The following is a 60,948-nucleotide window of genomic DNA, read 5'->3' as shown; positions in this document are numbered from 1 at the left end:
GTCTTTTACAGCATTTTTTTCAGCTCCCAAGATCCAGTGCAGGATTATGCCTGGCATTAATCGTCATCTCTTTAGTCTCCTCGAGTCAGGAGTTACTCCTCCCCTGCTTCTTTCTTTCTTTCTCTCTTTCTCTCTCTCTCTCTCTCTCTCTCTCTCTCTCTCTCTCTCTCTCTCTCTCTCATCTTCCTTTACACTGGCATTTTGAAGGGCACACACCAGTTATTTTGTAAAATGTCTTTCTATTTGATTTTGTTTCTCCACTGTAGGGGTTATAGATGTTAGGAATGGGGGGCAAGAATATTCTATGAGCGGGTTGTGTCCTTCTCAATGCACCATATAGGAAGCACACAATGGTGATGTTGACTTTGATCTCTTGGTGAAGATGGTAACTGCCACGTCTCCCTGCTGTGATGTTATTGTTTTTCTTCTTGTAATTATAATAATCAGTTCGTGGGGCAATACAATGGCTTTCTGAGCATGTATTTACTTGATAAAAATGTTTATGCATTTTTTGAATGTTTATTCAAAGGCTTAAATATTTAAGAAATGTAAAAAAGACTGACAATTTGTGTAATAACTCTAAAAACCTTTGGAAGAAAATGATAATGAGACAAAAGAAGAAAAAATAAACAGACCAGAATATGGAAAGAAAAATCCATAATGATGAAGAAGAGAACATTGAGGAGTGAGAAGAGTGGTGGTAAGCAAACTGAGAGCAAGATGGAAGGACAAACGGGGGACATCAGTGATACCTGTTAAGAACTTTGATCCTGTCCTCAGATCTCTCATTGTCTTGGTCCAACTATACCTTTCATGGTTATAAAAAATGCTCAACTCAATTGTGGAATAAATGAACAACTCAACACAGCAGACTTCAGAGACAATCTGCTTGTATCTTCCAAAATACCTAATTAATCAAAGCATCTATGTTGTTGCCATACCTATAGTCTAAGAGCTACATCTGACAAAAGAGACTGTCCATTGTTTTTCTGAAGAAATGTATGAGAAATAAATTACATGCTCCATATGCCATTCACATTTGGTGCATTCTATGCACAGGTAGCAGCTGTTCTATCAAGAAGCCTCCTCCTCCAAAAAGCTTTCCTGGATGATTTGAAAACAAGGCAGCAATTTTCTGCTTCTCCTTTATGTTCAGAGGCGACGGCAACACACAGGTCTATCCATACAGGCAAGCTTCACAAATGTTTGTCACCAGAGCAGCATACATTTCTGAATTTGTGATAACAAGAAATTGGTTTGATGAACATCTTGCAGTTGTAAAAAATATATTTTTTTGAAATTTGTGGTTGAGAGCACTGACTTCTCATATAGTTGTTTATTGTATCACAGTTATTTTTGCCTGGTTACCATGATCTTCCACTGCTAGCCCCAAATCCAAACATTGTATTTAAGATCTAAATGTTTATTTGCTTATCTGATTTTTGGCCATAGACCCAATTTCTGCATCCTCTTGGTTAGGATTCTATAAGGATCCTAGGTTTGCTTTCTATAAGTTATCCCCAACTTTCAAACAGTCTGTATAAACAAAGAACATACAATCCTTACAAAGAACATACTCCTATTATTCATGGCTGGAACACCCCGTGTCATTCATTCATTCAAAAACACTTAGCTGTTGCACAGCAGGAACTGAAGTAGGTCTGATTTTGGTCTTGGCCCTTAAGGATCTCAGATTTTCATTGGAGAAACCAACAGATAACCAACTACCAAGATGCAGTTTTCTGTGGTGTCATATTTCATAATGTGAATACAGATGACAGATATCAAGCCCAGGTGGGGTGGGTGACTAATCCGTGAGCCAGGACCTCTAAATATATAATTAGATTCTTGATATTTGCCTCTTAGTACGTGATTACATTGCAGATTAATCACTTCTAATTGAAGACTATCTGGAAGATGTTCAATTGCAAAGTTAAATGGATTTTGAAATATGGAACCGTCCTTCCTACTGGCACTGATGTCTGATAAACTCTGCTGGAACTGTAATTAGAGCTCAGAAAATATATATGCTGCAAAACGTATGGGGGAATGGATATCTTCTTGTTTTCTCTTCGGACAGCACAGGAAGTGTATTAAGCAGCTTGATATTACTTGTAACTCAAACAGTTCTTGAAATGCTGTCATCACAGTATCACATATAAATGCCATTTAGCCTTGTGATTTTTGATTGAATTCATTAGGAAACAGTGTCAAGTCTGCAACAAAAGTTAATTTTCAAAGTCATTCAGTGTTTGATAATAGCAGTTGAGGGCTAGTCTCATTTAGAAAACATTTAATCTCAGCCCCAAGCTCAAAAAAAAAATTGCAGTAAGATTTTACTACTGCCAAGCCACCAAACTGATGTGTGTTGGGGCAAGTCAGGATGTTCAGTTTCTATTTCTGACCAAAATTCACCAAACTGATGATTTTGAAGTTGATGAGAGTGAACAAAGTTCACTATTGACACTAATGGTTCACTAATACGTGATGGATTCAAATATTTTCCGCTAAGTATCTGTTGATGACTAATACAATGAATAACCATAGGCTTTAATAACCTTCCAGGCTTCGTAAATTTGTCCATCTAAACCTTTTTTTGCTTCACATGTATTTTTTACCACCATCAGCTACAGTAGGTTGGCAGATACATTGCAGGTTCCATTTCAGGTTGTACTGAATTAGTGTTTTCTCACCTCTTTTGAAATATTCTTGCCTGTGGTGGTTTTATGCAGATTCTTCATAAAGTCTAATTCTTCAGTAACTGCAAAGCCTGCTTTGGCTTCTGGAATAAACAGCAACCACTGGGCACTATCAGTAACATCGGTCAAGTCAAGAGCCAAGGAAAACCACTCAAAGTCATTTGCCTTTTAAAAAGTTGATTATTGATGTTTTCCCAGCTGTTCTCTCCAAAAGACGAATAGTCTCAAGCAAATTTTAGGTTTTGCGGGCCAAGAGGCAGAATCCAGCAAATCATTTAGGTAGTCACTTTCTGTGTCCTTTGTAACATACTTTCTAATGATAAAAATAAATTTTGGGAAAAAACTACCATGTTTCCTAACTTGACAAGGGTAGGTCCCACCACAGTGGAGTCCAGTTGTTAAAACAAGTGACACTGCTACAGTTTATTCATGTCATTTGTGTACTGTCATCAATTAATGTGAGTGACAAGATGTTCTAATGACTTGATTTCTTATTAATCTCATTGACTAAGCCAACAATCACTTCACATCATACTGAAAAAGAAGAACCACTAAAAAACAGGCTAACAAATGTCCACTGTGAGGGCTTTTTGTCATTGAGATGTGATCTTTAAATGGATTAATAGTTCTGTAGCTTGGGTCTCTAATTCTGTGTAATAACTCACTTCATTTCGGTGCAGACCATGAATTAATAAATGTCTTCTAACATGACAATCGCTATTAAAACAAACCCTTACTTGACTATGAATACACATCTTTAAACACATGGCTTTACACACCACTGATTCACACACTCTGAAATGTGTTCTTTTCATCCTGACATTGTCATGTTGTAAATTGAAAAATAATAATGTCATCATCATTGTTTGAATGCACTGGTGCTTGGTAGCCGCCTGTGGTCTAGTCTTTGTCATGCAAAGTTATAAAGGGGAGCTGTGGAACTTCAGTCACTGTCCACAACACAGTGGACAGAACAGTCTTTCTCACTCCATGATTAAGGCAATATTTTTGGAAGTAAGGTCCAAGTTGTTTGGGGCCCCCTCAGCATTGCCACCTGATAAGGAGGCCCAAAACGTCTTTCAGCAGAAGGACTTTAGTAAGCATCAGTCCAGAGATCAACACTTCCTTTACTCCTTGGCTGGCGGACACAGGACAGAAGGCTGGGCATTCTTCCTGATACTCCAAAGATCCTTTCCAGGAATCCCACTCCGTTGGTGTTTCTTAATGTATTTTAAGGCTTGTCCCGCCTCCACACTTTATAAAGTTCTCTCTTATAGACCTCCCCTCTTCAGCAGAGCTCCCTACATTTAGGATTCTTATTTCCACATGGCTAGTGAGTGGTGAACAGGCCTCAAGCCAGGTCTTTGGGTGATGTGTGATACTTTCCTGAGAGCCACTTTGATAGGAGCAGGGGTTGGGGAGAACCGCATGAGTCTGGGGGTGGGCTGGGATTGACTCGCATCAAGGATGCTGACAAAACATCCCATCTCCTGTATGATGTTGCTCTGGGCCAATCCGAAATGGGGATGACGTTTCCCCAGTCAATTCCTAGTAGTTATGCCACCATCACCCTCACACCTAAACGCCCAGTGGGTATATTCTCTATGGAACGGAGCTCAGTGATACTGACCAGGGCACCGTAGTGGCCCCTGGCGCCACCCCACGGAGGTCCGAGGAGCTGCGGCGTGAGAGCACCTCAGCCGCGAGTCGGGCCGCAGACCCTGCGCCCTGCACACACTCGCCTGGGAGCGGGGGCCGGGACTGAGCGCGCGTGTGCGCCCCGAGGGTCACAGCAGCCCCGGGGCGGGCTCAGCTCCGCGCCCCGGGTGCGGCTGGGCGGGGCTGGGCGGGGCCTGGACGGCGCTGGGCGGGGCCTGGACGGCGCTGGGCGGGGCTTAGACGGCGGGAGTCGCTGTTCTCCGCTGGCGCCCTCGGAACCGCGCGCGGCACGGTGCGGTCTCAGCCGCAGGCCGCGCACAGACGACCGGACCCTCGGACAGACATGGTGTGCTCCCCGGGAGAGGGGACCGGGGCCACTCCCGCGTGCGGACCCGGCGAGGAACCCGGAGCCCCCACGCCGCCGGGAAGCAGGCGGGGGCGGTCAGGCCGCGCTGTCTCTTTAAGACCGTGTTCCTGCTGACACAGACGGTGAGGAACCCCGTCCCAGGTACAGGGAAAACCCCGGGGAGGATGCACGGATGAGAGTTCAGGTCTCTGGGCGTGGAATTTGGGGAAGTTATGAGTGGGGGGGCACCCTGCTTTGAGCCAAAGCCCCCAGCAACTTACACATTTTAACAGGGCTCCAGTGAGCCTGAGCAAGGCCAAGTTCCAAAGCGAGGAGAGGCCCCCGCCTGGCGTCAGCGCCCACACGACTTGGTCCTTCATGATCTCGGTAAGCCCAGCAGCTTGGGAACGAGTGGGGTGAATGCAGGAAGCTTCAGGGCCCCGTGGTGGGTGGGGAGGCAGAGGAACGGACTACTGCCGGCTATCAGGTGGCCTTGGGCTTCACAAGTTTCCTGGGTAAGAGAGGCAGCTGTGCCTGCCCAGGGACCCCGCCCACGGATGGGGCATCTGGCAGCCCCCTTAAGACCTCAGAGAGCACAGCAGCAAGCGGTGGAAAGGTGGCTGGGGCACTGCGCCTCCTTGGCGTTTGCTGGGGGTTGGCCCACTCGGCAAGAGGGAGGAGGAAGCTGAGTAATGTAATGCGCAGTAATCTAATTCTGAGACACTAGGTGCGCAGAATGAGAATTGTGAAGTCACAGAGTGAGTGGGATGCCAGAGGTGGGGCCTGGGGCTGACTACCTGGCAAGAAGGAAGGTGTTGCCCAGGCAGACCAGTGCTTCCGGCCCCTGGAACAGAGCCTCTGGGATCAGCTGGGCACGCCTCTTGCCTAACGTGGACTAATGAGTTGGGTGAGGCCACCCTACCACAAAGGTCCCCCTCCCCATTCTACGTAGGAATCAAAACAGTCCCATGGCCATCCAGCCATGTGGAAGGAAAGCAGTGGAAAGACTGAGTGGCATATCCTGCTGTCCCCTTTTCTCCCAGACCTCCTCCCGGGCAGGCCACCCTGGCCCTGTCCAACCCCAGCTCTGTAAGCTTTTGTTCGTCCTGAGTAGTTGACTTTCAGGATTTGGGCTTCCAGGGCTCTGGGGAATATGCAGTGGAGAGCACAGGAGTCCCGAAGATCACCACTGACTCCCACCCCGTGCTTCTCCAGATGCAGAGGCCTCCATGGCTGTGATAAGCCTTCTGTTCTTGGCAGTGATGTATGTTGTTCACCACCCCTTGCTGGTCAGTGACCGGATGGATCTGGACACGCTAGCCAGAAGTCGGCAGCTGGAGAAGCGGATGAGCGAGGAGATGCGCCAGTTAGAGATGGAGTTTGAAGAGCGAAAGCGAGCATCTGAGCAGAAGCAGAAGGCAGAGAGCCTCTGGAGAGGAGACACGTCTAGCGAGCAGTTAGTGCTGGGGAAGAAGGACATGGGGTGGCCGTTCCAGGTGGAGGGCCAGGAGGGACCGCTGAGCTGGCTGCTGGGAAACCTGTGGAACGCCGGCCTCTTTTGCCTTTTTCTCATCTTCGAGCTCCTGCGACAGAACATGCAGCACGAGCCCGCCTTTGATTCCAGCAGCGAGGAGGAGGAGGAGGAAGTCAGGGTGGTGCCTGTGACCTCCTACAACTGGCTTACCGACTTCCCTTCGCAGGAGGCCCTGGACTCCTTCTACAAACGCCACATCCAGAATGCCATCCGTGACCTGCCCTGCACCTGTGAGTTCGTGGAGAGCTTTGTGGATGACCTCCTTGAGGCCTGTCGGGTGCTCAGCCGCCGGGAGGCTCACCCACAGCTGGAGGACTGCCTGGGCATCGGCGCCGCCTTTGAGAAATGGGGAACCCTCCATGAGACCCAGAAATTTGATATCCTGGTGCCCATTGTCCCGCCCCGGGGTGTGATGTTTGTGCTGGAGATGAGAAACCCGGTCCTAGGCCGCCGCTGTGGCAGTGTGCTGGTGGAGTCGGAATGCGTGTGCAAGCGCGAGAAGCTTCTCGGGGACGTGCTGTGTCTGGTGCACCACCACAGGGACCACTCGTCCCTCTTGGGCAAGTGCAACAGCTCCATCAAGGCAGCCCTCTGCACCGGCTCGCACCTGGACGTGTGCAAGACCGTACAGTGGTTCCGGAAGCTGGTGGGCAATGCCTGGGCCCTCGTGGCCCACAAGTATGACTTTCAGCTCAGTCTCCCACCGTCTACCACCTCCTGTGAGCTCCGGCTGGACTACCGTTCAGGCCGCTTCCTCTCAATCCATTTGGTCCTGGGGGTGCAACGGGAAGACACCTTGGTTTACCTGGTGAGTCAGGCCCCTGACCAGGGGCAGCTCACTAGTGTGGACTGGCCCGAGTCTTTTGCAGCCTGTGAGCACTTGTTTCTGAAGCTGGTAGGGCGTTTTGCTCCAGAGAACAGCTGTCACCTCAAGTGCCTCCAGATCATTTTAACTGTCTGGGACCTCCGGAGCTTACCCCAGGGAGCATCCCATCCCATTCTCACCTCTTACCACTTCAAAACAGCCCTCATGCACCTGCTACTGCGGACGCCCCTCACCGACTGGCAGCATGACATGCTCTCCCAGCGGCTCCAGGACATCTTCTGCTTCTTGGGCCGTGGCCTCCAGCAAAGGTCCCTCCATCATTTCCTCATTGGTAACAGCTTCCTGCCCTCGACCATCCCGATCCCTAAGATGTTTCGGAATGCTGAGCCTATCAATCTTTTCCAACACCTGGTGCTGAACCCCATGGCACATTCACAGGCTGTGGGAGAGTTCCACAACCTTCTGACCCAGGTGAAAGCTCTGCCCTGTGGCCCTGTGGCCGGGGCATATTAATGTGAAGGCCATTAAAAAGGGGGAATAGTATTTCTGTTACCTCGGGCTGCAAAGGAGTTTATTTTTCAGACACATGGGTGGTGTGTGTGACCTTCACCTTGTGAGTCGGGGCTGTGATAGATTATGACACTTTAAGGCATGTGTGAAGTGGTCACAAAGATGAGGCCCAGCCTGTGGGGCCTGGTTTAGGGTGGGTTTCCTCCTGACTTACCTTTCATCATGACCCACAGAGAGCCCAGGGAAACAGATGTGATGGGAGGATCTTGCTGCTAAACAGTTGAGAACCTGAGGGGCTTGTGAAGTTGTTTTGTGTGTGTCAACACTGGAAGTAAAAGAGAACCAGACGATACCTCCATCCTCGCTCATTCCTTCTCATGTTTTAGGATCTAATTTTTTAGACCTTCACTATTTGAAGATAGAACCAAGATGTTTATTTTCCATTTTCTTAGTTCAATCCAATGTTCATGTTTTTATGCATCTGAAAGACATTCCAATAACACCCAAATAATTTATTAGCATTGCTTTACAAACAAATTTTAAGTCAATAGTGACCCGTTCCACAATCGAGATAATGTGTTTGCTAAAATCAACTAGCCAACATCTGATGCCGTTCTCTGAGCCTGGAAGCAACATTATAAAACCCTTAGCAAGGATGATTTGCTGGGGGGGGCTCGGAGATGGACAATTATGTTTCTGGGGGAAGCCACTTGTTTGTTACATGGAAAGGTTTAGCTACCACAGGCAGCGGAGCTTTTTCTCAATCTGGGAATGCCTTTGTGTTCTTTTCAAAGATGACAGAGGGATTTTTTGAACTATGTTTGCAGTTTTGCAAGGCGAGGTGGTCACAATCGAGGACCACTGGCAGGGCCGGAAAGGAAGGGACTGCGAAGCAGTCCAGCGCGAGCAGTCATGCTTCTGGAGGCGCGGCTCGTGAGGTTTTCCATTGTTTAAAACCCTGGGCATCCTGAGGAGTGTTAAGAAATGTGACTACAGTTGTGGGTGTGGTTGTTTGGGAAATCCAGTGCTGTTCCTACCTCGCATGCCAGGAAGATCTGGCCCTACATTTAACTTGACCTCAGGGAGGGTTAGATGCTGGCCTTATGGGCTTTGGTTGTAGAATCCACCCCCGCCCCCCAGCAAAAATAAATTACAAGTGTCCGAGAAGCTGATGCCAGTCATATTTGGGGCTCCCACTGCACAGTAGTCCCGTGTTGTCTGCTGGTTTCTGCTGATGCTGCTTTCAAGTTCAGATGCAATGATGGTTGTTTCTATGCTGGTAGGATTTCGGTGTTTTATAAACATTCATATGCTTTTTGTTTAGAAAATAATTTGCTGGTGTTTTCATTCTAAATCAATAAAGGAGGTTCATTTCTGTATCAGTTGGAATCTGTGCATGAACACCCGGAAGATTAGTATTCTCACATGCCTGTTCCCCAGAAGTTCACATCACCCTGAGTGGCTCCATCCAGTACAGTCTGCTGTTTCTTAGTGTACCTTGAACCAGTTTGCCCTGTGGTTTCCCAGTGGCCTGGCTAGTAGCCAGGAAAGACTAATTCAGAATGTTGAGGAACGTCTAAGTTATTCATTTTCATGGTGCCCAAGCCAAAAAGTCAGCCAGATTAAAAGATCTTATTGGCTGTATACAACATGCATAAGTTCTAGAGGCATAAGTCTGTCGGTAGAGAGAAGGTGATATGTTCTAGGGCTGTGGGGTTTCTAGTCTAGTAAGGGGCAAGAAAGAAAACAAGGTGACAAGAGGGCAGAAGACTATAAAGGAAACAGCACAGCTTGGGTGGGGCAGTGGGTGTAAGAAAGAGTATAGAAAAAACAAGTAGTAATGTGAAGAACAGAGCTGTAGTGCTCTGGGAATACTCTTACAATGAAAGGGGAAACCTGCAGGTATTAGGACACTGAGCTTTATTCTAAGACAATACCTGGCTGGCACCCAGGACAGAACAGTAGTTACGGGAATGGAAATAATAGTGTTCATTGACCATTGCCAAGGGTCCTGATTGGCACTGATCTAAATGCTTCACATTTGGTAACTCATTTAATCCTCACACTCGAACCCCATGAAGTGGGTGCTCTATCTTATCCATTTTACCTAAGAGGAATTAGGCACAGAAAGGGTACACAACTTCCCCAAGGTCACACAGTAAACAGCAGATGAAAGCACCTGGCCAGCACCGTCTTGGAAATCAAACAAGATGTAGAGCTTAAAGTGCTTTGAAAAGCAAAGGCACTGTATTAATTTTAACATAAAAGGTGGTATGTTATTTGGAAATTCCAGAAGATAGAAATTGTTGGTTCTTAGCTCAGTGTAGGAGGTCATGAATTTCGTATCACATACAAAATTAAAGGCATTTGCTCAGAGGCCAAAATGAATGTAAAGCCATTCCAACTATGTGCACCTTGAGCCCCAGTGACTAAATGGTTTATATCACGAACTACATTATGACATAAGCCAGCTGTAGGCTGGAAGTTCAGGGCAAATTTGAAGCCAAAAATTGCTTGTTGGGGTAGCCAACTTAAAATACCATTGTCCCTCACCTAAGCTAAGGCTGATTGCCTTCATTTGGGGAAGTAGAATCTTAGTGAGGAGTGAAATGAGGAAGGGGATAGCCCCAGCACCGCTGTTCTGCAGACTGGTGGGGGAGGGACCCCACTACTTTATTTTTGTACAGAGGAATTGAGTTCTGCACACCACTGACAAATCAGTTTCTTTGGTACCTTCCTAGTCCTAACCTCCCAACACAAAAGAGGGCATTCAGAGCAGGAGGTGAATGACCTGGTGGACCTGGCCCCTGGAAATGGAGATGAGACTCGGTGGAGCTGGCCCTTCCTGCACGCAGAGCCCCAAGCAGTCAGCTCAGGAGGCTCCATCACAACCACATGCCTCACCGAGGCATAGCCTCATGCCTCACTGAGTGGTCACCTAGTAGCCTTCCTTTGCCAGGAGTTCCAAGCCAGTTCTTCAGAGGCTCCTGATTCTATGCTACCTAATGTCCTCCCAACCCCCACCGCTCTGGGTTGGTGCAGACATGGAATCCAGAAGCTAGCCCTCCTCTCTCAAATGCATGAAGCACAGAGGGCACAAGTAAGTGAGATGACAGTGACCCTAGCATACTCTGAGCCCATGTGCTCATGGGAGTTTACTACCTAAATCCTCATAAAGCCCAGCAAAAGGGGGTATTCTCATCACTGTTTTATAAATGGGGGAGAAAACGAGGCCCAGGAAAGTTAAGCTTCTGTCATGCAGGGAGTCAGGCAGGGTCTCTGGTCCTGCTCCCCACATAAGAACGCAGGATGTGGCTAGGCCAAAAAGGAACACCCACGGAGCCATACGTAGGGGAGTCACACCACTATACTCTCACTGGTGGCTGGGTTGGAGACACAGGAAGCAGGAGCCACACTGTTCACAACCCTCACTTCTCCGCTTGCAGGCTCAGCCACCATCTTCTTGCTAGCCCCCATTTTCTGCTAGTGTAGCCACAGCAGTTATATTAGTGGCCAATGGCTCACTGATTACAGCTGACGGCCAACTAGCCACAGCTGATGGCCAGCCAATCACAGTTGATGGCCATCTACTACCTGAGCCAGCACCTTTCCATGTGAGGCCGAGAGCCTGGAAACTGTTCTTTGGGGCTCTGTCCCCACACTCCACCCCTACAGGGTCTCGCCTCACAATCTACGCAACTAGCGTCTTCTGTGAGGGGCCTGTGCGAGGAGCCTGGAGGTGAATGCATGCAATATCCTAGACACAGCCAGGCTCTCTAGACATAGCCAGGATTTCTCAGAGCACCACCAGTACTTCTGGGCATAGCCAGACTTTCGGGGCTTCTTAGGGTACCACCAGTCTTCCCAGACACAGCCAGGGTTTCGCAGGGCACTGCCATTCTCTCTGGGTACAGCCAGACTTCCTGGGCTCAGCCAGGGCTTTCAGGGCACTGTGCTGGAACAACAGCGGCTCACTGTCAAGGTGCTCACATATTCTCGATGGCGGCTGGTCAAGACACAAAAGCAAACATCCGCCATTTCCACTACATGGTGGTATGTTCCCAGTCAAGTGGTCCATTAAATTAAGGATGGAAGGCAATTCCCCACAGTCCATAGTCATTCGCCAGGACTCTCCTGGGGGTGAGGGACGACCTTGACCTCACCCTCATCTCTCACGGAGGATTCAGCAACTGTTTCCTCCTGGGACTACAAGTCCTGCATCCGGGCTGCCTCAGCAAGCACTTCCCAGCCCACAGGGCCGCAACGACCTTTGTTTTCTCCGTCCTCTGCTGGTTGGGGAACCATCCACGTCTTCCCACCCCTCCACGGGGGTCCAGCTCTCGGGCAGTTGCTCCTCCTGGTCTTCCTGAGACTGAGTGTTCCTATGCACAAACTGCTCCACCGCCCTTCGGAGAGCTTTGGCTGGCACCGTACCCTGCTCGCTGTGCCATGTGTCATGCAGGGAGTCATGCAGGGTCTCTGGTGCCGCTCCCCACATAAGAACGCAGGACATGGTGAGGCCAAAACGGAACACCCACAGAGCCATAAGTAGGGGAGTCATATCACTATATTCTCGCTGGCGGCATCCGCCTCTCTGCAATCCACTCTTGCTAGCTCAGCCACCATCCTCTTGCTAGCCCCCATTTTCTGTTAGTGTAGCCACAGCAGTTATATTAGTGGCCAATGGCTCACTGGTTACAGCTGACGGCCAACTAGCCACAGCTGATGGCCATCCAATCACAGTTGATGGCCATTTGCTACCTGAGCCAGCACCTTTCCACGTGAGGGCGAGAGCCTGGAAACTGCTCTTTGGGTCTCTGTCCCCACAGCTTCCCAATACAGGACTTAAGTGTGTCTTCCAACGTCACTCATTCAATACACATTTAAGTGCTAGCTGTGTCCAGGGCTAACACCAGGCCCTGGGAAAACAGTGATGAGCTTCATCCTTATGGCGCTGTGGAGGGGATAGACATGAAACAGTCAACCCAGCGGATGTAAAATTACACAGGTGACCAGTTCTAAAGCCTCCAGTACGGACACTTGAGTGTATCAGGGAAGGCTCCCTGAGGAGGTGACGTGAGTCAACTGGGTGAAGAGGGGAGTGAAGAGGATCCTGCTCACATGTTGAGGACACAGGATGTGTACAGGTCCTGTGTGGGATGTGGGCGTGGTGAGGGCCAGTGTCAACGGAGGCCCAAGTGACTGGAGGGCAGAGAGCAAGGGAGAGCAGGGTACAAGACGAGGCTGGAGAGGATGCAGGGATGGGACTCCACAGGGCCTTGTAGACCACCTTGGAAGTTCCCAGAGCAGTGGGACTTTTGAATGTTTCAGACCTTGGGGAGGAAGTGTCAGGTCAGATTGGTACTTAGCAACCATCACCCTGGGCCCAACAGGCATGGGGTCGGAGTGGGTGTGGGACAGCTGCCAACCAGCAAGAAGGTGCTGTGGATGAAAAGGAGAGATGCAAGATTGAAGAGATTTTTAGGAGGTGAAGGGAACCAAAATTTTGCCACCCTGAAGCTGCTCTTTGGGATACTGATTTTAAGCTTTTTATTAAGAAATGACTCCGAAACTTTGCCCCTCCTGCCCCCTTTCCTGCCCAGGAGATTCAGACAGAAACACCTGCTTCAGGAAGGGAGCCTGGGCTCAGTCACGTGGAGAATCTTCACCTTAACATCAGTTAGGAAGCCCCCACGCCTGTGGGCTTGTTGCCCCCTCCCGTGTCTCATTGTTTCTGAGTTGCCCAGCAAGAATTTTCCTGCCGCGTATGTTCCACTCTTTCTCTGCTCCCTGTAAGTTGCACTTTGTCACTTCTGAAATCTAATACCCCTTCCCCTGCCTTCTTCTTCGTCCAAAACGTCTTACATACGCAATGTTGCGTCTTCGGAATTGTCCTGTGTATGTGAATTCCCCGTGTGCGTGTATTAAAGTTTTGATTTTTCTTGTTAATTTTCCTGTTACTTTGATTGTTAGCCCAGCTAGGAGAGCTTAGAAGGTGGCGGAAAGGATTCCTTTTTTTTAGAGGTAAAAAGGCTCACGAGTGGCGTGCGTGTGGAGAGTGAGGCCGACGGAGGCACGCAGGATGGCTGCAGGGTGCTGATGTGGCGTCCTGGGCGGCCGGTGGCCGACGTGACCACTGTACCTGCTTTCTTTCCTCTATCCCACACCGCCTTACACGAAACATTGGACGGCGGTCCCTGGGAGAACCAGTTCGTGCAAACCCAAACAGGCTCACAAGAGGGGTTTTCAGTAAGGGTAGTAACGCTTTTTGGTTGCCCAAATGACAGGGGCAGTGGTGACCTTCAGTGGGCCGGCGGTGCCCTGACGCTGGGGCAGCTCTCCATGGCGGGCAAGAGCCCACCTGTCGGGAGCGCTGCACGCTGAATGCCGAGAGCACCCGTGACAAGAAACGCTGTAAAATGCCCGACGTGTTGTAATAAACTACACACGTAGGCATGTGGTAGGGATACTGGGAGCAATGGCCCTGGCCTTCCCCCTGGAGTACAACTCTTGGGATGAGATGAAGCCGGACGGGGCACAGGCGGCACACTGCGCCGCCTCACGTCCGACCTTAACCGCGGCTTTCTGGAAGGCGGGCGGGTGTCCGTCTAGGTCCAGGACGCTTCACGCAAGAAGCTGCATAAACGATGGACTTCATTTAAAGGAACGTACACGGAACATTTTGCACCTGTCCTCCCCTGCCTGGAGCGCTCACTGCGCGGCGGGCTCCCCGTCTGCTCGTCCCTCACCTCCTCAGCGTCGTGCTGCCGTCACGACACGGGGAAGCTACCCTCGTTTCCCGGTCATGTGCCTCCGCCACAGCACGTACACACGTTCCGTGAAAGCAGAGCCCTCGCCCGCCCGGCTCCACGCTGGGCCCCAGCTCCCAGTTCCACGTTTAACGCTCCAAAGGATGGAGTTTCATACTATCCTCGGGGGTCCACAGACCCCTCAGTGCACCACAGCGCCCGAGCCCCCAGCTCCCATTTCCGGACGTCCCGCTCCGCGGCTTCCCGCAGAGCCACTCTCCGCCCGGAAGGCTGGGCGGTCTGCGCAGGCGCGCCTCCGGCCCCGCCCACGCGTGACGTCACGCGGCCGTTACGGCGCTCCGGCGTCTCGGCGCGCGTTTTAAAAACAGTTTCCGAGAGCCGGCGGGCAAGATGGGGCCTCCCTGCCCAGGTGAGTCGGGGCTGGCCGAGGCGCGGCGGGAAGGGCCGGTGCGGGGCGGGGGCCCACTGGCGGGGCCCGCGGGGGCCTGCGCCGAGTGAGGTGCTCTCGGCCTTGTCGTCGGCCTGGCGCTCCGCGGGCCGAGGGCGGCTGGCGGGGGACGGCGGGGACGGCGTGCTCCGCCAAGCAGGACGCGGCCTCCGCGGGCGCCTCCACTGTTCGCCCGCGTCGGTGGGAAACTGGGTCCCCGGGTTCCTCCACCGTGCCCGGTGTCTTGTGCAGTAAAACGGTGGTTTTCCTGGAAGGCATGTTAGTCCAGGGCCATGGAAGCGTCGTGGTCACCTCTGTATGCTCGAAACGCGTGCGTTTGTGTTTACATTCATACAAGTATTGAGTGTTTCCTTTGGGCCAAAGCCTCTGTCAGATGTAGAGATACACCAGTAAAGAACTAAACAGGCAAGATCCTAGCCTGTTGGAGTTTGTACTCTAGTTGGGGAGACAGGCGATAAATAAACGAATAATTTACAGATGAGTCTGAGTGCTGCGATTTGATTGAGATGTCCTCATGGCCCTCTTCCCAACCATGGCAGAGTGAGGCCCCTTCAGGTTAAGGGGTTCACTTAAGATTTTAGCAGAGACTGGAGAATGTGTTCCAGACAGAGGAGCAGGTGCAAAAAAAGGGCAAGCGGGAAAGAGCCTGGCGCAGGCTAGGACAGAACACTGGGACTAAACAGTGAGCGAGGCCACTGAGGTGGGCAGGGCCTTTGTAGGCCTTCATAAGATGTTTCGGAATGTAGGGTTACATTTTGGACATGGTAAATGGCCTACTAGAGAGACAGTCAGGTGACAGGGTCAAAAATCACTTGGGTAAGACTTTGCCACTCGGGGAGTGGCCCCTGGACTGAGAAATACATTTGGACATCATCATCATAGGGCGTAAAACTATGGCACGGGTGAGAACACTAGGAAAAGCCTGTAGAGAAAGCACTCCGGACCAACGTTTAGAAGCCAGATAGAAGGAGGAGCTGGAGAAGCTCAGAAGAGAGTGGTACAAGGGCCAAGAGAGTTCCAAGAAGCAGGGAGTCGTCAACTGTTCCAGAGGCTGCTGAATCTCGACAGATAAGGCCTGAGAACTGGCCACCGGCTGACGTAACGTGGCACTTGTGGGTGGTCAGACAGTTCTCATGAGGTGGTGGGGACGGGACCAGCCCAGAGGGAGCTGAAAATGAGTAGGACGGGAGGAAGCAGATACAGAAAGTGTTTTTGAGCTCAGTAACCGCCTGTTGAATGAACACATGCGTGATGTCAACAGCAGTGAGAGAAATCCTCCTGCCGCGCTTCCTGTTTCTTCTGCCAAGGTCTCTTCTCCTAAGGTCCAGCCCCCTTCCTTACCTCGCGGCGCCCACATCCACATATATGGTCACAAGTCCCCTTGATTCAGTCTCGAAAAGTGTCTCTTCCTTCCTTTCCATATTTACTTTTTTTCTTTTGCTTGTTTTGACCTCAGCTGAGAGTTATATTAATGATATTCTTCAGCCGGTAGGAAGCTATCAAGGGAACGTGAAGTTCTTGTATTGTTTTCATTCTTTTAGCCCTGTTCACCACTCCTTTTTCCTTCCTGTCACATGGGCAACCACTTAGTGTTACAGTGTATCACTATTTTTAATGTGTTTCTATAAAATATGTTATATTGTGTATATGTATTTTTTTTCATATCTGCCAGTTCTGAACCAGCTGAGATACACATTCTTATTCTCATATGGCGGATGAAGAAGCAAATGTTTAGGCCATGTACTTGCTTAAAATTTCTCCAGTTAATAAGTGATGGATCTGGGGTTTGAAAACAAGCCTTCCAATTATTAAATCTGGAAACGATCCCACAAGATCTTTCAATGTCAAGGTCTTTCTCATCTCTCTCATCCCAGTCATAGTAGGTCACTGCACTCAACTACCATAGTCACACCCAGATCTCGTCATTGTCACTAGCTGCACCACTCTGTCATCTCAGTGTCATCTCTGTTTTATGACCCCACTTCTCAGTACCACTCCTGTCTTTCCAACTCACTCCATCTTGTTCCCCGACTCCAGCAATCTTTGACCTAACAGATCTATACTCTTATTTTCACTGCCCCTGACCCCATGACCTTGTTCCCCTTGTTGCTTAGCTTACATGCCGTGGTCCGTCAGTGTAATCCCTCCCTCTCATACACCCGCACCCCTGTGCCCTCTTCTTGCTCCCTTACACTTGGCAAACTCTCAACCTTGGTTAATTCCAACTCCGTCTACTTTGCCCAGCGCACCCGATGGTGAAGAGGACCCAAAGGCTGCCCAGCAGTCATGCCGTACCCCCTGGTTCACCCACTCTCCCTCTGGGTGACTATTTCATACCCTCCTTTCTCTCCTGAAATCTCCCCAGCCCTCACACTTAAGATGTGGAGTTGGGGGGGGGGGTCGGTTACTTCCTATTTTACTGAGAAAAGAAAAGCAATCAGAAGAACATCCACAATCCACCATTGCGGTTGCTCCCTGCCTGCATCTGGGCCTGTGTTCTCCACCTCCTTTTGCTGTAGATGGGCTCTGCTCTCAGCAAAGAAACCTCTTTACCTGCTTGAGTACATTGTTCAGCAACTTTCACCCTTCTTCAGGATCTCTGTGAGTTATGTGCCCCCCTCCCCCAAAGAACCTGTGAATGTTATCTCACATGGTAATAGGGGCTTTAGAGGTGCCATTAAGGATCTTGAGACGCGAGATTATCCTGGATGGTCTGGACGAGTCCAGTGTCATCACAGTGGTCCTTACCCAAGGAGTCAGGAGGGTCGATCAGAGATGCGGTGACAGAAACAAGGTGGAGAGATGGGAGGGAGGGACCTCAAGCCAAGGAATGTGGGCAACCTCTGGAAGCTGGAAAAGGCAAAGAAACAGATTCTTCCCTAAAGCCTCCAGGTGAATGCAACCCTGCTGCCACCTTGATTTTAGACTTGACTCCAGGACTGCAAGAGAATACACTGGTATCGTTTGAAACCACTAAGTTTGTGGTAATTTGTTATAGCAGCAATTAGAAACTAATAGTCTCTTTGCTTCATTCTTTCCACCAAGCTGGGTTTTTTGTCCATCTTAAAATTACTTTTGACCTCACTTCCCTGTCAACTGCCTCCCTCCAATTCTCTCCTCCCTTTTACAGTGTGAGGACTTTGCCTCTGCTTGCTGTGTCCAATTTCTCTTCTCCTACCTTGTCTGGAATCTGCTCACCTGACTTCTCCTCCTCCCCCTGCTACTCTAGAAAGCTCCCCTTTCGTGGTCACCTGTGGGCTGCTAACCTGGTGATCAGTTCTGAGTCCTCATCGAACTGGACCTATCCGCTGCATTCAACTTGGTGGTCACTCCTTCCTCCCTGCAATGGTTCTCACCTGACCTGTAGAATGCCACGTCCTCCTGCTTTCCTCCCTACCTGCTTGCACATTCCCCATCTCTTGCTGATTGCTCGTTCTGTCCTTCTCTAAACTTCTGAAGTAGCCTAGGACTCCGCCTTCTGCTCTTCTCTATCTGTACTCATTCATTTGTAGTTCTCTTCTAGTCTTACAGCTTTGAATACCCTCTGTGTGCTTGGGACATCCAATTTATCCAGCCCAGGGCTTTCCCCTGAACTCTGGGCTTAAATGGCCGCTGTGTACCCCAGTGGGATGACAGTAAGCAGCCCAAGCCCAGCTTGCGTCCTCTCCCTCAGATGAGCTTCTCCTGCACTGTTCCCCGGGGCATGGCAGCCCCTTTGCGTCACTTGTGTAGGGTAACTCTGGAGTCATTTTGACTCCTGTTTCCTCTCATGCCTCACGTTTAATCCACTGGGAGGTCATGTTGGCTCTGTGTTGAGACTGTCCAGTGTCTGACCACTTCTTACACCCCACTGCCACCTCTTTGGTCTGAGCCACTGTCATCTCTTTCATGTGGAGTAAGCAGGTTGGTGACTGGACGTGGTGAGAAGGGGAATGAAGAGGTGGTTTGAAACGACACTAGTGTATTCTCTTGCAGTCCTGGAGTCAAGTCTAAAATCAAGGTGGCAGCAGGGTTGCATTCACCTGGAGGCTTTAGGGAAGAATCTGTTTCTTTGCCTTTTCCAGCTTCCAGAGGTTGCCCACATTCCTTGGCTTGAGGTCCCTCCCTCCCATCTCTCCACCTTGTTTCTGTCACCGCATCTCTGATCGACCCTCCTGCCTCCTTGGGTAAGGACCACTGTGATGAGACTGGGAGAGGAGAATTACATCATTTCCCATAATTGGTAGTTACCCCTTAATCCGTCTTACCGCTTGTCAGTGCTCCCTTCTCAGTCAGTTTTCATTACAATAGCTAGTGGGACCGCGAAGCGTGAGTCAGGTCACTTTATTCCTCTTCTCACCATATCCAGTCACTTCCCGCCTCACTCCACCTGAAAGCCTGTACAGAGGCCTGTAAGTGAGGCTCTGCCCCTGCCAGTTGTCCTTCCCCTGTCCCGACTTGTGGGTATCCCTGCTCTGGAGAGCCTGGCCCTGTCCTCTCCACCTTAGCCACATGACCCCTCAGACGTGCCGGGTGTGTTCTCGCCTTTGCTTTGGAGACACTCCCCAAAAGTCTGTGGTCTTGCTTCCGAGGCTGCCTTCTTGGTGAAGCCCCTCCAGACTGCTGTGTTTATACCGGCCTCCACCTTTATTCCTTCTTCCCCTCCAGGCTTTACTACTCGCCAGCGCCTTTCTCTCCATGTAACGTGCCATCTTGTTTCTGATTTCCTACGAGGCAAATCTTCAAACCCACAGGGACATTGAAAGGCCAAGGCGTTTAATAAACAGCTTATACTCACTACCTAGCTCCAACAGTTGTTAATGTCCGGCCATATTTACTTTCTCTCCCCTCACACAGTCTTGAGTGATTGAGTTGAAAGTTGCACACATCCTGTTGTGTTTCTCATGCATCTCCTAACAGGCTAGTCTACCTACGGCGATGCCATTATCATACCTAGGAAGGTAAAAGCAGTCCCTAATGTCTGAAAGCCAAACTGTATTCCAGATTCCTCCGTTTAGCTTCAAAATATCCACAGCTGATCTTTCTTGCTTGCTTGCTTGCTTGCTTGCTTGCTTGCTTGCTTTCTTGCTTTCTTTCTTTCTTTCTTTCTTTCTTTCTTTCTTTCTTTCTTTCTTTCTTTCTTTCTTTCTTTCTTTCTTTCTTTCTTCCTTTCTTCCTCTCTTTCTCTCTTTCTCTCTTTCTCTCTCTCTCTCTCTCTCTCTCTCTCTCTCTCTCTCTTTCTCTCTCTCTCTCTCTCTCTCTCTCTCTCTCTCTCTCTCTCCTTCCTTCCTTCCTTCCTTCCTTCCTTCCTTTCTTCCAAGGATTGGCTGAAAGTTCAGAGGTTGTTTTTGGCTTGTATGACTTTGGTTTCTTTTAATTATGAAGAAACCCCGTACTTTTCTTTTTTTTAATTGACTTTTTGAAGAGACTAAGCCAGTTGTCACATAAACTGTCCCACATTCTGGATTTGTCTGTTTCCTTCTGGTATCATTTAACTTGTCCCTGTAGCCCCTGTTCTGTTAGTGTGTGAGCTTATCAGAGGCAGCAACTTTGTCTTGCCCACCTTTATATCCCGATAGTGCTTTAGGTTCACAATAGTGGGTACTTGTCCAGATGGACAAGGAAGCAGCAGAAACTCATCACTCCAAGAAACGCAAAATATAGAGGTTCGAGCCATAGTCCATTAGACTTGGAAATGATATTGGTGGGAAATGTGGGGTGGACTTCTGCCCCGAGCCCCCTCTAGATCCAGGAAATGTTCCGTCAAAGGTTCTTGAGGAAATGTTTTGTTGCATCACTGAGCCACAGTGTATGACTCTTCTTCAGAGACCCGTGGACACCCCCACAGTACTTCCTCACCGTCCAAGCGGGTTTTCTCAATGCCCCCGCCCAAGAAGGCCCCTCTCAACACTCCCGGCACCCCGGTTCTTGAGGACTTCCCTCAGAATGATGATGAAAAGGAGCGTCTGCAGCGGAGGCGCTCCCGGGCCTTGGACCTGCAGTTCAGCACCGACTCGCCCCACCTGCTGGCCTCCCCGTCCAGCCGGTGAGTGCCCTGGGCCAGCCCTGTGCCCTGACCTGGGCTACCTGGGTCTGGCACCCCTGCACTACCTCAGGGATTCTGGGTCTTGAATTTGAAGTTACAGTGTCAGGGATCCCTGCCAGAGTGTCTTGTTCTTGTTTTTCATTTAGGAATGTTGATCTTTCAGCTACGATTCCTAAATTTACAAACACACAGATTACAGAGCATTACTCCACCTGTATCAAACTATCCACTGAAAATGTGAGTATCTACTGGCTTATCCGTGAGGGTTCTGCAATTTAAGCACAGGAAAATCGAGCCTTCTTGCTTCTGTAGAGAATGTGTGATTGATGAGAACTGTGTGCTTTTGTTCTCCCCACTCTTCCTAATGTTGGTGTTTTCAGTATGGTTCCACTGTTTCCAATAGACCTTTGGTGCACCTTCTGACAGGTTGCCTGCAAGCGACAGTGTGTCTGCGTGGCATTCATAGAGCAGAGTTCCAGAGCAGGTAGTCGAGAAATAGTAGAGTTGTGCAGTTGAGTGTTTTAGAGGTAGCTTGAGTTAGAATCCCATCTCTGTCACTTACAAGCCGTGTGGCCTTGGCAAGTCACCCAACTCCTCTATGCAGAGTCCTCGGTCAAATGAGAATGAAAATTGTGCCTGCCTAATAGTTATTCTGAGGGTGACGGGGTCCCTCTGTGTGCATTGTTTATGGTGGGTCCTGCACACAGTCAACACGCAGGTATGTGAGCTGCTTGTCACTTTCTAGGCCTTGAGAATGAGGGACACGCATGGATTTAGCTATGTCCCCATGTGTTTGTGGGAATTGTTATCTGTGGTGAGATGTAGGCTATCCTGTTTAAAAACATAGCTTCTTCTATAAGGCTACCATCATTTACATGAGCCTGGGCTATAAATAACCTTTCTGCAATTCTGTTTCCAGAAAATCACCACCAAGAATGCGTTTGGCTTGCACTTGATTGATTTCATGTCAGAGATTCTTAAACAGAAAGACACTGAACTGACCAACTTCAAAGTAAGAAGGATGTCCACGTTCTCCTGCATCTTAATTAATAATATTGTTTCTGATACTTAGCAGACACTGAAATCTATAAGTCTGTGAGCGCCTTCCTTGGTTAGGACATAGTACTAGCTCTTTTACCTTCTTCCCTAAACTGATGAAATGTAGAGAAGCTATCTTTTTGTTATGTTCTGTCTACTCCCTGTCAGTCTTAGGGGATTCTGTCATTTTCTTCTTAAGGGCAGGTAAGTATTTAGGAAGCAGGCTGCGTTTTGCCTGTTGGGCAGTTCCTTTTTGAGCACCGCTGTGCCTGTGTGTCTGACCAGGTAGCCGCGGGTACTCTGGACGCCAGCACCAAGATCTATGCTGTGCGCGTTGATGCCGTCCACGCTGACGTGTACAGAGTCCTTGGGGGGCTGGGCAAGGACGCACCAGCTCCGGAAGTGGAAGAGAGCCATAGTGCAGGTATGTGGGTGGGGGTCTGGACTTAGGTAAAGGCTTTCTAAAGGGTGCAGCAGGTCGTTATTTGAGTAATATACTGGAATGAAATCACAAGAAATAACAACTTCATTCTGGTGAAGACATGGACATTTTCAGATTTGGCTGCGAGAAGATACCATGTTACCCCGAAAATATGATCTAGCCGGACAGTCAGGTCTAATGCGTCTTTTGGAGCAAAAATTAATATAAGACCCGGTCTTATTTTACTATAATAGTAAAATATTATAGTAAAATAAGACCGGGTCTTATAATATAATATAGTATTATATATAAACTATAATATATAATGTAATGTATAATATAATATACATATTATAATACATTATGATATTATAATATAAGACTGGCTCTTATATTAATGTTTGCTCCAAAAGACGCATTAGAGCTGATGGTCCAGCTAGGTCTTATTTTCCGGGAAACATGGTACTCAAACCCTAGGGTTGTTTCTCTCTGAAAAAGAGAAGGGCCTTAGATAAGCCTTTAGATTTTATTTAGGCCAGATTGAGTAAATAACACCACTAGGGAGCTTCTGCCCTGGAGATCTTTGGAGATTGACAGTGTTAGAAGCCAATGCTTAATGGAGTGCTTTGGTTTCTCCAGTAGCTAGGGGGCGGAGGTGCCTGTTGCTGTGAGACTAAGTTAGAGTCACTCTTTAGAGTTCTGAGAAACTTTAATTAGTGAGTTCAGCTGCCTCCAAAGCAATCCTCACTGCACGTGCTCTTACTCCTTTAGACGAAAGTGCAGCTGACCCGGGAACAACCAAAAAGGCTCCAAAGCCGAGGAAGAAGCACTCCCACAGAACCATTGAGCAGAATGTGAGCGCCCTGAACGTCTGCGAGGCCGATCGGAAGTGTGAGGTGAGGAGGGGTGCGCAGTGCACCTCGGACTCGTTGGGACCCGCCTGCCGACCTGCTGCTTCAGCTGCTCGGGTGTCAAGGGAGTCAGATAGAAGGCTGTCTCTACGGTATCATCCTCCAGCCTTCGGTGAGGGCTGCAGGGGCAAGTCCCTGCTTTCCCTCAACGTTCCGGAATGACTGAGTAGAAAGAGGTGGCCCGTTACTGAGAAATCTGGTTGATGACGTTCGTTTTCGTTCCTACATGCAGCACTGGTGGCGATAGCTAACGTTGTGTACTTCCTGGGACGCTGTGCTGCCCTGAGCCCGTGGTCTGCGTTAGCGCGTTTGACCCTCAGCATCCTTGTTACATTTTATGGAGAGGTGATGGAGGTGCAGGGCTGTTAAGTAACGTGCCCAAGGTGACACTTGTCAGTATGCCAGGATGTGACTCACACTGAGTGGTCTGGCTCCAGACTCCTTGCTCCAAGCAGCCGTCCAATCTGGCAAATCCTTAGGACTCTGCTTAAGGGAATGGTGCCAGAGGCCTCGTTTATAACTAGCACAGTTAATTTGAAGTTAACAGGTGTTGCCCCAGATTTTAAAAAAATTCTTGCTGTTAAAAAACAATATCTCTGAACATATTTGTACATATTTTTTTTGTACTCTTCTGGGAGTATATCCATAAGAAAATTCTGAGATGGAATTTCCACTGCCCTCAAAAAGGTACCAATTTACTCTCCCGCAACAGTGGATTAGATTACTTCTTTCTCTCACCTCCACAACATCTGTAAGTGGTAACGACAGTTACGAGAGTGGACTTGAACACCAGGGGAGTATGTGGGGTGCCCCAGTCTTAAGAGTTCAGAAAGCTGAAGAAGAAACATTCAATATGTAAAAGGAAAGCCAGGAGAGAGTAGTGTCCCAGTGAGAGTTTTGGGGAGGAGGACGTGATCAGCCACGTCAAACATGGCAACCTGAGGCCACTGGTGAGCTTGGAGGGGACCCTGTGGAGCAGAAACTCAGACCTCTAAGGAAGGGGTGCCGCTAGGCTGTGCTGGTGTCCCTGAGTTTGGAGGAGGGGCTTGTGGGCCCAGGACCCAGACCTGAGGTGGGCATGCTGGTTCGTGCTGGTGTCTGAGGCACACGGTGAGGCTGCTTCTGTGAGTGTGAGAAAAAGTGCACATTGAGTTCGGCTGCTGCTGTGGGTAGGACCTGTCACATCCCTAGTGAAGAAGCAGTGCTGGGCTTACGCAGCAACAGGAAACCTGCAGAAGCAGGTCCCTTCTCCTCACCCGGCAGTCTCCTCTAGTGGCCCCTATTGGTGGAGCCCGACAGTGAGCTGCTGGCCAAGCTGAAATGTGGCCCTGACCCCGCATTGCAGAGTAGAACGCAGGTTTGGAGCTGAGAGGCAGTAGCTTAATAATGAGCAGAGAGGTGAAGTATCATAGTCTCGACTCTCCAGAAGGTTCTATGGGGGATCAGTGGGGGGGCGGGGATAGAGAAGGCATATATGCAGAATTTACCCTTTGAGGGATCTAGGTAAAAGTTACACGGAGGTTCGTCCTACTAGTTAAACATTCTTGTAGGCTTGAAAATTTTTGTAATTGGGGGGAAATAAAAGGGAAGAGACTGAGTGTAGTCTTGTTTTGAAGAGTCTTGCTATGAATTGGAGCAGTCACGGGATGGCAAATGGAGGGGAAGTAAGGTCTAGAGGTTTTGTTTTGTATTTTTTAAAATGAGAATTAACAGCATGTTTGCTTGTTGAGGGCAACAGCCTAGTGGAGAAGGAGTTATTGATGATGCAGGAAATGGAGAAATGGTCGTGTGGCACATTCGTGAGCATGTGAGGATGGGAGGGAGCGCTGCTCCTAAGCCCGGCTGTCAGGCCATGGTCTGCTCATGGCAAGTGAAATCAGCAGTCTTGAAGAAACACCAAGTAACCCCGTGCTGAGAGCGTAGTGTGCACGGTCACCTGCCGTGAGCTCACAACAGCCAAAGGTACAGATGCTGGGGATTGTCATCTCTGCAGGAGGGATCGTCCCAAACCCAGAATTGGAAGTTGTAGGCATTCTCTGGAGATGGTGTGGAGACTAGAAAGCAGGTGCTCTGTGGGCGTCTGACCGGCAGGAACACTGTGTGTGCTCACCTGTTTGGGACCCCGCTCTCCAGTGTGTGCTAAGTTTATGGAAGGGGTGAAATGTGATCTGGGCCTCAAAGGAAAGGAAGGTAGACAGTGCCAGGCAGGTGTTGTGGCAGGGGCATCAGCACAGCCAAGGAACGTTCCTGTTCTTCCGGGAGCTGGACAGTGTACTGGTTGGGCAGGAGCTGAGGACTTATGAGGCTGAAACGGCCCTGGGCTTCCTGCGGCCTGCCGCCCACCATGGCCTGCCTTTCCTGGTTTTCTCCCTTACTGTGGACCCTTGTTTCAAAAGGTTCATCTACCCAAACTCTACAGCAAGCGTGATTCATTTTCCCATGAAATTACTCAAAGATGTCAATCCAATCTAATTTACCTGAACGGATATAACTTAAACAAAACTGAGGAAAGTTACTTAGTATTTCATTGTACTGCTTCTGTGCTGCCTCTTTGAAATGCTGAGTTGTATCAATTCCCTACCCACACCCTTGGGGCTGAGTGGGGGTGGGTTTGCTGGGACCCATTGCTCTGGTTAGCATCTGAGGAAGCAAATGGAGTAACAGGACTTGGATTTGCAGGATAGGAAATGGGAGAGACCAGAGGCAGGATTAAGTCAGGGTTAAATCAGGCATTGGGGATGGGGAAAAAGGGCAAAACCCAGCAGGCCGGGTGAGGAGGCAGAACATGGAGGGCCATGTGTGCTGCTCTGGGCTGGAGCACGAGATGGGTTGTGGGGGCGAGAAGAGACTGTCGTTCTGGTGAGGTCAGGCCTCACCAGGGTTCGGGGAGCCAGGGACGAGCCAGAGAGCCACGTCTGTCATCATGTCCAAGACCCCTCTCCATAGTAGCCATGTCCTGAGCCATCAGGAAGACCTGTGAACCCAGTACCCCACCTATTCCTGTCCCGGAGCCACCTGTAGAGTCCCAGGTGGCTTCCACCCACTTGCCACACATGCCTGTGCTTTGCCCTGTCCCCATTCTGATGCCCTGTGCCATGTTCTGCCTTTGGGCTGGTGTTACGTGGCTGTGCCACTCCTGCTTCTTGACCAGCCAGCCAGGCCGATTGACTCTTCCTGTCCTTTGCCTGGATCTCTTGGTTGTATTCTTCCAAATCTTTGACAATATTTCTGGTCCGAAGAATAATGGGATCTTGTGGACAGACATTTCACAGGCTTTTTAAGTCAGAAGGATTTGCTGTGATAGCGTTCCACTAGAGATAGCCATTTAAAATGGTGAGCTATGGAAAGAGGCCAGCAGAAGGTTACCGCCCAGTTTCAACAGATGGACGCGTTGTAAGCTGGTTGACCACTGTGTACGTAAACGGTATACGTTTATCCATCTGATCACATGGAGCCTTTCTTTTGAACTGGCACCTGCTGGGCTGGGCTTTTATCTGATCAGTTAGCAAGAGCCCGTTTTGATCATGTGCGGCCATGATGAGCGGGCCCAGTGAGATTCCACGTTTCCTTTGGCTCCAGCCCATAACTCTGGGTCCCTGTGTTTGTGTTCAGATTGACCCCATGTTTCAGAAGACAGCAGCCTCATTTGATGAGTGCAGCACAGCCGGTGTGTTCCTCTCCACCCTCCACTGCCAAGACTACAGAAGCGAGCTGGTTTTCCCTTCTGATGCCCAGGCGCTCCCCACTGCATGGCCTCCTGAGATGCAGGACCTGGGGCAGGTTGAAATGACAGATTTGAAAGGTAGGTCCACACAGTGCCTTTCACCAGAGCGTGTGAGCCATCGGAGACGTTTCTTGTCGCCGTGGGCTTCACAAAGCCCATCGTGCTCTTGTGTTGCTTACGTAAATTACCCAGAAGGTTCCTCTGAAGTCACAGTGGACACCCTTTCTGGAGAAGCTGACATCCCCACTTTGTGCAGCATAAGGCCTGACACATGGTCTCTAGTGCCACCTGCTCCTGGTCTGAATATGCCTGTCCCTCAGGTGTCCCGTTAGCAGCCAGTTCTCACATTCACACATTGGAGCCATCAGCTAACCCTGGAGTGTCAGAGTTTGGACTTGGGAACGGGGCTTTGAGAGGATTGTTGAGCCAGACATTCCTCATATTTGTCACCAATCCGGGGGTCCTGGGAGGAAGCGGGCATTAGGACTGCTCAGACCCTGGGTAAGTATTTAACCACTCCCATCTCCCCCTCCCTGCCCCCAGTTGTGATGGGCACAGATGGGAGAGGCCAGGCTCTGTGATACAAGAGCCATACCTGTGTAACCACTTCTGTGTGTGGCATGAAATCAATCCTCCCACTTCAGGGCTGCAGACGTCACAGTGCTTCGTCCTCTTAGTCTCCTCTCATATTTGCTAAGTAAGACAATTTGGTACTAACAACCTGTTTTCCAAGTGTATGTGCTCAGCTGGGGCTAATCCTGTGAGGCAGGTCATCTGTAGCTCTCATGTTTCTCTGAAAATAAGACCGGGTCTTCTATTAAGTTTTGCTCCAGAAGACTCATTAGGGCTTATATTCAGGGGCTGTCCTCCTGAAAAATCATGCTGGGGCTTATTTTCTAGGTAGGTCTTATTTTTGGGAAAACACGGTACTTTAGGACTGAAGTCACGTTGCATGATGGGCTGTGCACTCAGCTCCCTTTAAGGAAGGAGTTTGATCTCTTGACTATGGCACAGGCCCAAAGAGCCTCTCAGTCACATGTTGTGCTGCAGGTTCCTTCCCTAGTGTTGTACTGGCTGCTGGAAGCACATCTGCCCCTGGAGGACCAGGGGTACAGGGCCTCCCGCGCCGACTTCCGCTCTAACCCTCCGCTCTCCGTCCTCCAGCGCTCCTGCAGCACTGTACGGAAGACCGTCAGATCTGCCCTTCCCTAGCCGGCTTCCAGTTCACTAAATGGGACAGCGAGACCCATAACGAGGTGCGGTCGATGTGTGAACATCTGAGGGCTCTGGGCATTTCTCCAGCACCTCGTGGTTTCACTGAGCCTGTTAGATTAGTTCTGCCCAGTGGGAACCAAAACTGTGGCATCATTTTTATTCAGCCACAAGTACAGAAAATATTTCCTTTGGCACTTCTGTGGGGACCAAATCTGGGGGTGGCGGGTAGGAGTGGGGACCAGTGGACAGCTCAGGGCCTCCCTCGTTGAGAGGCCGTGCTATTCCTGAGGCACACTCTTTACCACATTTACTCAAACGTGGCTATCCCAGTGGCCGCTGGTCCCTTGGGTGCTGTCAAGCTCAAGGAATTTCCTGCTCTCTGAGGTTGAGACCCTTGGCACAGGTTCCTGAGAAATTGTCTATATTTTTAGCACGGCCCCTTTAGCCTACTTACTACAGCTTCCAAAATAATGGTCTCCACGGACAACCGTTTTCTCTAAACATGTAGCTAATGGATGCGGGTTTCTGTTCGTGTTTTACAAAATGTGCCCCAGGCCGCTACAGCCCTGCCCTGTGCCCCAGTGTAACCGTCCTTGGTGCTTTTCTGTCCTGAGAACATCAGCTCCTGGGAGGGGGAGGAGGCACATCCGGCCGTGACCGGGGTAGTCATGGGAATACCAGCAGCCCTGTCCTTGCTCCCGCAGTCTGTGTCGGCCCTGGTAGACAAGTTCAAGAAGAATGAGCAGGTATTTGACATCAGCGCCGAGGCAGAGGACAGTGATGGTGGGGACGTCCCTGACGGGCCTCTGGAGGACGAGTTTGATGCCAACGACGAACCCGACCTCACCGCCTGTGGGGAGCACACAGAGCTCAGGGGCTGGAAGGAGCCCACCCATGGCCAAAGCTGCCGGTAAGGCTCTCAGGCGGCGGAAATGCTCCCGTGGGAGCGTCCCAGACCTCCTGCTGGGACATTCTTATTTCCTCTTTGATTGGCTGGGCTGCTGTGTGGGCTGTTCACACGGGCTGAGCCATCCAACTCATGGCCTGCCTTTGAATGTCGCCATCCAACTCACGCCTGCCTTTGAATGTCGCGCAGCCACTTACTGATTGCGAGAGTGACATTGCAGGAGTTCGCAAGGAAGAACTGAGTAGGTAGAGCGCCGGGAAGGAGCTGCTCCGTTGGAGGCTCTCAGCCCCACTCGCTTGCGGTAGCGTGGAGCGTGCTCCCATTGCACACGCTGCATGTGCTTCGAACAAGTCACTCCATATCATTACAGACAGAAACAGGCTGATGTGCTGCTTACAGAACAAAACAGGGCCCCTGCCGGAAGGGCCAGGCGAAGTGGGGCTGGGCAGTGTTGGGTCACCAGGTAGGCAAAGCAGGGGAGACTCAATAAGCAGAAAGCATTGGGCATGTGGGGTGGGAGGAAAAGTGGTGCAATTGGTCTTTAGGCATTTAAAGTTCTGACTCTAATAACCATCTCAGAACATCATAATTTTGTTCTGCATGTAATAGAGTGGTATTTAAATGTTGGCTATGATTTGGAAGCGGGATTCCGCCCTCCCCCAGTGCTGAGGGCCCCTGACGGTCTTGAGTGGGCCTGGGTGTAGAACGGCTCTGATGATGCCTGTGCCTCAAAGAGCACCCTGCAAGGTTGGGCTTGGGGCCAGCCAAGCCTGTTGAGCGGGTAAAACCTCCGAAGTCGTCCAGTGTAGTTTCCCACTGAGACGAGAATCTGTTCCAGAGTGTTGCTTTATGTCTCCAGGCTGAGACTGCTTTCTTGAGCTCAGTTTGTCCGTGTGGAATGTGATTTGACTGAATATGTGTCCTCAAATCGGAGTGGAGGTGCAGAGGCTCCCGTGGGCACCTCCAGACTCTCCAGCACCCCCTCCTGGTTTGTGCTACGTATTTACAGACCTGTGATTTTGTCCCTGTTGTTATCCTGTCTTCTGAGAAGTGAGAAATAGCAGGCAGCTTGGTGGGACATTTTCAGGTGTCAGAAGAGCTGTCACTCTTCCTAAACAATGCGCTGACATCTGCGTGCCTGATGGCAGCAAAGAGACTTTCGTTTTATTACTTTGTTAGGATCGTAGACAGTTCCTTTGAGCTACATTTCTCTCCCCAGCTCCAGACAGAACAAAATCTTAGACTCCATCCTGCAGAGTGCCTTAGGGGTGAGGGCTTAGGTTCTAGTCTAGGATTCTGTCCATCTTGAAGTCCCCTACCCTTGGCATGGTGCTGGCCTTTCCCTCAGTAGGTGTTGGAGCTGAACTGGACCTGGCCATGGGATGTGGGGCAAGTGGCCTCATCCTCCGGGCTCTTTGTTTCCTCATCCGTAAAACGAAGGTTGGGACTCGATGAGAATAGTAATATCTGATATTTACTCAGCTCCTCATTACCTGTGTTATCTCACCTGATTTTTGTAACACATAAAATGTAATTACTTAAACCTCACAACAATCGTATAATTAGGTCTTGTTTGCCCCATTTTACAGATGTGAAAACAGGCTCAGAAAGGTTAAGAGGTTCTGGCCGCATGTAATGAGAGACGGGTGGCAGGCTCCATGCAGAGCCGTTAGCTGACAGTGTGTGAGGCAGCCACTGTGTTACCGTTTCCCCGGTCTCCCTGGGTGACGATTCTGCGCACCCGGGCTGAAAACCATGCACCGCACTGGAAGGTCTTCAAGTGCTTCTCTAGCTTGGTGGGGTAGGGACGGTGCTAGATTGTAAATACCCGTGTCGGGGGGAGGCCTATGGTACTGTCCCTGGATGGCAGCAGCAGTGTAAAAAGGGGAGCTCTTCGCCCCTGAGGAAGCGCTCGATGTCCGCACAGCTCAGAGCCTGCCCCTCCTGGTCTGGGCTGCAGTGAGGGGTTGTGTGAGGGGTTCTGCTGCGGGGCCAGCTGGAGGAGACCTTTAACCCGCAGGCTGAGCTGGTGCTAAACTGAAGGGGGGCGAGGGGGCAGGAAGAAGAAATGGAGTTCCTCCAGGGGATTGGAGAGGCGGGCCTCGAAAGCGGTAGACTGTGGTTAGGTTAGTTGTTGAGTGGGGACTGTGGTATCTGCCGCTCAGTACCGTACTGAATTATTAAACGGCTGCATCGAAGCCTCCAGGGCCGCCGTCCAGCCGGGGCCCACACACTTGGGACAGGAGCCAAGCTCTTTATAGCTTTGCCTATCAGTTCCTCATTCCCAGCCCGGCTACCGAAACGAATGGAGTGCCCGTGAGAATTGAGTGGGGGTGCTGCCGAAGCCATCTTCTCGCCCTCAGGTTCGCAGGGCAGTGCAGTGCGCTTGATAACAGGCTAGGTCTCCTGCAGACTAGAGATGGGATTTTTTTGTGTGTATTTTGATTTTTTTAAATTAATTTTGAGTTACACAATAAACATGCAGATACAGTTCCTTGGTTTTTAAAAAAGATTCTGTAGATACAGGCAAAGTCCCCTTTAAAGTATTTTTAGCTTATGCCATCAGGCTAAGAAAAGGGGATTTCCATGTGTGGCTCACTGTAGGTAAGAGCCCCTGCCTTCTGAAGGTTCCTTGTTACTCCTTTACAGGGCACTGGAGCAGCTCACACCCCTACTGACTGGCAGAGGCCCGTAGGAGGAAGCTACCTCACGCTCTAGTAGTTCGCAGGAAGGGCGAAAACCCCACCCAGACTGCCATGCTGGACTGGCGAGTGAGACACCTTCCACGGCGAAGGATGAATTCCAGATAGATTATGAGGGGCCCCAACATCTGAGGCACATAAATTAGCGTAACATCTTCGGTTGTAGGGAACTGCAACAGAGTTGCTGGAGCCCTCCTGTGTGGAAGGGTGGAGAGGCGAGGAGAGGAGTACGAGCCTGTGGCCGGAGCCTGTGGAGGGAAGACCGAGGCTGGGCTGCAGGGCCCGTCGGATCCCAGCTCTGGCGGTTCAGTCGCTGGGTCATCCCATGGGAAACAGCCTCTTTCCACCTCTGTTTTCTTGTCTCTCAAGTGGGTAAACTTGCTTTTACGAAGCACTTTGAAACATCCAAAGTACTTGTGTAGATACGATCATATTGTTATCAAGAGAAACAGCGCTTTGATGAAGTCAGAGCTCGGGGGTTGTTGATGCCGAAGCATTTGTATTGGCCTTTCTCAGAGATGTTGCTTGTTGTGGAGAAGCAGGTAGGTGGTCTTCAGCCACGTCACATGCCGTTTACATGTAAATGCACGCTGCTGCTTATTGGCGTGGACATGGCTGTACATGTAAAAACGTGCTTCCATGTGTTGCAGGGAAGAGATGATCCCCCTGGGGGATGCAGACATCAGGACCATGTGCCCCCTTCTCTCCATGAAGCCTGGAGAATATTCCTATTTCAGTCCCCGTACCATGTCGCTGTGGGCTGGGCCGGAGCACTGGCGCTTCAGACCCCGACACAAACGTATGTACTTGTGGGTAGAACTTCTTTACGGGTAAGCAGCCGGCGGGTCAGCTGAGGACGGGAAGTGCCGGTCGCTGTTCTGTTGCAGCCCCTGGTCAGAAGCACACAGACGAGCCAGCCTCCCGCGGACAGTCAGCTGGCCTGGGATGGAAGCTCAGTTAAGACTGAGGCCTCTGAGTAGGAAGAGCCCCCAGAGCTGGGCTCACGGCTTGGTCCTGTCCCCTAGTGTCCACGTGACTTCACACAGTGGCCGTAGGTGGGAATGACCAGTGGACTCGGGCCCATGCGAGGCAGCCCCCAGCGGGGCTCTGAAGGGGGTTGTGGCAGCTTCCTGTGTGTCGCAGTCCGTCTTTGAACAAAAAGCAGGGGCTGATTAGCATATAGTTTTTACTGTGTTTTGTTAGCAAAAACAGAAATTACAAGGGAAGTAATCAGGTGTGTGATTTCCCTTTCCCAGTGCTGTTCGGGGCGGTTGGGAGGCTGTGGGTGCGTCTTGTGAGCTGAGGAAATAACCTGGGCCCTAGAGGTGAGCAGTGTTCCATCTGTGTCCGTTTCTGTAGAAGATGCTACCTTGAAGTCGGAGAACAGAAAGAAGAGCACAAAGAAAGCATTTGAAATCGACTTTGACGACGACACCGGTTTGGACGACTGTTTTAGAAAAGCAAAGGTGTGTGTTGCGTCTATTACCGCGTGTACTTTCTTACGTTACTCTGCACTCCTCCTTCCCTTTTAGATGTGATTTTTAAACGTTTATTATCAATTTAACTCTTAAACTGATGGCTTCAGTGTCCCTTAATTTGTAGAGGAATCGAGAAATTGTACCAAATTCAGTGGCAGAGAGAATCACGTTTAGAATGTGAACTTGGAACTCTGATGGCTGATTAGTGCTGCCCATACCCTGCCCAAGCTCCTTGCAAAAAAAGAATAGGTTTTCTCATTTTCATTAAAGATGCCTAAAAACCGCTTTTTTGTTTATTTGTTTGTTTGTAATTGCTAGGCTCCTACTATCCTGACCAAGTCCACTTTGGAGAACCAGAGCTGGAGGTCCTCCACTCTCCCGACAGACTTCCATTATGAGACTGACGATCTCGTCCGGCTGCACCTCAAACCGGGCACCAGGGTAAGTAAGGCTGGTCATCGCTTCCTCGAGGCCGCTGTGGTCGTCAAGCCTGTTTCCAGCATGAGAGCTGTCAGGTGGCTGGTAGTGTGACTGTCAGGCTGTGCCTCCTCTCCTGGGGGCGGGGTGTGAGCCAAGGGCACCTACCGGGAGGTCGGGTGAGGCCGAGTAAAGGGGAAACGCTCATAGGATCGGTGCACCCTCTCAATCTGGAAATTCCTCACCATTGGGGCTAGAAGGCTGGCCACGGGCTCATGTGCTGATATGCTAAGGGGATAAACAAAATCTTTTGTTGAGGTTTGTACAAGTTGTTATTTGTTTCTTGATTCCCTCATTTTTGCACTGAAGTTGTGGATTCACTAGCCAGGCGCTTTCTCCAGCCCACGTGGCCCACGTGGCCTCCTCGTGATCCAGGTGTAGATGGGAGCCCACTGTGACCTTGGGGCAATGGAGGTGCCGAGTACCTGAGCACACAGCCAGCGGGCTCCCCTGCGACTGGCAGGACGAGCTCTTGAGACTGCCCATGCTGCACCCCAGTCAGTCGCTGTTCACGGCTTTTGCCTGTGGCTCTTCTGGGATGCTGGGAGCACGTCCCTGTCTCCAGGGTGACTGGCAGTGGCTCATGCAGGTTTCGTCTGGTCGGGACCTTTGCTCCCTCACATTCCTGATTCTGTTAGTCTTTGGTATCGAGTGTACAAACAGTCTACATTTCCTCTTATTTGTTCCTCCATGGGTCTTATGAATACAGTTCCCTGATTTCACTGATGTCCCACATTCTGTTTTTAGAAACCCTGACATAATTTTCTTTCTAAGCAATACTGCTCATTTAACAGAAATAATTTTCTTTATAAGCAATACTGCTCATTCATTTGACCCTTGAACAGAGTGGGGATTGGGGCACTGTTCCCCTCATACAGCTGAAAATCCACATGTAACTTTTGACTCCCCAAAAACTTAACTACTGATAGCCTTATTGATAATTTAATAATTGATTAGCATGTATTTTGTACGTTATGTGTATTATATACTATATTCTTATAACAGAGTGAGCTAGAGAAAATTAAGAAAATCATAAGAGAATACAGTTACAGTAGTTATTTAAAAAAATCCACGTATAAGTGGACCCATACAGTTTCAACCCATGTTTTTCAAGGCTCAACTGTACTCTTAAAAATGCAGAAAGAACTAGCACACCATTATACATCAGTTATACTGCAATTAAAAAAAAGAATAAAACTGCAGAAAAAGATACAAAGTTGCTGCGGTAGTAGCAATTATGGCTACCATGTCTATTGGTTGGATGCTGGCAGCAAGTTCTCTGCTTAGGAATCGCAGCCCTGAGGCCGAGTTGTGGAGCCCAGTTGCAGCGAGCTGAGGGCTTGGTAGGCCTCTCCCACCAGGCCAGGCGCAGCCTCGAGCTGCTTCTGATCACCCACAGGAACAGATTTCCCCACATGTGGCAGGCACAGGCACCACGATCTCACCCTTCCAGCAGAGACGCTGGGCACACGTGGTAAACACTGGGCAGTGAACGCTCTGGCTGGATTCTACTGATCAGCCAGCCAGCAGCTTAATATCTTAACGGGGCTTCCGATAGCAGCCAACCAGACAGGAGCAGCTCACGTACCTTTTCTGAACCATTCCTTCACACAATTTAGAGTGTGTCCAGGGCGTTTAGAAACTGGGTTATCTGAGGAGCCGTGAGAGACGATGGGCCTTTCTTAACTCAATAAATGTCTATTGCTTAATATTATCTTTGGATTTGTATTGCAAAAACATGGACTTTTGAAAGGGGCTGCATTTGGAGTACATAGTTGCATTAAAATATTGAATGTGTAAAGTGTACGCCCCTTTAATCCCATTTCTTCACCCCAAAGACACACCCAAGTGAGTGGTGTGAGGGCCTGCAACTATCTAAGGGCTGTGGTCGGCAGGCCCCCGAAGCAGTGGTGACAGGCAGAAGAGCTGGCTGTTTCTTCTGTAGCTCTGTGGGGACCGCGACTGCCCACAGACGGGACAGGCTGCCTGTGAACTACACTGATCAGGGAGTGAGTGTTCTGTCAGAATCGTTCGAGCAGCAGGTTGACTTCTTTTCAGGTACTTGTAGGCAGTTTCGATTTTAGTGTAGGAATGCTTTTTCAAATAAAATCGTGTGCAGACCGAACTGCAAACCAGCTGCTCTGGTTCACTCGGGCGGTGGAGGCTCCAAGCCCTATGACCTGGGCTTGCCCTGGATGGAGCTGGAGAGTTGCTTGCATTGGGTGACTTCTCGGGGCCCTTATAACCCTCAAATTCTAGGAGATTGAGCAGCGGAACTACAGTGATTTCCCCAACCTACCTGTGGCCACTTTTCTAGAAATTGCTGTGTGCAGTTGTTCTTGCCTTCACCCAGTTACTTAGGTCAGCCCGAGGCCAGAGGGAGGACACCGAGCATTATGAGGAAATTGGGGACTATGACTACAACAACCCCAACGACACTTCCAATTTCTGCCCTGGGTTACAGGTAAGGGGACAGCTCTGTGCTCGCCTCTACACCCCTTCCTGGGTGGTGGGAGGCCGTAGGAAATGCTGGTCAGCGGGGGCGTGTGCATGCCTGCCCTGCCTCGGGCACCAGGGGCCTGGCCTGCCTTGTTGACCGTCCTCTAAGCTGGGAGAGCAGACACTATCCAGTAACCCCGGTCACGTGGTGGGGTCGTTAGCCTGTGCAAAGCACTCGGATGCATTTGGGGATTTCAAAGGAAAAGAGCACGTCCTGCCCTAGGAGCTGATATTTCAGTCGGGGAGACAAAACACATCCTTGTAGACATGAGAAGACGGTGAACGTGGTGGGCTCGGGAGGCCAGGCTGTAGCCGTGTGTTGGTTCTCGCAGTGGACTCGCACACGCTGCTCTCGTCCTTAGGGCCTAGCCAGACCCGGCAACGTCGATGTCCCTCCAGCGAGTCCGCTCCTGAGACACAAGTGGGGGTAACGGGAGAACACTAGGTCGCCTCTGGGGCCCTGCACGTGGGGAGCGGGGAGACAATTGGGAGAAGAGCTATTCCCCTTATTTTCTCACCTGGAGTGGGCTTGGGATTTTATATTTTACTGTAAACCCACACTGACTTCCTGACCAATGTTTCTCAGACGTGTAGCAGACACAGCCTCATAGGGAGAGCTCAGTGAAAAACCGTTCCTGGGCCCCACCCCACACAGCTGGTCTGTCCCACTGGGCTCGGCCAAGGATGCCTTTCTCACCGGCTCCCCCCGGGAGCCCTGCTGCCGGGAAAGGCAGCCCTATATTCATTGCAAGTCCAGGGGACCCTGTGGCTGTTGTGATGACTGCGTCCTTTTGAATCCCACTCTAGAGTCTTCATTAACAGACGCCTCCCTTGGGAGGATAGCCAGCAGCTCCTCGAGGCCCACCCTGGGCTGACTCGGCATAAGGAACTCTGTTCTTGCCGTGTCATGCGGAGCCTGTTTCAGGGGTACTGAAGCCTCTCCCACTGCTTCAGCCAGACCTGAACCACTGTTTCCTCGCCCAGGCTGCTGACAGTGATTATGAAGAGTCGGATGACTTGTTTGTGGGGCCAGATGGGACCTCTGAACTCGCAGCTTGTCCTTGCGGTTCACCCCAGGCGACACAAGAGAACAGTGACACACCTCATGTCCGAGGAGCAGACATCACAAGTTACAAGGAGTCAGACCTGGTAGCTGAGCCGCACAAGGTAAGATGGAACGAGAATTTGTCTCGCAGTGTCTCCGGGGACCTGTGTCACTCGCCTCCTGGCTGAGAGTCTCATGGGTCTGAGCTCGAGTTTTTCTCCTCGGTTTTAACCCATTGCTCTCGTAGAGGCTGTTTGTTAAATAGGGCTGCGGGGGAAGAACTGACACTCGTTCGGTTCTTTGGTGTGTGGAACGAGCCGTGTCTCTGACAGTCGTGATAAGCCAGTCACACGAAGCACGTGAGGCAGGCTGCACTGCTGAGTGGGGGGCTCGCCGTGTGGCTCCGGAAGCCTCGACCGGCCTCAGTCCCTATTCCCTGCTCTGTACTGGCACCTGTCTGTTTCAGAGCACGTGACAGGCTGTCAAGTACAGTAGGTTGACTGAGCTTCTCTCCACTGGAATTCCCGGTGAGCCTTGTGGTAGATTGTACTTGACCAAGAGGACCTTAGGTTGAAATGAGGGGCTCTATCTTCATGTGTCTGAAGACAGCACCGTGATGCCGTGGTTCCAACGCGCTTCTTTCTTTGCTTGAACTCCAGGTTCGTTCTATAATGCCTTGATGGTCATGTTTCTATCCCTTGCTTAGTTTTACTCTGTCACATACCTCTTGCAGGTAAGCAAAATGGAAATCCATTATGCCAAGACAGCCAAAAAGATGGACATGAAAAAGCTGAAGCAGAGCATGTGGCGCCTGCTGACGGAGTTCTCCACGCCAGCCAGCGAGGTGAGGAGGTGACAGAGGTGATGGGCTCCACTTCCCCTCTGGCGCCCTGCGTGGGGAGCGGGGGGCCACCGTGTCCATAGCTCCCGGATCCAGAGCGCTAACGCAGAAGGCGTCACTCAGAAATGCGGGGGTGTCACACCTGACAGGTGAACAGGGGGTGTGACCAGCGGCCACACACCAGGTGGCCGAGAGGCTGCATGTGGATTCCTCAAGCTTGCTGCGGATCAGAGCACGGTGACATGTCTGTGCTGCTGGTGCCGCTGCAGTTGGCGTGGCCCTGTGGATAGCACATTCTAACGTCAGGTGCCACGTGGTGTGTAAGCGCGTGGAGCTAATAGTTCTGACTGGGGAAATGCATTCTAAGTAGCAAAGTGAGAAAACAGTTTTTATGCTGTCAAATTGTCTCACCTTCAGGGCCAGGTGAAACCTGGTGACTGCGTTCCAGCTGCGCGGAGCTGCCGTTAGCTAGAGCCTCACCCCCGTCAGGCCCCTCTGCTCAGGCGTGTTCTGGCTCCACTCAGCCCGTTCTCGCGTACCTTCTGCCACATCCATGATTTGACTGAGGCCCCTGAGCTGTGTAGCCTGGGAGAGCAGATAGAGCTTCAGTCGGAGCTTCAGTCCTACTTAGGAGGCCTTAGCAACTCATGGGATTGGACGCAAATGTAGGAGAAACGTGCTTCTGAAAAAGCAGGAAGGGGACGCTGCTGAACCTCAAATTTGAATGACTCAGAATACCCTGTCCTGCAAGGATGCTGGTTAGCTAAAGGATTATGTTTTTAAAAACCTTTAATTATGAACATATTCAACCATATTCAAAAGTAGAGAGAAAATAGAATAGTATAGTGAACATCTGCTTTCAATAATGATCAGTGTTTTACCTGTACTGCCACCCAGTACTGCCACCCAGCTTAGCCACCCAGTCCTGTCCCCTGTGTCATCATGTGTCATCATCATTCAGAGTTGTTTCAGTGCAAATACCAGACATAATACCCCTTCATAGCTGCTTGCCTTCACAAGGAGGCATCCGTGTGTGTGTGTGTGTGCGAGTGTGAGTGTGTGTGCGTGCGAGTGTGTGTGTGAGTGTGTGTATCTTAAGTGAAAAGCTCGAGTGTGCTTTCAGGTATGGATTCCATGCTGCCCTTGGCTGTATGCTCCAGTTGAAGCTACATGGTTGTGGCTTCTTGTCAGTATTTTGTCATTGTTTTCCTGCTTTCTTTGTACATTTTCCTTCACTGGGGTCCCACTGGCTGTTGACACCCCGTTTACCAATACTTGGTACGGTCGGTACATGTTGGTGTCATGGGCCAGGCCTGAGGCAGTGAGTCAGTCCCTTTATGGAGGCTTTTCCTTGAAAACAGCTAAGAAATTGTCTTGGTTTCATTCCGATGTAGTTTTCCTTCTGGAGATAGAACTTTGTACGTTTATATTGCTCCCTCAAAAGTGAACCGGCCCCAAATGTCTAATGTGGAAATGTCCCTCTGTTAGGCCAACCGCAGTGAGACCGGCAACGAAGGGGCCCCGGTGGAGGTGGCTGGCGACAAGGCACTCAGCGGGCTCACCAGGGACCTGCAGATGAGGTGCGTGCGGGCCACCGGGGGCTGGTGTCAGGGCCCCGCGGAGGGCGCGTCAGCTCGAGCTCCTCGGGCCACGGGCCCCCACACCACGTGCTGTTCTGATCTGCAGGTGTTCTGTCTCTTCCCTGCAGTGATAAATGAGTTAACGCACACCAACTTTTCACGGGATTTTTTTGCACCAGTGGTTGGAATGCAACAGGAGGTGTTTTATTTCCAGATAAGAAACTGGAAAAACCTGCTTAGGAAATGCATCTGAAATATGTCTTTGTTTCTCATTAGCTGATTCATGGGATGTGTGTGCTCCTGTTGATAGAGTCACAGTGACCTAGCTAAACACTGCCCTTTGTCTTCCAGCCTGCCCCCCACCATGGCTCAGAACCTCTCTGTACCCCTGGCCTTCGCCTGTCTCCTGCACTTAGCCAATGAGAAGGTGGGTGACTGGTTAGCATGGAGTATTCTGTCTGTGTCCGCCTGTTTCCACTGTGTTTTCATGGGCGACCTCATACGATACCTTATGTACAGGGGCACCATCCCCTCAACCCAGAGGGCTGACCTGGCCCCGGGAAGGAACTTAGGAAAAGGCCATCAGCAGTGATTAGCAGTGAAAATAATTGGGAAGACCCAAATGGGAATGTTTAGACATGTCCATTCCCAACGAGGAAACATACAGTATGTCTACGTTATTGGGTGGCAAAGGCTTTACAGGCCAAATCCTGCCAATGCCAAGGTCAACACACGTGGGAAATGAGATGGAGAAGAGGGGAGAGCTGAGGGCAAAAGAAAGACTGATGGAGGCCCCGGCCAGCCAGGTGGGGCCGCCAGGAGCAATGACGATAGTCAGGAATGGAGCTGTCTGCCACAGGAGGGAGACAGCAGAAATGCCACCTGTGACAGTATGCCAGGCCGCTCGCTGGCCACACCGGCCAGCAGAGCTGTGGGACAGTTATTCTAAGAGCAGGTGGAGACCCATGCTCTTAGGGGCCTGTCGGTGCCACCGGAAACTTGCTTTCCTTTAGTGTCCCCAGGCAGCTGGTCCCTGACACAGACTTTGGCACTTAGAGGAGCAGACCGTGGGCTGGGCTGTAGCTCATGCTGTGACCATCACTAGGAACAGGGGCACCCAGCTGCCACCACTGCAGACGCTCAACCTCTAGGGCAGGGCCCTGCCCCGCAGGTGAGGTGGCTGTCGGAGTGTGACAGCTGTGTGAACCTTGATACACGGTTGGAGAGGGTTGATTAAGTCGGAATGGAATGGTAGCAAAACTGGGGTGCTGCTAGAAGCACTCCGATTTCCTGTGTGCCGGTGCCTGACCTCTGGCTCTGCTTCCCAGGCCTGCCTTTGCTTTGCATTGACTGTCAGTCCCCAAGCAGGGACGGTCCCCAGTAGGATGGCCTGTGTGGCACAGCTGCCAGCCAGTCCCAGAGATCTGCCTCTGGGAATCAGGGGCCACTTCTCTTGCCAACTTTTAAGCCCGTGACCTCACTGAAGAAGAAGAAACTGTCCCTTTGATTTGGGATAGGGACAGATGTAGGAGAGCTGGGACCAAGAGCTGCATGTGCCTGACGGTGGGACTGACCACTGGGCCTGTCACCACCAGGCTGGGTAACGGCTGAGGCCTGAGCAGAATGACCCAGCTCAGCTGCCAGGAGCCGTGGTGGCTGGGTGTGGACTCAGGCACAAGTCACAGGCAGTGTCCTGGGCAGCAGTCGTGTGCTTGTGGGGCACGGAGGTGACAGTGTCTCTGTGTGGTTCCTGACACGTCCGAAGGCGTTTGATGGCAGAAGCCAACTACATGAGGAAAGAATGGTCAAGAGGAAAAAAAGAAGAAAAGGATACATCATTATCCTGACAAGAAATCCACAGGTGGCTCTGAAGAGGACCCCCACCTGAGGAGGGGGCATGCTACCCCCCATCCATCTGCTATTGCCAAGTGTCGCTGCTGAGCTTTTCGGTGGGGGGGCCTGGGATCACCATCCTTATGGACGGAGCTGGCGGGCCCCCTGGTGTGTTCTCCTAGCACACGCAGACTCCTGAAACGTGGGGTGCCCCCGCACACAGTCCAGGAAGCAGAGTGCTTTCTGGGCTGTGTGGCCTCAGAATCCTTCCTCGTTCTGTGGGAGCTCCTTGGGGGCCTCTCTTGACTCCCAAGTAGCCACCGCTCCTGGGGTCGGTGATGGGGCTCCAGCACTGCTCCGCTCCCCCCACTGGCCATGCCAGCTTTGTCCCTTGTGATGCGCCGAGTCTCTGAAAGGGGCCACAGGACTGTCGGCATTAGAAGCATAGGGAGGTGGCCCCAGACCGTGCCCTCTTGAGCAGAGCACTGAGGCCATTTCTGGGGCCTGGCTTTGGACTATTGGAGACCATCTGATGGTCACTGGCACGGAGAGTATCCATGAGAATCTACAGGGATCTGTGACAGCAGAGCTTAGCACCACCAGGAGGACCTCCCCACACTCGACTAGAATGCCTCCTCCTGCGCTTCCACTCCCCTCTGGGTCACGAGCCCCTCATATGCCTGTGATGGGGCTTGGCACCCCCTGATGGCCACTGGCCCTGAGTGCCCGCAATATGTGACTGATCAGCCATACCTTAGCAACTTCCGGACCCCAGGCTGCAGATGTCACACCTGGGAGGTGTGAGCTGAGCTTTCCATCTGGAGAGTCCGGGAGGGGTGATGGGGAGGGTGCTGCTGAAGGCAACATGTGGCAGCTTTCCCACCCAGTGCCCAGTGTGGGGTTGCGTGAGCTAGGCAAGAGGGGCTCTGGCTGGTTAGGTACTGCGGGGACCGTTCCTGGGACTGGTGGAAAAGTCATGGAGTAGGAGCGTGGGAAAAGGCCTGCACAGAGACGGGGGAGAGCGGCTGTGTGGCCGTCACCCAGGGCGGTATGGGTCGTGAGGGGGCAGAGCCAGAGGCCACGCACAGCCAGTCCGTGAACATGCTGTGGCTCCTGGTGGCCTCCCCGTCACAGGCCGTTGAGCACATGGGCCCTGTATGCAGATCGTTGCCGCAGTCAGGCACAGAAGGCTTGCTCGCTGCTTTCCCCCTGCGATTGTCAAGCATTTGGAACCAGCTCTATCAGGAAAATTACATTTGCTGTGACAGGATTTTACTATAGTCACTACCTTGTTGCCTGGATTAGCGTTTGTTTTGTTACCTGCATTCTCGGTGTGCCAGAATCCATGTGTGTTTCATCTTCCTTCAGAACCTAAAGCTGCAAGGAACCGAGGACCTTTCTGATGTTCTCGTGATGCAAGGGGACTGAGTTCGCCGGGAGAAGTCAGCAAAGGGGGCTCGTCACTTCCTCAGTGAGCAGGACACCTCCACTCGGGGTGCTATTATGTGGGGCTGGTGGCAAGGCGATAGCCAACTTCCTAGGTGCCCATTTGTCTCCCGCTTTTCCCCGTCGGCCCCTCACAGTTGGTGAACCGGCACCCGGAAGCTCCCCCCTCCACTAGAGCTTTCTGCCCTGTGGTGACCACGAGGCAGGAGGAGAGGGCAAGGGCGCGTTCCTGTACCATTCACTGTCCGTGTGTGGTTTTAGTCTCCTAAATTGATCTCTTTTCCACACTTGACTCTTGTAGAAAATGAGTTCCCAGTAGGTATTAGTGGTCCTTTAATAGCTACCTAATTCATGTACATAAAGGACATCATGTATACTTATAAATGTGTATATAATGATCAAAATAAAATCATTCTAAATATCATGCTGGCAAAATACTTGAGTACCCACTAGATAAGTCTTAGACCTGTCCTTAGGCTCAAGGAGGTAGAGTCTTGGTAGGTCGACAAGATACCCCAGTGTCCGTGTGAGGCAGGAAACGTGGAGATGATGGGTCCCAACGGAGTGAAGGGGAGAAGTCACTGGCTGGAGGGTGATGGCTGTAAAAGTTGCTGACATTTCTCAAGTGGCCCCTGCGTCCCTTGCAGGGCACGCCATTTAGCCTCACATCGCTGTTCACAGAGAAGCATGTCACTGTTCTCACGTTCACAGTGGGGAGACAGGACGCAGAGGCCGAGGAACCTGTGGACGGCAGACAGCTGACTGCCAAAGCGCTCAGCCTGGGACCAGGAAATCTGCTTCTGCAGTCTGCTCATAGCCACTGTGCCACGTGCTGCTCAGGTCGCAGGCTCAGTGCTGGCAGGTGTTGGTCCGGGTGAGTCTGACCTGGCAGGTCCTGGGTCTCCGCCAGTGTCCTCTCACCATTCGTTTTGGATGTTAGGTCGGAAGCAGTGAAGTCTATAATTGGTGATTAGTCCTGATAATGAAGAACTTGCTCCTAACTCAGAAAACAAAAGGAAGAACAAGTAACCCACACTCCCCAGGAGTGTGCTTCCTGAACTGTCCCACACGTCACCTGCTCTGCTCTGTTGCGAGGGTGAGACTTGTGGACATGCCCCATGACCGCCCACACCCAGCAGCACATCTCTGGCCGGGGCTCCTGGGGATGGGACTGACCAGGGGTCTGCGCTCAGTCCTCTATGGTGGGGGCTGGGCGGAGGCTAAGTGGCCCATAAAACTGGCCAGGGTGGTGCCAGCTTCCTCAGTGGCCTGCGTTGCCCACCACTCTGCCTCTCCCAAGCTTTGCGCCCCCTTCCATTTACATGGTTGCTGTATCAGAATTCATTTGACTGCGTGCAATAGAAAACCCAAATAAGTGGGTTTGCAAGTAAGTGGGCTAGTGTGGCCTTTCCGTGAAATCATAAGACCAAGCAAGGATCAGTCTAGCTCCTCTGCCATCCCTAACATAGAGCTCTTATCCTTGTGTTTCAGTGTGGCTGCTGGACTCCAGCCATCATCCATATTCGGCAGCTGGATGAGGGGTTGGGGGAGAAGGCAACCACCCACCTACTTTCAGTCTATAGATTTGCCTTTTTTGGATGTTTCACATAAATAGAATCATGCAATACGTGGTGATTGGCTCCTGCTGAGTACAGTGTTTTCGGGGCTCATGCAGTGAGGGTCAGCACTTCATTCCTTGTTACAGCTGAGTAATATTCCACTGTATGGATGGGCCACGTTTTGTGTAGCTATTCCTCAGTTGCTGACATGCCGCTTCCACTCTGGCTATTGTGAATAATGCTGCTAGAAACATTCATGCACGAGTTTTTACATGGACATGCTTTTCCTGCTTTTGGAAGTGTACCCAAGAGTGGAATTACTGGGTCATCTGGTACCCCAGCCTGCTGAGGAACCAGCAGGATGTTTTCCAAAGCAGCCGCACCGATTATACTCCCACCAGCAGTGTCCAAATAAGTGATCCATTTTCCCCGCTTGTTTGCCAGTTGTTCTGTCTTGTGATTCTGGCCATCCTAGCGGGTGTGAGGTGGTGAGGTGGGCTCTCATTACGGCTTTGATTTCATTTCCCTGGAGGATAATGATGCGTGCTCACTTTCCAGTCTTGTTTCTCTGTTCTTCAGGTCAGGTCATCGTCACTGATTTGTCTTACGCTTCACTGGTTCTTTCTCCTGCTGTCTCCAATCTGCTCTGGAGCCCATGAAGCAAAACTTTTGTTTCAGTTATTGTTTTCAGCTCTAGGATTTCTGTTTTAAGGTAGTTTTTATTTCTTTTTTGAGATTCTCTTTCTTCATCGTCTACATTTATATTTTCCTTCAATTACAACATATTTTCTTTTTAATTCTTTCAGCAATTCTTTGAAGTCTGTGCTGAATCCAACACCTGGACCCATTTAGCATCAATTTTTATTGATTGCTTTTTCCCGGATATACCTTTATATTTCCTGTTTCTTTACATTTTAGTATTTTGGGTTGAAAATTGGATATTGTGGCTAAAATGTTGCAGTAACTTTGAATTGTGTCATGTTCTGCAGATGCTCAGCTATTTACTCTGGTAAGCAGTTACTCTGCCTGGATTCGAGCTGCAAGCTTTGCACCCCCTCCAGTATGCAGTTACTGCCTCCCATTTCTATAGCGACCCACTGCTGCTTTTCAGGCCTCACTCCAGATGCCTGCTCTCTGCCCGCAGAATTTGGGTGTGGGCTCAGGGTTTGGGCAGAGATGAGGCTCCTCTCTGTGATATCCTCACTCTAAAAGGACCCCCCCATCTTCCAGCTGCTCTGCCTCCTCTGGGCTCTGTCCGAGCCCATCCAGGTTCAGAGCTTGGCCACGAGGTGCCTGTGGTGTGGAATGCGTCTCAGCTCTCGCTCTGTACAGCACTTTCATCAGACGAGTAAACACCTCTTCAGCAGGTCCCTGCCTGCACCTTGCTGGGCTGCCAGCTGGGGAGGGCAGCTCATGCTCAGAATGTGTATCCTGCTGAGGGTCTCACACTGCAGGGTATCCCCCTTTTCATCCCCACAGCTTTCCCAGCTCAGGCCTGGCACCTTTAGCCAGTAAAGATGGCTTCTCCCATCGCCACATCTACAGCCAGCCTTGGGGATCAGGCAGCCCTGGGACCAGGGAGCCCTGAACTGCAGTGTCTCCCTTTCCAGTGCAGTCGGTTTCTATTTGTTTTCTTTTCAACTAAAACTCTTCTGGTTCTGTCTGCTTCCCAGTGTTTAAATATTTTTTTCAATCCACTATTTATCATTGTCATGTTGGGGCTTTACACGAGCTCACCTCACCCCTCTGCCAATACCGGGAGGTTACCCCCTGCTCCCCTTCTTTGTTGTTGTGGGGTGTGTGTGTGTCAGGTGTCGTAGCTTTAAAGGCACCTGGCGTGGCACATGGGGCCAGCCCGCTGCCTCCCCGAGCCTCAGCTCCCTCATTTGTCGGGCAGAATCAGCCTCTGTCCCCACTGCACAGGCCTATTGTGTAGGGAAGTGGCTCGGGGGAAGTTGAAGTTGTACAGCGTAAAATGGTATCTACCACAGCAGCTTCCCCAATTTCTCAGAGGTGACGTCATTTTTCATCTCCTGCTGAGGGAAAAGGGGGGGGCCACAGCCCCTGCACAGCTGGTACACACTTGCTGTCCCGGGGGACGAGGACTCCAGGCGGGAGTCGGTTCCCAGATGACTTCAGTGACACAGCGAGGAGCTGTTTGCTCCCCCGCCCGGCACGTGCGCTGGCCGCACTGTCTGCGTCCAACTGCATCCTTCGGACTCCCCTGACACCAGACATCGACTCCTGAGTCCTGAGCACACCACACTCGATCCTTTCCCACCAAAAGCACTAACAAAATAAAAGGTGATTCGCTCATGTACCTCTGTAAGACGTTCATGAGTAAGGCCTCAGATCAAGGAGGAAAGAGCCTTTCGTTAAACGGGACAGTACAGCATTGTGTGCTGTAGGCCTGCAGTGCCTCGGAGGGGGTGACATCTCAGCACTGTTCCTTCCGGATTCCTGTCTCTTGTCCGCGACGTCCCTGCCCAATCTCCGTGAGGACAAGTCAGGCTTTGTGTGGAGCTGCAGTGGGCGGTAGCGGTTATTTCCAGTGGAGACAAACTTCCTTGTTCTGTGGGGACGGTTGGCTGGCAGGTTTGCTTCTGGAGCTCGGCTGAACAAGCCCATTTTATTTCCCAGGAAGGAAACCTCAATCTCCCAAATGTCCCTGCTTGTCGGGAGGCATTGGGACAAGTGTCCTGGGTGCGCGAGTCCAAGCTCGCAGTATCCTTTCCTGACAGAAGCCCTTTTCCTAGACAGAGATTCCCCTGAATGGGGATGAATGGAATTCATTCACAACTGGGTTTCCCAGAGTGGGATCTGGTGACAGTCCCTTGGGAATGAAGAATGTTGCCAAACCAGAGAACAGGGAGGCCAGGGCAGGAAAGCAGATGGTGATGAAGGAAGAGGTGAGCCCACTGCAGCCTGGTGGCCTCGGCAGAAACAGGACTGCCACCCTCTGTCAACTGGCAGCCCGTTTGGGAAACCACAGCTATTCTTATGAATAAGGAAGCACGAAATCCATGCTGCTGCCTTAAAGCTGAGCCCCTGGGTCTCAGTCACCTCCTGTGCAGGAAAGGCAGGCGTTGTACCCATGAGTGTGATCAGGGGACAGAAAGCTGCCATGTGAACAGAACGTGTGTGTTAAGAACTGTTTACTGGGTGTACGGAATTGTTGACACTGAAAGGGTGAAAAGAATCTCAGGTTCAGGTAAGTAGCAGCTGCTGGGGGAAACCCTCCAGCCCAATGGCTGGGAAGTGAGGGAAACAAGCTGAGCAGCTTGGAGGAGGCCATGGGGCCGAGACTCTGACCCCTGGGGAGGGGCTGCCCAGCGGACACTGCAGCCATCTGAGTGTTGGGAAACCTGCAAACTGCTGCTACAGCAGGAACTGCTACCACAGGGAGAAGAAGCTGAGGGTGACACAGGGTGGGAAGGGAAGTCCCTTTTCTCCAGCCCTACTGCACCCTCCCTGGCATGACCTAACGGGAGCTCCTGGCAAAGCAGGGAGGTGGTTAGAGTGCCAGACTGTCACCCACAGAGAACGGAATGTGGGGGTTGGAGCTGAGAGCGGGTCACCGCATAGCTGGCACAGGGTGGGTGTCATCTGAGGATTTCTAGACTCCTTTCGTCCTTGCTACTTTTGTTTAAAATGGTATTTATCGGTGTTGACCTACCTTCAATGACATGCTAGTAAAATATTCAGAAGGTGAGCAGTGAGGCCTCAAGCAGGAGATGGCGCCATGTGCCTGCCTTCACAAGGTGGAGGCTGCGAGGGGCGAGGGCAAACCCACCTCCATGTCCTACCCCCACCCCTACCCTCGTCCCTCATCTTTGCAACCGTAGACTATTGCTGCTTTTTACCTCCACTCTTGCCCCAGCGCAAAGCTCCATTTGTTCTGCCCCGTTTGCCTCAGTTCCCTTCTAGCCCCATCTCTGGCTTTCTCCTCTCACTCCATCTTACACTCCATGCATCTAGAAGCTTTATCAAGGCCCAGATAGGAGCCGTTGTGGGCCGTGTGACAGCTCTGCATTGTGCCACCACCCACCCCTGGGGCTGTCAGACGCCTCCAGTCTCCACTGAGCCTCCCGTGTCCAGGACCGCTGGCCCTCGGCCTCCTCTGGGGAGCCCCGCAGCGCCATGTGCAGCTCTGTGCTGCGGCCCTGCCCTGCGGCCCCCAGCTGCTCACTCCGGATGGGCTCTCACTCTCATACCCCAGTACCAAAAACCATAGGCTCTGGGAGGACCCTGCAATCAGAGGCCACAGCCCAGTGTAGGGACAGATGTATGACTCTAACATGTCACCAAGCACCTGCCTGTTTCTGCTCTGCTCACCCTAGTGACCACGGAGCTGCCAGGAAAGCTGCCCACTGCCTGATAGGACTTCTTTGATGTGAAAACCAAACAAACATGTATGTGTCTGAACCACAGTCATGTCCTTTCTGTTGTGGACAACAGGCAAGTCACCTCAGAGGACGTGCCAGGTGCCAGGTGCCAGGAGCAGGTGGGAGATGGTCTGTGTCACAGATAGTCCAGGAAAGGCAGGTCCATGTAACAAAGGGATCAAACCCGGGAACGACAGATCACATCAAGGGTTTGCGAGACGGGAAATTGCTTCTGCGCTACCACTGTGATGAGAGTCCACGTGGTCCGGCCCTTGTGGAGGGCAGTTTGGCCGGAGGTGTTTATAACATACACACACGTACCCTCCAACCCAACAGGTACATGTCCAGGTCTTTGTTTTAGAGACTCACTCGCCCAGATGCACAGTAAGGCTTGTAAAGAATGTTCTTCACAGCATCGTTTGAAGTTTCCAAAATAGCTAAATGCCTACATTCATGAGATTGTTAGATAAACAGCCATACCGCGTACTAATATGCTGCCGCTAAAAAGAACATCCTGGGCCAGAAACAGCTCCAACATACACTGTTACATTAAAAAAAAAAAAAAAAAGAAGATGGGAAAAGGTACACCGTTTAGGTAAAAAGCCAAACACAAACAACCCATTTGTGTGTGTGTGTGTGTGTGTGTGTGTGTGTGTGTACTTGTGTCCTAGATTGAACTGTGTCCCTAGAAGACACGTTGAAGCCCTAACCCCAGAGCCTGTCACTGTGACACTGTGGCCTCATTTGAAATTAGGGTCTTTGTAGATGATCAAGTTTAAGATGCAGTCGTAAGTGTGGGCCCTGAGCCAGTATGACTGGTGTCTTTAGGAAAAGGTAACCACCTCTAGAAAATAAATGTTGGTGGGGATGTGGAGAAGGGGCCCCTCGTGCACTGCGGGTGGGAAGTAAACTGGTGCAGCCCCTGTGGAAAACAGTATGGAGGGTCCTCAAACAATTAGTAATAGAATTACCATGTGACCCGGCAATCCCTCTTCTGGGCATACGCCCAAAGGGATTGAAAGCAGGGTCTTACGGAGACATTTGTGCTCCTATGTGCATTGCAACGTCATCCACAACAGGCAAAAGGTGGACATGACCCAAGTGTCCATTTGGGACAGCCGCTCTGTAAATCATCTCGATCCAGAGTGGAGGGAGCTGGCTGGGTCTGTGGGCTGCCAGCCACTAACAAGCCCTGGCAGTGCCACCAGCTCTTTCTGTGCCGTGGGCAGGTCACTTCCTGTTGCTCTGGGCCTCGGCTTCTCATCTGTAAACATGAGTCAAATGGACCTCTTCCAGCTGGCATGGTTTTCACCTATTAAAAACAGGGGCCTCATTGTACCAGCCAGGAATGCTTTTCATTCCTCAGACTCATTCTGCCGTAGGAACCATGGGGATCAGCTCCCCCAGAGTGGCCCAGGGACACTGATGTCAGACCCATGTCAGCACCCACACTGGCTGAAAGGACCCAAATTGTAACTACATAGTTATCTGAAAAGACACATGCGACCCTAATGAGGGTCCCTTCTCCACTTTCCCGCAGACAATGAAGCCAGCCTGTGCCCAGCACCCACCAAGCAGGCTGTGCCTTCGGGGTCCTGCCTGAATGCCTACCAGGGCACTTGTTCCTCTCCGCTCAGCTGACTCAGACTGGCCCTGCTGCCAGGCCCTGAGAGGCCAGGGGGCTCTGGCTAGGCTGATACTGGTCTCCCCTGCTGAGCCCTCTCCTCTTGCTCTTAAGGATCATGCCGCCTGTCTGGACCCTGTTCTTCGGGTCTTCAGAGTGTGGCTGTGTGAGTCTCAGGGGCAGAACCGGGCAGCGTCCCAACCCCAGGCCAGCCTGTGTGACGGTCAATGTGCGCCTGATTCCCCGCATGTCTCCATCTGCCGCCGGTCCCCCCAGAATGTAGAAAGCTGTGCTGTGGATGCTGGCAGAAATGTCAGCTCAGCTCTAGGTTGGCTGGTGGAGAGAGAAATGGCCCTGGCAACAACCAAATCCAGCTTGCTGACTTTGCATAAAGCACTAAATTGAAACACAAATGGGCCACTGGGCAGAGGCTGGGCCAATAGGACTTGAGTTTTTGACAGAGGCGGCTCTCGTTGTCAGTGCCTGCTCTCCCTCCATTAAGCACTTGGAAAGACACTGTTGTGTTAGGCAGAACTTGCTGTGGGCAACTTGAGTGCGTGAAGGGTTAAGGCAGGGCTCTGTTCATTAATTTTGATGCAAAATGGTTCCTTTTGGATAGAATTAGCACTTTACCATATAGGAGAGGGAAAACTTTCCGTCTTACCCTCTAAGGGTCTGTACCTGAGTCCTGCAAATTAAACTAACAAAAGACAAATTAGCAGAAGAAAAAGTATACAATTTTTATTTTATGTGCATGGTGGCTTCACAGAAAAGATGTGAAAAACCCAACGAAGCTGTTAGAATCTGCTGCTTACATACCATTTTAATAAATAGTGATAAATTGGGGCATACTGACTAGAAATAGGAAAGAGGGTTTGGGCTCCTAGGGGCTGTAAATTGTGGAAAAGTGACTAGAAAATATATAGTAAATAAGGGTTATTTAATAAGGTTTGTTATGTTGTTATGGGAGGGGGAACATCTTTACAAATGGAAACTCGTGTCCTGCTTTTCAGCAGACAAGCTTCCATATCTGCTGTTTCTTATGCCTGCAGCTCACAATAATCCTTATGCCAAAATGGCATATTTTGGGGGTGGCATATTCTGGACCCCTTCTACTGTGTTAGCTGAACAGATCATGGCAAACTCTATATACTGTCGGCACTTTGATTTTATGGCATAGAAAAGCTAAGTATATTTGGATCTGTTAATAAACATGGAGAACTGTACTATTAAGAAACATGTTTCTAAAAATTGCGAGATGGTATATATTCCTAAAATGTGCTGATCTGCTCATAGTGAATGCTGGTATGTGAGAGGCAGCTCACTATTGTCCACTTGCTGGTTTTCTGTATAACAGAAAGGCTACAAATGGTTAAAAATTATAACCAACATATGTCATTAAAACTACTAGAAATCTGTGCCAACTATAATTAAAAATAAAAATTTTAAAACTACTTGAAATACCAAGGGTGAAGGAAAGCAACTGTGTATGAAAAGTGTGAGGGAAGAAGCGTGTGTTTTTGATAAACAAATGTATGAGGTATGAAGGGTATGGTTTTGTTAAGGGTAAAGGGAGTCATTTAATTCTAAAATAGAATGACTTGTTCCAGAATGAAAAGAGGAAAATGTAGGAAAACAACATCTAAATGAATATGATAAAGTTGCAAAAGGTTTGCAGAAAAAATGACCTTATGTAGTCAAGTTGAATCAGATTTGAATAGATTTATTTATAAGGTTTTTAAAAAAATGAGGCTTAATATCACAGTGCACAACTAGAATTTGGTCTTCTCTCTGCTGGAGAGACAACGTTTTCTTGGATTCTTGGTCTGCTCTTAACAAAAGGTTGTAAAAGTTTTTTCTTTACCTTGAGTCATCTGCCTGGGACACCAAGATCTGTGTCTTATCAGAATAATTTCCCATGCTTTCTGCTAACCTTCATCATACCCTTGCTTATTTAAGAGAACCAAGACTTCCGACTTTTAAAAGAGCCAAGCTTTTATATGTTTTTGACAATTTTATCTTCCCCCAGTCAAATCCTAAATGAAGTTTTTTTTTGACCTGGAACCAACTTTGGGATTTCCCTGAGGGCCCCTGGAAAGTCTCCAAGATTGTTCTGTTGCCTTGTAAAAAGAGAGATGTTACACAATTAGGTTTACGTATTTGATTTGCTAAATTGCATGGGAATGCAGTCGAAGAGATGCTTTAACCTTCCCTGTATTTGTGTGGGTAACGACTATTAACATAAATATTTCGGAAATTGTATAAAGTTTGTAGAAACTTGTCAGCACTCTTGCTGTCCGTAAATCCTGGCATAAGGCTGTCAGTCATAATTCTAGTTATTTTTGTTATGTGTCACAGAAACAACCACATTTTCTTATCAAATGAACTCTCCTCAGATCTTTAGAAGCTGATGAGTTCATGAAGCTGCCAGTCGGGAATCAAGCGGAACAAAAATCGATTACATGGGTCTGAGTACAGTGATAAAGGATGACTGCGGTCGTGGTTTTGTGACATTGCTAGTTCTTTGATGTTCTATTTTGCAGACCTAAGGAAATCTTTTCACTTAAGCTATCTATAACTTATAAGAGTTTAGTAGATAGATTATACTTTCGTAAACAGAAATGAAACATTTATCTTTTTTCCCTACCTGATCTCTCCAGAATTTGGAAACGCTTACTGAATCGTATTTCTTTCTTTTTTACTTTTTATTGGGGAATATTGGGGAACAGTGTGTTTTTCCACGACCCATCAGCTCCATGTCAAATCATCGTTTCCTCAGTCTAGTTGTGGAGGGCGCAGCTCATTGGCCCATGTGGGATTCGAACCTGAGACCTTGGTGCTGTGAGCACGGCACTCCAACCACTGAGCCAACCGGCCGCCTCTGAATCTTCTTATTTCCATGGCAATATCTGCAGACAACCAGTAAGAATCTGTTCCCTTTGTAATGGGACGATCGGAAACATGGTTAAATGACCAGTCTTTGAGTGGACTGCCACACCTCAGAATGATGCACGGATTGAACGTGAGCAGACAGCTCTAAGCAGCGAGGGCTAACGTTACAGAGCCGACGCTACAACGCCTCCCGGGACCAACTGGCCCAGCGCCAGCCTCCCAGCATTCCCAGCCTTCTAGGTGAGTGAGGACGGTCACGTCCTGCAGGCCTGGGAAGTTCAGGGTATGTTGGGGACCTCGAGAAGAGAGGGATTCATCCAAACCTACAGGGACCCCAAGGAACATCTGGTGGAGAGTTCCTGGCTTGGCTTCCTGCCTCAGGAGGGTTTAAAAGCCAAATCTGAGGCTCCGCGTCCAGACCACGTTGCAGTGGTCCTGCTCCCCATCACCCTAAACCCCTGGAATAGTGTGCCTTACCTTACCATTCGTTAACAGGTGTCTTGAATGATCTTCTCTTTAACACATCCCTGTCTCCTCGTTTCTGGTGTCCCCGCCCAAGGAAGGTGGCTCCTGACCTTCCCCCAGCTCAGGGCTCCCCCTCTGCCATTTGATCCCCAGGGTGGGTCTCCCAGGCTTCTTCTAGGAGTGCTTGGGCTCTGGGCCCAGGACATCGTGTCCCTCTGTGTCCTGGCCATGTTCCTGCAGACACTGCTCCCCTCGGCCTGCCATGCTCACTTGACCACACCCCTCTGCCACAGGGTGCTGCCCAGCACCGGCTCAGAGCCTGGCAGGACTGTCCACACCCCAGCACGTCGTCCCCTGACCCTCGAGTCCCTTGGGAGAGGCTAGAATGGGCTGCTGGATCCCTGTCATTGCTTTGGTGTCTCCCAGGGCACCCACCCCGGGGGGCTTTTGCTGTATACCCCAAGAGAGACGGCAGCTCTGGGCGTGAGCCAGGCTTCTGAGACGAGCAGGTGTCTTCTGTCACCCAGGAGCGGTAGTGAGGGGAGGAGCCCCTCCAAGGGGCTGTGTGTCCACTGCTGGTCCCCTCCGCCTGCCTGTGGAAACAAGGGCAGGTGGGTAGGGCCAGGGGCTCCCTGGGGCAGGCAAGGGGCATCTGACTTCACATCTCCTGCTCTTTGCCCCTGTGGACAAGTGGCCCAGGGACGGGGATCGGGCTGCCACTGCTCAGTGAGTCTGGCCAGGCCTGTGGCAGGAGCAGGACACATGTGTGTATGGCCTTCCTCACACGCGTGGTGGATGGACACTGACCAACTGACCCTCAAAGTGCTTCCTCAGCCTCCAGATGTCGGGGGACCCCTTTGGGTGCATCCACGTGGTTTCATGGCCATTGAGAGGCCCAGCTCATGGGAGCAGATGGCCACCTCATCTGCCCTAGGAAGTTAGGAGCTGGAGCTGCACAGTTCATAGCGGAGGTGGTCTATGCCCACTGTCTGCCAGGCCATGGCTGCCCAGCCCGGAGCCAGGGTCAGGCAAGGGGACAGACACCCTAAAGAAGCCCTGGCTCTCCTCCTGCCCTGGGAGATGGGCTGGGCATCTGGTTGCCTTCAGTTGGTGACTGAGCACGCTCTGTGGGCTTCCTCTCCAGGGAATGTTTCGCTTTCGAGGTGCTCTGTTCCTGCCACAGTCCCATCCAGGGGACAAGGATACACTGAGTTCCTTGCTGGCTGGAAGGAAAAGGGGAAAGCGGGAGCTGATTCTCTCTGGGGGACATGCTCTGTGGCCTTGAACTTTCCCTCCATGAGTCTTCATTAATCCTTCCCTCCATCCTCCCCAGTGACTGACACCAGGGCCTTAATTCAGATGCAGGAAGGACAGATAATGGCACAGCCTCAGGAAACAAACCTGGCCTCTCGGTCCTCGGTTCTCCCTCTTTGGGTAGACACAGGACATCTCATCCCTCGTGGGAGCAAGCAGAGTGAGCCTGGTCTCCTGCCCCAAGGCTGGCTCCTGGCAAGAAAATGCAAGGTGTTGGCACAGAGTCTGCAGACTGGCCACCACCAGGCTGACTTTGGCGCACACACGTTTTAATATAGTCCAGCCATCAAACAAGTGTGTCATTAAAAAATTGGAAGGTTTCCCATGGGAACCTAGATTTCCAGATTTTTTTAACAAAAGAAAGATGTGGCAACACTGGGCCCTGGTTCGGACAGCAGCGTCAGTGACATTTGAGGTGGCCCCTGGGCCGTGTCTGCGGCACTCAGAGGCCTCGCCCTGGCCAGTGGGTGGCAGTGCAGTATAGGGAATGGCGTCCTGGGCTGAGGCACACAAGGCCGGCTGTCCTCATCCTCTCACCCAGTCTGCAGCTTTCCCCCAGGTGAGGAATGCTGGGGGAGGGAGTTCCTGGATTTTTAAAAACAGCTCTGAGGTCTGATTAACATACAATTAAGTGCACATACTTAAATTGTGCAATTTGACAAATTTTGATATACCTGTACGCCTGTGAAACTATTACTGCAAGGTCACGAGCGAGGCCGAAAGGTTCCTCCTGCCCCGCCCCACCCCTCACAGATTCGTCTGCCTTCTCTAGGAATTTTGTCTGTCTGCTTTCACTCACCACAATTATTTTGAGACGCATCCGTGCGGTTGCTTGTGTGGCAGTTCACTCTTGTTTATTGCCCAATACTATTCCTGTGTGTGGCTAACCACCATGTGTCTACCTGTCACCTGTCAGTGGCCATCTGAGTTGTTTCCAGTTTCGGGCAATTGCAAACAAAGCTGCTCTGAACATTCGTGGATGAGTCTTTGTGCAGGTGTCTGCTTTCCTTCTCTGGAGGAAACAGCAAGGACTGGGAGAGCTGGATCATACGGTGGGTGATGTCTAACCATTTTAGAAACTGCCACACAGTTTTCCAAAGTGGACACCATTGTCACCAACAGCGTATGAGCATTCCAGCTCCCCATACCTTCGTCGATGCGTGGCATATTAAGTCTTTAATTTTAGACATTTTAATCGGTGGTATATAGTGGCATTGCCTTGCAGTTTTAATTTGTAATTCTCTAATGACGAACGGTTTCAGCACCTTTTTGTGTGCTAGTTTGCCACCCGTAAGTTCTCATTGGTGAAATGTCCAAATTCTTTGCCCATTTTGGAAAGCTGACGTGGCTTTCTCATTACACAGATGTGGGAGTTCGTCTTCTACTCTGGGCACAAGTCCTCTATCAGACAAGCGAGTTGCAGGCATTCTGGTCCGCCGCCAGCCTGGCAACACAGCGCTCACATCTTTTGTTTTCTGTTTCTCGTGGATTACTGTTTTTCATTGTCTATTGTTCGACATCTTGAAAACCATTATCATATATTTTGTCTGGATTTTGTTGTTGTTGTTGTTGTTGTTGTTGTTTAAGTTCTTTCAGCCAGGGGAATAATTTAGTCCTTGTTACTCCATCTTGGAAGTATATAGGTCTCCACGGTTGATTTTTACAAGGCAACTAGATTGCCGAGGAGACGGTTCCACATGCAAACAACAGTCCTGTTGGTCATGGAAGCTTCCCGTGCCTCCAGTAGGGCCCCCTCCTGCTCCATCTCCAGCCACTGCCTCCTTGAAGTTCAATTTCAGGGTCTCAGAGATGTCAGTGTTCCAGATTCAGAAATGAACCCACATAATAGCTAACAACAGCTTGTCGCGGCTCAGGGTTAAGAAAAGACAGTAGCCATGAATAGAGTGCCAGCGTGGGGGTGGGGGGGCCGAGGTGCTGCAGCCTCAAGGACTGACCTCTGAATCAGGCCAAAATGTAGTTTTTATTGATAAACTTCTAAACAGGTAAAAGATTGTTAATCTCAAGATCTGTGTGTCACGCAGCCTGCTGGCTGTCTCTCCGAAAGTTCCCATTGTGTTCCAGCCTGAACTTTGCCTTCACACACGCACATCTCCAAGGAATCCATTGAAAGGGAGGGACCGATATCATTCCATCGGGCCTCAGTTTGCTGAGACTTCCCCTCAAGGAAGCTTTTCCCATATCTCTCCATCGGGCCTCAGTTTGCTGAGGCGCTCCCTTGTGAAATCCTGGGAAGAGCGTGGGGAACAAACGGCTTGGCAGCTGTAAGGCAACAATAGCTAACACTGGTTTGGCTTGATTCTATGCCTTTCTCAGAATTTTCACATGTATAACTCACAGACCCTCCAACATCCCCAAGATGCAGGTACTTCTATAATCTTTATTTTCATTTGAGAAGACTGAGCCTCACAGAGGCTAAGTAACATGGCCAATGCTACATGGCTAGCAACCCCAGGTCCACCCCTTCCTAGCTGTGTAACCTTGAACGCATTCCTCATGGACCTCTGTACCCTCAGCTGCAACAGAGAGATAATAATAACGGTACGTGCATCACGGCACTGTGAGGACACGGCTACTTCAGTGTCTGGCTCATAGTAGGTGCTCAGGAAATGCTGGTTATGTTATTACTGCAAGATTAAACCCATTAGGTGGACTGTCGGCCTAAGACGTTGTTCACACTGTCTGCTTCAAGGAGCCCTGCTGAGCCTTGCAACCTTGAGCAAGTCACCTTTCTTCTGGACATCAGAAACACCTTCTGTTTGCCCCTTTTCACTCCCGTTTCATCCTCATGCTCCTGAGAGCTCAGACCCCACTCCCAGTCCCGAGCTCAGCCCACACGGTTCCCCATCGTCTGAGACCCATGGTCCCGTGCCTTGACCTGCCCTTTGACAGTAGCTTCTGCCCAGAGTTCCCGCTCACGACATGTATTCCCGGGCTCATCCCCCACTGGCAGAGCTCCAGTCCCAGACATGTTTGCTGCCCAGCCCTGGCACCCAGCAGTGGCTTTTATAACAACTTTATGGAACGACTCAGAGGGTGCATAGGCTCTGAGAAGTCAGGTCCTCCTGTTATCACTCGGGTTCAGCCCTCAGGCGCTCTGGGCCCATCTCCCTGGGGACACTTCCCCTGTTGTCAGAGCACTTGGCTTAGCGTAGCCCGGGGCAGGGACCCCATGCTCCCTCCCGTGGGCATAGGAGTGCCTGAATGGCACTCAGTAGGGCCTGCTGCAGGGGTCAGAATGAAACTGGGTCACAGAAAGCACATACCTCGCTTCAGCCCTGGGGAAGAGTCACTCGGGCACGCAAGCAGGGTACCTGGGCAGACTGACAAGTGCCCCAACGATCCAGGTGTTCCCAGTAACGTGGCTGGGAGGCTGGCTCTGGGCTGTCTAGTCCAGAAAGAGGTTGTTAAGGAGAAGTGCCAGGTATACAAAGGACTTTGGTGAGGGTGGTCTGGGAAAGGAAACCCAGTTACAGGAAGAAGACAGTGGCTTGGCAGCCACTTACCCAAAAGCCTGCACGTCTTCCTCAGCCTCCTCTGGCCCCTGTCTTGACCTCCACCAAGAGCTGCAGTATTGGCCATGGACACAAAAGGGTGCTGAGAGCGGGAGGTGGTGGAGTTTCTCTTCCGCCACCCCCCCCCCAGCTCCCCTGGGTGAGAAATGCACTCATCTCAGGGAGGTGCCCACCCCAGCAGTGCTGGTGGCCGCAGGGCAGGAGGGTCTCTCATGAGGAGAAGGCTGTGCTGTCTGCTGTCTGCCAGCCCTTCCCACGCAGGTGGCCCTGGCCAGACGTCCAGTTTACCTGGGGCAGGTTTCTAAAGAGCAGGTTTGCAGTGCAGGGTAGGACCAAACAGATCCCAATAACACTTCACACCTTTGGCTGTTGGTGACTGGCCCCCAGTGATGGGCTAAGTTGGGGCCAATGTCAGCTGCCCTGTTCCCAGCCTGTAGGCAGCTCACGTGCCCGAGTTTCAGGTGAGTGTGTGGTGTGAGGACGCCAGTGTGTCAGTGGGTCAGTGGGCATCTTTATTTTTTTAATTTTTTAAAAAATGTATCGGGGTGACATATGTTAGTAAAATTACATAGATTTCAGGTGCACAAGTCTGCTCTACATCATCCATAAATCCCACTGTGTGTTCGCCACGCAGACTCAGCTCTCCCTCCATCACCATGTAGCCGTAGTGGGCATCTTGTGCTGGAGAATCGTCCCTGCTTGAATCTGGCATCAGAGATCCCCCGAAGACCAGAAGGTGGGTGTAGCCACCTCCCTATGTAAGTAAGAAGCCTGGATGTCTCCTGCTATGACAGGCAGGGAGTGAGCCTGGGCCTTGGGCAGCTGGGTAAGGACTCGTGTTCCTGGAGGGGGCTGGCCCCTCCCTTTTCCTCTCTGCCCCCTTCCCTACCCTACCGCCATCATGAGCAGGGGTCACAGATTCTTCATGATGGGGTGCGGATGGGGTGAGCCTATGCTGGGCACAGATTTGTGGGGCAGGAGTGTGTGGAGAATGGTTCCAGGGCATGCATCAACATAGGCAGTAAGTTTACATGCATGAGGGAGCACAGGAGAGCTGCCAACCCTCAGGTGTTTGTGAGATTAGAGCCCATTTACTGCACCTACTCACTCGTTTCATCATGCATTCGTTCATCCATCCATCCATTCGTTCATTCATCCGTCCACGCATTCGTTCAGACATCCCTGCATTCATTCAGCCATCTGTGCATTCGTTCATGCCATCTCATAGTGGACAGTTATGGAGTGTCATGCAAATCTCTGCAGAAGCCCAGTGATTTGGGGCTTTTAAACCCAGTGGGAGACTCTTCACCTGGACTTCGCTCTCTTCCCCTCATCCCAGCCAAGGGCATCAGGGCTAGGTCCCTCATCCACCCAGGTGAGAACATCAGACCTGGCAGCCCTGGAGACTCACACCTGGGGAGGAGCCCCCAAAGTGGTAGCTACACATGTGAGTCACCTGGCGGGCCTCAGAAAATACCCATGCAGACCCTGCCCAGAATCAGGGCCATGCTTTCCAGGAGGCAGACTTCAAGGAACACTGCTCTAGGAAAAGCAGGTGGAGGGCCTGGAAGCTGGCCCTCCGTTCTGACTTGGCACCCTGCCCGAGGGACCTCTGAGGCCCTCCTAGTCACATGGCTTGGCTTCCAGACCCTCCTCCTCCTCGTTAGGTATGCACCCTGGACTGCCACTCGGGAATGAAACCCATGCACGCTCACACACATCCACGCACACTTACTGCCCTCACACACTCAGATGTGCTCACATACTCACACAGTGAGCACATACACTCACATGGTTACACTCACACACACTCACATAACCTCTCACACACACATATTAACTAGCTTCCCCCCCAGCTTTATTGAAATACAATTGGCATATAACATTGTGTAAGTTTAAGTTTGCAATATGATGACTTGACACTCCTGTATATTGTGAAATGTTTACCACATTAGGTTAGTTAACACCTCCTTTAACTTACATAATTACTTCTTGTTGTTGTTGTTTTGGTGATGTGGACGGAAAAGGGGCCACATGTGAAACCTGACAAGCTCAGGAGACTGAAAATAACCACATAGGATGGTGTGAACATAAAAATTCCTAAGGTGGGCCATGGCTGGAAGTCACATCCTTGGCCTGTAGCTTCCTTGACAAAGGTCAGTCTTTACCTTAAGTGAGCCTGTCTGTCATCTTTTTGCATCTAAGATAACATACCCTTGGAATGTCAGAGTAATTACTTTTT

At 50.7% G+C, this 60,948-nt stretch overlaps 2 protein-coding genes across 7 annotated transcripts; both read left to right on the top strand.

The window, feature by feature from the left end:
• Nucleotides 1-4,576: 4,576 nt before the first annotated feature.
• ITPRIPL1 (ITPRIP like 1) lies at nucleotides 4,577-8,955 on the top strand. 4 transcript variants are annotated; one of them, XM_081069707.1, is made up of 3 exons: nucleotides 4,577-4,847; nucleotides 4,998-5,091; nucleotides 5,845-8,955. In XM_081069707.1, exon 3 carries the CDS (start codon nucleotides 5,934-5,936, stop codon nucleotides 7,575-7,577), a length of 1,644 nt encoding a protein of 547 aa, XP_080925833.1. In that variant the 5' UTR covers nucleotides 4,577-4,847; nucleotides 4,998-5,091; nucleotides 5,845-5,933; the 3' UTR covers nucleotides 7,578-8,955. The 4 variants fall into 4 exon arrangements, with proteins under 4 accessions (XP_080925833.1, XP_080925831.1, XP_080925832.1 ...); XM_081069705.1 differs by having other exon boundaries at nucleotides 4,580-4,847; nucleotides 5,920-8,955; XM_081069706.1 differs by having other exon boundaries at nucleotides 4,580-4,866; nucleotides 5,920-8,955.
• NCAPH (non-SMC condensin I complex subunit H) lies at nucleotides 4,580-43,357 on the top strand. 3 transcript variants are annotated; one of them, XM_081069703.1, is made up of 19 exons: nucleotides 4,580-4,847; nucleotides 4,998-5,091; nucleotides 20,598-20,817; nucleotides 20,964-21,054; nucleotides 21,737-21,829; nucleotides 22,141-22,279; nucleotides 23,048-23,172; nucleotides 26,800-26,989; nucleotides 28,076-28,167; nucleotides 28,831-29,036; nucleotides 32,386-32,534; nucleotides 33,095-33,201; nucleotides 33,532-33,654; nucleotides 36,044-36,154; nucleotides 37,174-37,356; nucleotides 37,968-38,078; nucleotides 39,564-39,655; nucleotides 40,007-40,082; nucleotides 42,857-43,357. In XM_081069703.1, the coding sequence occupies exons 3-19, from the start codon at nucleotides 20,651-20,653 to the stop codon at nucleotides 42,914-42,916; spliced, it is 2,115 nt and encodes a 704-aa protein (XP_080925829.1). In that variant the 5' UTR covers nucleotides 4,580-4,847; nucleotides 4,998-5,091; nucleotides 20,598-20,650; the 3' UTR covers nucleotides 42,917-43,357. The 3 variants fall into 3 exon arrangements, with proteins under 3 accessions (XP_080925829.1, XP_080925830.1, XP_080925828.1); XM_081069704.1 differs by having other exon boundaries at nucleotides 4,598-4,866; XM_081069702.1 differs by lacking the exons at nucleotides 4,580-4,847; nucleotides 4,998-5,091 and adding an exon at nucleotides 14,724-14,753.
• Nucleotides 43,358-60,948: the final 17,591 nt, after the last annotated feature.

Source organism: Rhinolophus hipposideros (assembly GCF_964194185.1).
Source record: "Rhinolophus hipposideros genome assembly, chromosome: 12".
Lineage (NCBI taxonomy): Eukaryota > Metazoa > Chordata > Mammalia > Chiroptera > Rhinolophidae > Rhinolophus > Rhinolophus hipposideros.
This window is presented reverse-complemented; position numbering and strand designations above follow the sequence as displayed.

Bases quoted from the DNA above. Each gene is read 5' to 3' on its own strand.
- ITPRIPL1 (XM_081069707.1), top strand. From the start codon at position 5,934: ATGGCTGTGATAAGCCTTCTGTTCTTGGCAGTGATGTATGTTGTTCAC.
- NCAPH (XM_081069702.1), top strand. The intron at 39,656-40,006 runs GTGCGTGCGGGC...TTTGTCTTCCAG, and splicing joins ACCAGGGACCTGCAGATGAG to CCTGCCCCCCACCATGGCTC. The intron at 40,083-42,856 runs GTGGGTGACTGG...ATCTTCCTTCAG, and splicing joins TGCACTTAGCCAATGAGAAG to AACCTAAAGCTGCAAGGAAC.